Source organism: Hibiscus syriacus, unplaced genomic scaffold (genome assembly GCF_006381635.1).
Source record: "Hibiscus syriacus cultivar Baekdansim isolate YM2019G1 unplaced genomic scaffold, ASM638163v2 tig00112507_pilon, whole genome shotgun sequence".
NCBI lineage: Eukaryota > Viridiplantae > Streptophyta > Magnoliopsida > Malvales > Malvaceae > Hibiscus > Hibiscus syriacus.
The window spans coordinates 1,310,205-1,382,293 of NW_024063351.1; the positions used below are offsets into that span (position 1 = coordinate 1,310,205).

A 72,089-nucleotide genomic window follows, 5' to 3' on the forward strand; every position below is an offset into this window, starting at 1 on the left:
ATATTCTATCAATTTGGTTCTAATTTTAATAAATTAAAATAAACTTAACCCTCAAATCAAATGGTACCAAAGTAGTCTTTATTCATCTTATTCTTTCAATTTGTAGGAAAACAAACAAGAAAGAAAAGAACACTTACAAAAAAATTGATTTCATTTTTGAGAAATAAAAAAAATATAAAACACTTTTATTTCAAAAATACACACACACACACACACACATACATATATATATATTAAGTAAAATCAAAATTTAAACTCTTAAAAATTAATCCAAAAAATTAGATTTTACTTATAATGTGATGAATTAGGTAAAAGTAAAGTTATAATGCTTGGATAGTTGAGTAATAAAAAATAATTAGTTTTAAATTAACGGTCTAAAATTAATTATAAAATAAAATAAAACATCTAATTTAAACTCCTAAAATCATTGAAAGATGTAATTTAAAAACATGAATTTGTCACACCAATTGTCTTGCATGTATCAATGTAAAATATAGTATTTTAAGCTAAAATTGAAGAAGATGGAGAAATACTGGCATGTCTCATCACAAAACATTGGCATGTTTATTTTTACTTTATTATTAGAAATAATAAAAATCGACAAAGAGAAAAAAAATTGTACTTGATTCCATTAAATTGGATTTCTCTCCAATTAACTACTTTGGCATCAAATTTAAATTCTTACCAAGCTTTTCGCCTGATACTGCGAGTTCATGTTAGAAGGGATATCAGTTTCAACTTTCGAATTCCTGTACAACTCATAAAAAATTATGTTCAACATGTTCATTCACAAAAGGTTTAATTATATCGACAAAGCTAACATTAACCACAGAGTCAGGATGCTTCATCGCCTTATAAACGTCAAATTTTACAACCTCACCATCGAAGACGTCAGTTATAGTATTTTTGTGCTTAGAAAATGGAAGCCAAGAAGGATTTCGGAGAAAGAATTGGTTCGATCATTTTCCATGTCAATGACATAAAAATCTATCGGAAAAATCAATTCATTTACCTTAAACCAGTACATTCTCAATGAGTCCTTTGGGATAAATGACAGATCTATCAACGAGTTAGATAGTCACTTTCGTTTCCTTTAATGGCTATGTACTAAGTGAACTGTAAACGAAAAATGACATAACATTTATATAAGCACCAAGATCACACATAGCACCTTTCAATTCTATCTTACTAATTTTACAATGTATAACGAACATACCTTGGTCCTTTAATTTCGGTGGAAGCATGCGTTGAAAAAAAAACGATACATTTTCACCAAAATTTACCTTTTCATTGTCAATAAGTGTCCATTTGTTTGTGAAAAGATCTTTTAGGAATATGGTATATCACGATATTTTTTTGAATTACTTTAAGAAGCGATATATTAATCTCCACCTTTTGAAAAATATCAAGAATTTCTTTTTTCTCGAGTTGTTTGTTGTATTTTACTAACCTCGAGGGGGAGGGGGTGGCATGGCATAGGGGGATATTGTGTGAGGAGTTGGCATTGAATCTTTCTTTTTCCTCTGAGGTTGTGCGTTAACTTCCTTTTTTTCTTCCAAAGATTTTTTTTCTTTCTTTTTCTTTTTCCCATACGTCAACCTCTTCTTGATTTCTTTGGGATATTAGTTCTTCTTTTTCTTTTTCTTTATTGAAATTTGTGACAGTTTCTTTAGGGATTAGCCCGATCACGGTGTCACTCTAAAAGGTGATGGCACTAACGTTTTCTCGTGGGTTGTCTCAGTTTGAAATGGTAGCTTTCTCTACGATTCCATGTGTCCCATGCTCTGAGCCAGTTGACTCATTTGCTTATCTAATTCCTGTAGATGTACTTCAGTTCAATTTTGAAACTTCTCTTGAGACAATGCCAACTTCTCAATGATACATTTCAGTAAGGGTTTTGATGGTTGGTATTGTTGTTGTTGAGGTGGCCTCGGTTAATATAGTTATTGTTGAGGAGGCCTTTGGTTCTATGCATAGTTGAAATTTGAATGGTCCCTCCACCCTAGATTATAGGTATTAGCATTAGGTTTGTATTTTCTCTGGGGAGGTCCTGGAAAATTTCTAACTATATTAACTTGTGCGGTAGAGTCTTATTGTAACATCAGACAATAATCTATAGGACGGTCTGATATTATGCATATTTTGCAAAGTATAGTTGTAGTCGTTTTACCTAAAACAAGATATTGAACTTTATCAACTAATTTATTAATTTTTTTCCAATGAAATTGTACTTATCTCATGAGCCTCGTAGAGCCAAATTGTTGAGAGTTAGCAACCATAGTTGAGATCAGATTTTTGGATGCGTTCAGAGTCATATTAAAGAGTGCTCTTCCACTAGCTGTGTCAATCATCTCCATCTCCAAATGAAGTAACCATTCATAAAAGTATTGAAGAAGTGTTTTCTCTGATAGTCCATGATGTGGGCAGCTAGTGTAGAGTTTCTTGAATCGTTCCCAGTAATCATATAATGTTTCTCCATTTGTTTTTCGTACTCCTAAGATTTTCGTTCTTAATTCAATCTATTTTGCTGTAGGGAAGAACCTGGAAAGAAAAATACAAGTCATATCAGCCCATGTATTAACAAAATTAGGAGGTAAATAAAAAAAACTAATCTTTAGACAAGTTGGCTAAGAAAAATAGAAAAGAGCAGAGTTTAATTTGATCATCAGATACTCCCTATTGTTTCATGCTCGAGCAAACCATATGAAACTCAGTAAGATACTTGTGAGGACTTTCATTGGGCAGTCTATGGTAAATAGGTAGATGATGGATCAAACCCGTTTTCAGCTTAAACAATGTCTCTTTGTGAGGGAATGCAATGCATAATGGTTGTTGTTCGATAGGTGCCACAACTAATTCTTTGATTGTCTGTTTAGCCATCAGAATTAGTTCTTTGAAGTCTTCTTCGACGTCTAAGAAGGTCTCGGCTTCAAAGGATGTCTTCAGATTAGGTTCTGAATTTAATTTGGATTATTGTTGTTCTTGTTGTTGTTGTCGCTTTTCTTGTAGTGTACGTACGCGTATTTTCTGGGCTAGTGCTTCGATTTAAGGTACCCAATCTATTAGTTCTCCTGGATTTTTCCTGGTCATCAATCAAAAGAAACTTTAATCAATAATTTTACTGTGATCCCGACAACGACATCAATTTGACAAACGTCATAATTGTCAAATTAATAACCCCTTTTTCTCATATAAGTAAGCTATAAACGCATAATAGTGAAAAAATGGTTGGTCCATAGGGATTCAAAAATTTCTAATTTAAATTTGATTTGATGCTAACCAAGAAACTTGTAAAACAAAAGAATTAAAAAGAGTGAGTTTTAAATAATCAAGTAACTAAATAAACAAAATAAAAGTAAAGTAAAAACAATAAAAATAAGAAAAGTAGATTGTAGAAAATCAATTAAGATAAGAGATAGCCTCTAGCTTCACTTTGCTCAAACCCGCCTCGATCACTGAAATTAATTTCACTTCGGATACCAACCCTTGTAACTTTCTCTTCTCTCTGATAAATTAATTTCACTTCGGATACCAACCCTTATAACTTTCTCTTCTCTCTGGTGAATTAATTTCCTAAGCCAATCCTTGAAATTTAGCCATTGTTTGGATTAATATCGACTATTGCTATTAACACCAATTTCAGTTTAGGAAATGGAAAAGCTCGTGGTTGAATTATAGTGTCTCGATGAGAATCGAACCCGATCTTTATCTCCCTTAGCGGACCACATCTAAGTTTGTTCTTAGGGAAATGAATTTGCTACAAGCCGACTTTCCTCCCAACTTTAGATCAAAACGTCAATCAAGCCAATGTGCACTCTTTGGATTGAAGATATTGAGATGTTTGAAAAAATGTTGATTGCCTCTCCTTATCTGCCGAAAAAATCAAGAAAGAATCTGAAGATATAAAGTGCTTTTGCAATTCTCACGAGATCAAATCGAGTCATAGCTTAGCTATCTGCTAAGAAAAAATTTATCCAAGTATGATAGAATTCATACTTTGTGTGTGGAAGAGAGAAACGATGAAGAAGAAAATAATTTTATTGAAAGAAACTAAAACAAATGAAAAGCCAAAATCAGTTCTATATTGAATTATGAGCATGTTCTCCAAAGCTTCACCCTTAGACAGTATTTATAGCTTTGAGATAATCCTAATGAGAATAAAATTCTAACTCTCAAGAAAATTAAATCATTAAATTCTTAATTAATAGTAAACTAAAAATCCTAATCATAAATAACTAAAATCCTAATTGAAATTCTAAGCAAACTAGAACCTAATTAAATAAATTATAAAATCTCAAATGTTTGTATTTAATTATAATTTTTAATTCCTAAAGAATTGTGGTTCGCTTTGATTTTGTCATTTGATCTTGATGACTAGATTATTTAATTAGAGTTGATACATGGATTGGTCTTCTAATTTGAATTTGCGCTGACTACTCCCAGAAAATAGGATAAAATTGCTTTAATTCACTTTTTAATTGTTGTTTTCTATAAAGTAGAGTCCTGCACATAATCTAACATAAATAACCCAAATTAGCACTATAAAACGAGGTAATATGGATTAATTAATAACAAAATATTAACCAAATAAAACACTCATCAAGGGTTAAATTTATTTTAATTTATTAAAATTAGGATCAGATTAATAGAATATATAAGTAATAGTAATTAAATGTGTAATTATACTAAATATTTTAACTGCCACATCAACTTTTCCGTTAAATGTTAATGATAAGTGGTTTTATTGAATGCATTTAAATAATACTTGAGTGACTTGATTGACAAAATTTCAAAAATGATGATCAAACTAAAAAAAGGACAATAGTTAGGTGGTCATTGTATAGTTAACCTTTTATTTTTAAATAATTTACCTTTAAATTTTCAACTAATTTATAATTATACGTTGAGTCCTTTAGAATTTTAACATTTTATAAATTAATTTATCGGTGCTCATCATTAGTGGTGTTCATCGCCGCTCGTCGAGCATGGAAGAATCATCCTTATGCTATAAGTTGTCATTCACTTGAACCTCGATTTTTTTTTTGTTTTTACACTCATTGTGGCCCTTGAACTTAGAAAAAGAATCCAATGTGGCCCTTTGGCTAACGATTTCTGTCGTTGACCGTTACGATATTGACATGACAATTCACGGTGCTGATATGACTGTCCACAGTGGATGATGACATAGTAGATGGGCTCTTGTTTTTTTTTTCAAGTTTGAAAGTCAATTTGAATATTTAAAAATTTAAAGGCTTATTTAATTTTTTAATAAAATAAAAATATTTTTAAATTTAAAATATAAAATATTAAAAAATAAATATAAAATATCATTATTAGTAGTTTTTTTGGAATAAAAACATGTTATATTTAGTTTTAAAATATTAATATTTTATTTAATTTATTATTTTATTTTCCATCGATATTACAAAATCCTTCCATATTTAAAGGCGGCTTTTTTTTACTATATTTACTAAATAGGTTATTTTTATTAAATACTCAATTTCTTCCAAGAGATATATCAAGTTGCTATATGAGACCTGTCGAGCTGCACCCCTCACTATTGGAAATGCATTTCCCTATTTAAATGTTGCTTTTTTAACTGAGGTTTCTCTTCGCAAAAATTCAGTTGAGATTGTGCAAAATAACTTTCGGACGGCTTTTGGTGAACTAAAATAATTGAAAATACTGTAATGCCATTAATTGAATATTTAATAAATATAGCCAATAAAACAACATTTAAATAGGGAAGGATTTTGTAGTTTCAATGGAAAATAAAATAGTAAATTAAATAATAATATTATAAACTAAATATAACTTATTTTTTATTTAATAAATAATGCTAATAATTAATGGTATTTTTAAATTTAACTTTTTAATATTTTAATATTTTAAATTTTTGTATTTTTAAATAAGTAAAATAGACCCATGAATTTTAAAAAAAAATAATTTGGCACTTGAATTTGAAAAAAAATCAATTTAACTCATTTGTCATATCATCAGTCTCGTTACTAGCCGCTTTATCTGAGATATTGGCTCATTGGCACATTTTTTTGTCTGAGTTTGACATCCAATATGTAAGCCAAAAAGCAATTAAATGGAGTGTTATAGCCGATTTCATTGCAAGCAGGGCTTCGGAAGAATATGAATCGCTAAACTTTGATTTCCCAGACGAAGATTTGATGGCTATTTAAGCTGAAAAGGCAGTTTCCTCTACTGATAAACATTGGAAGATGAATTTTGATGGTGCCTCGAATGCCTTGGGACACGTGATTGAGGCAATTTTGGTCTCACCTAGTGGAGAACATTATCCTTTAACCAGTCGGCTGAACTTCGATTGCACGAACAACATGGCTTAGTATGAAGCATGTATTTTGGTTCATAGAGCCGCCATTGAACGTAAAGTAAAAACACTCAAAGTGTATGGGGATTCATCTTTGGTAATTTATCAATTTAGAGGTTGATGGAATATCGAAAATTGGTCCTGGAGCTTATCAAAGAGTTTGAAGAAGTGATATTCCATTACCTCCCCAGAGAAGATAATCAAATGGCGAATGCTCTAGCCACTTTAGCAGCATCCTTCAAAGTCAATGAACATTCAAGTATGATGCCTATCGAGATGAAAGCTTATGAGTATCCAGCCCACTGTTATAGCATATAAGAGGAAGAGGATGGAAATCCCTGGTATTATGATATTTTGCAGTACATCAGATATCAAAGCTACCCTGAGCAGGCAACTGAGAATGACAAAAGAACTATTCGAAGAATGGTTGTAGGATATGTGCTTGATGGCGAAATCTTGTACAAGAAAAGTCATGATCAGGTTTTGTTGAGGTATGTGGATGCCAAATAAGCTAATACGATCATAGAAGAAGTGCATGAGGGAGAATGTGGTACCTATGCTAATGGACATGCAATGACAAAACAAATAATGAGATTTGGGTATTATTGGTCAACCATGGAAAATGATTGTATCAATTACGCCAGAAAATACCACAAATGCCAGATTTATGGAGACAGTATACATACTCCTCCTCATCTGTTGCACGTAATGACTGCCCCGTGACCCTTCTCTATGTGAGGCATGGATGTCATTGGGAAAATTTTGCCCAAAGCTTCAAATAGTCATCGTTTCATATTGGTGGCAATAGACTACTTCACCAAATGGGTAGAAGCGGCTTCCTATGCAAATGTCACTCAGTCGACAGTCTGCAAGTTCTTAAAGAAAGAGATTATATGTCGGTATGGGTTACCTAAAAGGATCACACCTACAATGCCTTGAATTTAAACAATAAGATGATGGATTTAGTACGTAAACAATTCCAGATAAAACATCATAATTCCACCACTTATCGCCCAAAGATGAATGGGTAAGTAGAGGCAGCCAATAAGAACATCAAGAGGCTCATAGAGAAAATGATTGAGACTTATAAAGACTGGCATAAGAAGTTACCATTTGCTATGTTTACCTATCAAACTTCAGTAAGGACATCAACTGGGGAAACTCCATTTTCTTTAGCCTATGAGATGAAAGATGTATTACCCATCGAGGTTGAAATTCCATCACTTTAGGTGCTATTAGAGGTTAAGCTAGATGAAGCGGAATATATACAAGCTAGGTATGACCAACTAAATTTGGTTAAAAACTATCTATCATGGGAAAATGTACCATAAATGTATGATGAGGGGACATAACAAGAAGGTTTGCCCATAAGAGTTTCAGGAAGGAAATATGGTACTTAGAAAGATTTCGCTAATTCAAAAAGACTTTCGAGATAAATGGATTGACCAGAATTACCTAACCACGTGGATTTTGATGCTGTTAAGAAGTACTTCACCTGAAGAATAAAAAATGAAAAAAGAAAAAAAAATGAAAAATGAAAAAGAAAAATAAAGAAAAAAAAAATAAAGAAAAAAAATAGAAAAAAAATAGAAAAAAAAAGAAAGAAAAATAGAAAACAAAATGGGGGACCAAGATGAAAACCCGAAAATGGCATCTTGAAACCAAATAAGGTCTCAAGTTGAAAACCCGTAAAGGGAAGCTTGAGAATTATTCATTCAATATTCGTGCATGGTGGAGGTTCTGAATTAGTTTTGAATACTTGAACAGTGACATCAAATGATGGTCAGTGTTAAGACCAGAAATAAAAAAGGCTTGGATAACCAGAAAAGCAATGAAGAACGCATGCGATTAAAATATTGATTTATGACATCCAACATTCGAAAATTTGTTAGTAAAAGGGAAATTTCACACCTTGGCGCATTGTCACCATCCTCAAGATCCCTTTGACAGAAGCTATATTCAAGTCATTTTACGGCGTACCAATTCAAAAGCATTCGTACTATTGATATCTGAGAACGCCTACTGTGTTTTCTTTTGATTATTCCAGTTAAAACTTTACCATGTTTTTACCCAAAAACTCTTTATTTATATAAATAAAAAGAGGTCTTTTTTCTTGTTAAAACTATGTTGCAAGCATCCTAATATAAAATAAAAACATGTAGATTAACTCGGGAAACATGAGATCCTAGTGTATTATTGTACAAAAGGTTTTGGAAAAGTGCAGGTATTCCAAAACTAAAAGTGGCTTTAGCATGAGGCTTACATAATGTTGGGCTATAGAAAGTTAAAGCCTGGGGTTACACGTAAAATCTCAGCAAGGTGGGATAATTCAAGAGCATTATCGCTGATCAAGTAGTTGGTCAATCAGAGTCACATTCAACCAAAGAGTGTCCGACCAGAGTTATCAGTCAGGATGAATTGTTGTTGATTTCTCATGTCCAAGGTTCGACTGAATTACAAGGTTGTCGATAAAAGAGAGTTCTCGTTTGAAAAGAAAAATACACTAAAACGAAATGCACCATTGCACATATTTTAGGCATAAATAGGATCATGACATAAAATGCATGACAATGATAAATGCAATTGAGTACTTACAGGTTCTCCAAAAGGAAATGATGGAGATGTAAGGACCCAATATAAAAGTAATCAATTCAGATTTCCATGTTTGGTGGTGGCAAGAAAAGCTCCCACAAGAGAAATCACTTTCCAAAGAGTATTCTCCCAAGACTTTCAGGTATGATGTTTTCGAATCCTCAAACACATACTAACAAGGGTTAATGTTTACTTTTAGATTTGATATTTTTTTGAAGACAAGAAAAACAAACCGAACTCGATTTAATCTTCCCTAAGTAACAGTGGAATGAATCAACGTCCCCAGATCTGATTTTCTCTCAAGAAGAAGCAGAACATATCCCTTTCTTTTAAGATTTGATATTCCTTGAGTAACAGTGGAACAAATCAAACTCGATTCAATCTTCCCTGAAGAATAGTGGAATGAATCAAAGTCCCCAGATCCGATTTTCCCTCAAGAAGAAGATGAACATATCCCTTTCTTTCAAGATTTTATGTTCCCTGAGAAACAGTGAACAAGTCTGCCGCGATTCAATCTTCCCTAAAGAACAGTGTAATGAATCAACATCCCCAGATCTGATTTTCCCTCAAGAAGAAGTGAAACAAATCCCTCTCTTTCAAGATTTGATATTATCAAAGTGACAGTTGAACAAGTCTACCTCGATTCAATCTTTCTTGAAGAACAATGGAATGAATCAACATTTCTCGATCTACTCTACCCCTGAAGAAACAGTGGAGCATATCTCTCATCAGATTTCAAAGCATGGAGTCGACCAGATGAAAACTCATTGTCTCTTCGTCTTTGCCCTATTCTTGTTAACACAAGAATGGGAAAAGAGGAGCAGCTGTTGATAGTGGTTTTCATCCTTATTATTATTATTATTATTATTATTACATTTCATTTACATGCCCAATGTTAATTGACCCAAATCTAGTTACAAATCTAACATGTCCCAGGCAAGCCCAACTACAATAAATCCAGGCCTAAGATCAAACCCATCAACCCGAAGCCCAAGGCTACAGCCCACATGTGGCACAAACCCGACTAGGGTTTCTATCTTATATCTAGCCGCCTCTAGCTCACAACCGTTGGATCTAAGATCAGATCCAATAGTCAAGATCACCCATCAGCTAGGGTTTTAATTTAATGTTGCATACAGTCGTCTCTTATCATCTCCAATCGTTGGATCTGGTTTAAATCCAACGGCTCGCATGATACCTCTTAGGGTTATTGCTGAAACCTCCAATGTCGTACATCTATGGTCGTACTATCTGGACCCATACAATGGTTCATATATGTCATCGAAACTAGGGTTCAGTTCCCACCAACTGTCATCACTTTGTGTCCCTGTCGCCATACTCTGTCATTATCGAGACAGAGGACAAGCCCCTTATCATCTGCCACTACAGGAGATGGCCTTCCCCCTCTGTATGAGTGCCCAGAGCATCTTGTGCATGTAATGAAGATGAGAAAAATGAAATTAAAAAGGGGATTAACCCCCATAACAAAGGCAATCAGCAGAAATAAGAGAGAATATACGAAAAAATAGAGAGAAAAAATAAACAAAAACAAAAAAACTGGAAAAGAGAACAATCGAACCAAAAAAAAGGGAAAAGAAACCTACCTTTAGCAAGATCCGACCATTGCCTACCTCACCGTAGGCGATAAACCTTGTTATCGAAGGTAAAGCTCCGACCTTTTGGATTTTGTTTTTCAGTTTTAGGTTTTTAGGGAGTGGGTAGCTTAAGGTTTTGGGTTTTTTTGAAGGATCTAGAGAAAATAGAGGAGAGTTTTGAGTTGGTTCGCTCTCTTCGCCGCCGATTTACGGGGAAGGGTTCAGCGTGTAAATATTTGCAGGGGATAATAGTGTCTTTAGTCTTTTCGTTTTTGTAATACCCTATTTTGGTTATTGATTGAAATTTTGTGATATATTGTTTTGGGCTTTTGTTTTTCCATTTTTATGATTAAGACACCGTCCTAAGTAGGGGTGTTCAAATAACCGAACTAATTCGGTTAACCGACCGAACCGAATTAGTTCGGTTAATTCGGTTCGGTTACCGAATTAGTTCGGTCGGTTAACGGTTAAGAAAAATTTTAGAATTCGGTTAACGGTTAATTCGGTTCGAATTCGGTTAATTAACCGAATTAACCGAATTAACCAAAATTAAATTTTAAATATTAAATATATTATATATAACATATGGGCTCAACCCAAATCATTTAAAACCCAATTAATAATTTAAGATCCAATAACTTTTAAACTTAAATCAATATTAATTAATTAAAAAATTATATAAATTTTTTATTTTATAATTATATATTATTTAAATTAATTGTAAACTATTTTTTAATTAAAAAATATTAAATATATTATATATAAAATATGGGCTAAACCCAAACCATTTAAAACCCAATTAATAATTTAAGATCCAATAACTTTTAATCTTAAATCAATATTAATTAATTAAAAAATTTATCTAAAATTTTTATTTTATACTTATATATTATTTAAATTAATTATAAACTTTTTTTGAATTAAAAAATATTTAATTTTTATATAAATTAGAAAATTTTAAAAAAATCGGTTAATTCGAAATTAACCGAATTAACCGAAATTTATTCGGTTCGGTTAATATGTTCGGAAAAAAATTCGGTTCGGTTAACGGTTAAAGAAAAAAAAGTTTAGTTAATTCGGTTATGGTTAATTTGGTTCGGTCGGCCACCGTTTTAACCGAATGAACACCCCTAGTCCTAAGTGTTATGTTGATTTTGCTGATATTCGACTTTGGTTGATATTTTTGTAAATCTTACATTTTAGTCATTGTTTGTACATAGATGCCTTTAGGTAAAATTACCGATTATCCTCCCTAATTTTTTTTAAATTTGTGTTTTAAATTTTTCCCGTATTCTATTTTAGTTCCTTCTTGCTTGTTATATTATTTTTAGGATTATTTTAATTTGAATGCATTACTTTCATTATTTCCACTTTTGTCATGGATGATTGAAGTTGGTTTATTTACGATTGTAGTACCTAGCTTGTAAAATATTTGCAATAGTTGCCTTGATTTCTTGTTGGTTTTATAGTTTAATCCCTAAAGTTACCATATTTATTATTTTGATCCTTCATTTACATGTTCGTAAATTTTCTATTAGTTGTAATATTTTTCAAATAATTTTTATGAGGAATTTATGGAAATGCGCCTAAGAAGTGAATTTCCATGATTGTTTGAATAAAAACATCTCTTACATAATTTTTTTTTAAATTACGTGGAAAATCAACAATAAATAATATAAATGGGAATGGGGGATTATTATTTTATTATCACTAATATAATCAATCAAACAGGAGTATTTCATTATATTATCTCACTCGTATAATAACTAATTATGTTCACCGTCTGTTTTTAGTCGTCAGTCGACTCACCCTCCCAAAGAAAAAAGCCTTTCTAGTCTGTTCTCACTAAATCAATTAATGCATTATCGTGTTTAACATATTCAAATAAATTCATAAGTTCCTTATTATGTATCTATAAATACCCAACCCAACTTCATCCCTCCTACAAGTCTAGTTTCTTTTGTATTTTAGGTTTCAATGGCTGTTACAAAGTTGCTCTCTCTTGCTTTATTCATCACTTTCCTCGGTGTCGTCAACAATGGCCGAGTGGAAGCATCTCACAGTGTCTATCCACAACTCCAGTCTCTAACTGCAGTTAATGTCCTGCAACTTCACAGAACTGGCTTTCACTTTCAGCCTCGAAAGAATTGGATCAACGGTATGTTTCTTCCCCTTATCTGCAATATTTTTTCCCTTTTTAGTATATATATAGTTATTGCCTCTTCTTCATGCATTGACTTGCTGAAAATAGTTCAAGGGCTTAATTTTCGTCCTAAACGTGTTGGTTTCTCCTAGGTTAATATGCTGTGTCCCACTCCATTTCCTTTTAGTTTTTGTTGGATTTTCAGCTTAAAAAAATCCTAGACATATCCATGCTAAAGCACGGTGTTTTAGTGTCATGCATGCATGGTTTTGCTTTCTTGCAAGATTAATTTTGCAGGTTGATTCTTTCCAGTCTTTCTATGGTATTCAAATTCCTCCAAAAAATTTTGTTTTATTTGTAAGAATACGAAAGAGGAAGAATCTGGCTTCTGCAAAGTGATATTATAAAGGGTTTTATTAGTGCGATGAAGATCGTGTAAACTGAACTAAACAGCCTACTCCCTTTTGAGTTTTAGTGGGGTGGCGTCACGCGTGAGAACTAAAGTTTAATCCATTTATACACGTGTACAGTTTTCCACTTCGTTTTCAAGTTTATCTGTTGTTGCATGCAGTGTTGTTTTTTTGTGAACCAAAAATTAAAAGACAAGTTTTACATGCTTTTCTACTCCCATTAATGATTAATCTCAAGAAAAGTTACAGATTAAGCAGCCAATTTTTTTACTACTAAAGTCGTCATTGAGGGTTTTTTCTTCTTCCTATTTTTCATATTCATTTTATGATATATTTGCTGTCCCTTTTTCCTATATATATATATATGAGGTAAAGGGAGATAAGATAGTAGGCTACCCCCAACACTAGGTTGAGAGAGCTTTCGTAAGAGACCTCCGAATTATGAAATACCCTCCATGGGACTCGATCCCACGACCTCAAGGTTAAGAATATATGACAATTTTTAATTTATAGGAGACGATTGCCACCTTCTCCGGTCCATCCCTACCTTTTAACCTTCAAATGTTTTCTTAATTTCTGCTTCTGCAATACTCCCAAATTTTGAACAGTATAAACATGCATAATTTTTTTTTTCATTTTCATGACTTTTTAGTTCAGAATCACATCAGACTTGAAATTCTCAACATGAGAATGATTGCATGAACTTTCTCGGTTTCCAAACAATATGGCCTAGAATTGCATCTCACCTTTGCAATTTCCCCTGCCGACTAGCTTTTGTGGTTGAGAGAAATAACTTCTACTAGTGGAACACCTAAGAATAGTCGATTTTACATAAATTCACTTTCATGAGTGCTGTATATTTCCTGAGCTGAGCTTTTGTAATTTTAATTTTTCTCAATTACCCGTATAGATATCAATAAGGTTATTCTTTTTATCGTTCCTACAAAGGAACTATAAAAGATATTTAGTACCCTTTTAATTTATGAAATGTAAAATATTTTTAATTTTATAAATATGATTAAGAAATATAAGATTATTGCTTAGATTACATTAATTTTATCGCTTCATCTCATGAAAATATAAAACTATAGTATTTGATTAAGGAAATATAATATTATCTAAAAATATATTTTTTATAGTTTTTTTTTAAATCTTAGGACCTTTAATATTTTCAGTCCAAATTTCCTTACATATATAGTATATTTTTTTTACAAAAAAAAGTTTAGGTCAGGAGTGTCTCTCCCAGTCTAGAGTCGAGCATACCTAAAACTTAATTAGGATTTACATAGAAATTTACATATTACTCACATGAGTAACGGTAGTAGGATTCGAACTCAATAAATAAATATGATGTTGAAATAAATCTTAGCTCCTTTAATATTTTAAGTCCAAATTTCCATACAGATATAGTATATTGTTATTCTTATTATTATTGACTATAATTTATATATTTATAAATAAATATATGTTGAAATATATTTACAAATTAGAATTATAATAATTCATGAATCACCTATCATAATTAATATACTGATAAACAACTCAATAGAATATGTATACTAATTATAATTTTTTATTATGACATCTATGGTTTCACTTTTAAGAAATATATATATATTTTTATTAGTTTCAAATTTTATTTGGAAAAAAAGGAATTAAATTGATAAAATAATAAACATAAATAATAAATTGATCCATAATTTGTGATTACAGGTGTAATATATGATAACTTAAAGTATTGGTGATAATGAAATTATACTCTATCTTACATGATATTTATATTGTTGGAAATTGGAGATTATAATCTCAAAAGAATGTTTGAGAACCAAACATCATAATTCTATGTTAAATTTAAGATCAAGCCCCAATATATTTTTTTTACTTAATTTTGTAAATGATAGTTTAATGACTAATTAACCTATTGTTTTGTTTTGTATTTGTTTGCCCCTTGGGTTCCTTCAATCGCCAAACAGATCCAAACGGTGAGTTTGACTAACATAGTCCCATAAATTTGATGTCCTTTCCTTAATTAGTCTTTCCTTTGTTCCTCATGCAATCCTGCTCATGCAGCTCCGATGTACTTCAATGGAATATACCATTTTTTCTACCAATACAACCCCAAAGGCGCAGTTTGGGGCAACGTTGTTTGGGGCCATTCAGTTTCAAAAGACATGGTCAACTGGGAAGCACTCGAACCTCCAATTTACCCTTCACATCGCTTCGACAAAAATGCCGCCTGGTCCGGTTCAGCCACCATTCTCCCCAACAATAAACCCATCATTCTATACACCGGTGTCGATCAGAATAACAGGCAAGTCCAAAACTACGCTGTCCCGGCCAACTTCTCCGATCCTTATCTACGTAGATGGATCAAGCCGGCTCGTCTCAACCCGGTGGTCGAACCCGACCAAGGCGTAAACGCCAGTGCGTTTCGTGACCCATCCACCGCTTGGTGGCTGAACCGCCATTGGAGAATGGTGGTCGGCAGCAAAAGGAACCACAGAGGGATAGCCTATCTGTATAGAAGCAGGGATTTCTTCCATTGGGTTAAAGCTAAACACCCTTTGCATTCAGCACCTCATACAGGCATGTGGGAATGCCCTGATTTTTACCCCGTCTTGTTATCCGGCAAACAAGGTCTGGACACGTCTGTGGTGGGAAAACATGTTAAGCATGTTCTGAAAGTGAGCTTGGATGTTACCAGATACGATTACTATACGGTCGGTACGTATTTAACCGATAAGGATCGATACTTGCCGGATAATACATCGGCCGATGGCTGGGTTGGCCTTAGATATGATTATGGAAACTTTTATGCTTCAAAGACGTTCTTTGATCCTGCTAAAAAGAGGAGGGTTTTGTGGGGTTGGGTTAATGAATCTGACTCCACTTCTGATGATGTTAAAAAAGGATGGGCTGGAATTCAGGTACTCATTCAATCTGTATGTATATGTCTATGTATATGTACCTAGCATACTCAGCTATGCTAAATGGCTTAGAAATTGTTTTTCCTAGGCAATTCCAAGAACAGTGTGGCTTTATCCCAATCAAAGGCAATTGATGCAATGGCCTATTCAAGAGTTGGAGAGTCTCAGAGGGAAAAAGGTTAAAATCAGCCATCGAAAGCTTATGACAGGCCAACGCATTGAAGTGAAGGGAATTAGTGCTGCTCAGGTTTATTATTTATTTGCATTGAAGATATAATTTTTTCAAGTTGTCAACTTTGTATTTGAAATGATCTTCTCTAACTGTTCACAGGTTGATGTTGATGTTACCTTCTTTATTCCTAGTTTGGATAAAGTTGAGCCATTTAACCCTAGTTGGAGTTTGACAGATGCCCAACTTCTCTGTGCTAAAAAGGGTTCAAAGATTCAAGGTGGAGTTGGTCCATTCGGGCTTTTGGCTTTGGCTTCAGAAAACCTTGAAGAATATACTCCAGTCTTTTTCAGAATATTCAAGACTTCAATCAAACATATAGTTATGTTGTGTTCTGATGCAAGAAGGTATGTATGTCATTTTGTTTATGTCTATCAAATTTCGGAACTCGACTTTAATTAATCGTTTTGCAGCTCGTCGTTGGAGGATGGTCTTTATAAGCCATCATTTGCCGGCTTTGTCAATGTAGATTTGGCTGATAAGAAGCTTTCTTTGAGGAGTTTGGTATGAACCATAATGAACCAAGATTCATTCTCAAACTTTATATACCTGAAACTATGTTTGGTTTTTTGTTGCAGATTGATCATTCTGTAGTGGAAAGCTTCGGAGGCGGAGGAAAAACATGCATAACATCTAGGGTTTATCCTACATTAGCATTGCTTGAGAATGCTCATTTGCATGCATTCAACAATGGGAGTCAGACCATCGTTGTTGAGAATCTTGATGCATGGAGCATGAAGAAGCCTGTAACGATGAACTGATATTTCATTGGACTTTGATTATACATGTGCTGTGCAGCATGTCTACCGATTAATAAGTTTTGCACGTCTAATCGTGCAATATAGTGATAATCTTAAGGTTGTAATGCTAGTTTATGTTCAACATTGTTATGTCTTCGAAATTTAACGTTATACAAATTCCATAACAAAAAATAAGATGAGTTCTAAAGAAAGACCTTGGCATCACCAGTCTAGTTTTGGTTACCCTTACTTAAAGGTAGTAAAAACATCCATTTTAACTCTCTCCGTCAGTTACCAAATCCAGAAGCCATACATAAAATCTCAACAAAATAGAATAATAGCAAAGTAGATGGAAATATTATCCAAGTCTGGTATTCAAATTGTTTTAAAGCAGAGAAGATAACCACTGTCATAGTCTACTTGATCTTCTTCTTGGGCCTCAACTGCAACAAAAGAGAAAATTCAGTTACATAGCATATTCGCAACAAAAAGGATACTAGGTAGACAATAACAACATTCAATAACCCAAATATATAGGTTACACAAACCTGATTGCTGTGACCACACTTCTTCTTGCGGCAGTTCACGGCCCTCGGATGCAGACGAGCATAACACCTACCAAGGCACATCATCAAGTATTAATTAATACCAACAACAACCTATGTTAGAGCAAAGCAGCAATCAAAGAGCATTCTACTAAGTGGTTCATGTCACTAGGCTCTTCAAGTTAATCATTTACTTGAATCTTGTCATACATAAAACATAAATCTATGTAAGAACGACTCTCTTCGAATCCTTAAACGTCTCAATAACTAAAATAAACAAATCTCGGGATTTCTCTAGACATATAAACAAGTAACAGAGCATCAATTTTAATGTACCACACGAGAAAATCAACTGACAAAAGAACTTTAGAACAGTTGACAAAGTTGAGAATGGAAAATTGAATTTTGGGAACTAAGATGCCGCATTTTCAGTGGTTAGTTCAAAAGAGGGTTCAACTTGCAGTCCCATTCATACTTTACACTACTACAATATACTAAAAAGTAGGATCAATTTCTAGCATTTTATAAATTGTGCCATTCATGAAAATCAGCTGTCAGTAGAAGTAGATCAGCTGACAAAGTAGAAAAATGATTATCATTATTGGGACCTCATATAGCCTCTATCCCATTTCAAGTAAAGAAGTAGAGGTTAAGTTAGATCCCCATTTGCAAAAACTGAAACATGTCGACAAAAAAAAGCAAAGAAAAAGAGCTTTACTTGCGGCAAATCATCTTGTCTTGGTTGTATTTGCGAGCCAAAGCCATCAAAGAAGGCTCAATAATTCCACCCCTCAACCTCAGAACAAGATGAAGCGTTGATTCTGCATCGAAAAAAAAAACCCAAAGTATGTTAATCAACTGAGAAGCAACAAAAAAATGCTGCTCAAATGGAAGAAGAAAAACCCAAAAGATTAACCTTTCTGGATGTTGTAGTCAGCCAAGGTACGTCCGTCTTCGAGCTGTTTTCCGGCGAAGATTAGACGTTGTTGGTCCGGCGGGATTCCTTTTTTAGTTCAGAAAAGCAAACCAATTTAAATAAACCTAAGGAGAAGAGAAATGGGACTTGGATGGAACAAAACAAAAGAGGGAGAATGACCTTCTTTGTCTTGGATCTTGGCTTTGACATTGTCAATGGTGTCGCTGCTCTCGACCTCGAGGGTTATGGTCTTGCCGGTAAGGGTTTTCACGAAGATCTGCATCTTTTGCTGCCCGTCTCTCTTCCTTCGCAAAAACAATTAAGTGGCTATAGCTGTTGATACATAGGGTTTTATAGTCATTTTTCTAGGGTTTCCTCCTTGAAGGGTGAAATAGTATTAGGCCTTTTTCTTTGAGACCCAAACATTCGGGTAAAATAAACTATATAAACCCAATTTTAAGTTATGATAGTTTATTTCTTAGGCTTAAATTAATAGTTTTCCCTCAATTATATCTTTTTTATCGAGTTGATCCTTAAAATATTTTTTGAAACTTTTTGTCTCTCTAACTATAAATTGTTATTTGATCTTCTCAAATCGCTAATATCGTTAAAAGTAAAATTTACGGACCAATCGAAACACGACACGTTACCTTTTAACTTTTATTTCTTTATCTAAATAAATAAAAATAATAATTAATAAAATAAATATATAACATACCAAAAATACCCCTCTTCATCTCCACCATCAACACCACCCTCCTTTCCCAACCGAACTCCCCTATAAATTAACAAACCCCTTTCCCTATTCTCACCTGTTTTACTTTCTTCATAATGTATTTCTAACACTCATCTCTCCCCAAGCTTCCCAAGCACTCTTTATTTCCTATTCTTTTCTGCCTTCTTTTTCTCTCTAATAGCCAACAAAAGGTAGAAGCTTTTTGAGATTTCCAAGTCTAGTTGAAGCAACCAAGGAAAGAATCTTAATCCTCACTTCTTAAACTTTAATTAAAGCCCTAAATCTTTATTTAAGCATGTTTTTAGAAAATAGGTTTTTAAGAGGTTCAAGGGATTCAAGGAATCTAAGCTTGTTTTTAGTAAAATTAGGTTGTTAGAGTGTTTTTAACTCTATTTCAAGCTCTAAATAGGTTAGTAATTATCTTATCTTGCTTTGGCTTAGTAAAAGAGGTATGATAGAATACTAAAGCAAGGGGTAAGAAAAAGGTGACCCCTAGTTGATTCTAGAGGAGTTTTAGTAGCCAAGGAAACCAGGCAACACACTCATAGCTTTCTCATACCAGTTGTGGATTATTAGAAATGAGTTTTAGCTAGAAAGTTAATATTGGAGCATGTTGAATAAATTTCCAGGGTAAATTCACATTATAGTTGTTTTAGTATGTTTTAAGGCCTTATTTATGACCCTTATAATCACATAAGACTTAATTAATGATTGGGAACCTCAATAAATAATTTGATGAGAAATTGAGTGTCAAATTCATGCCTAGTAGGGTATCGATACTGGAGTAATAGTACCGATATTGTTCTTCGTGAAAGGCTAAAATCCAGCATATTATAAGGACAGTATTGATACCCCTTCAAGGAGTATTGATACTAAGTGTTTAGTATCGATACCCAAATGGTCAGTATCGATACTGAGGTATTTTTGAAAACATCGAACCAAAATTTGGTACCGATACTTACCATAGAGTATTGATACTACTTAAACCAAGTAGCCTATAGCAGTTGAGGGGTATCGATACCAAGGGGTTAGTATCAATACTAAAAGGTCAGTATCGATACCCACAGATAAATTTGGATAAATAATCTGAGGAATGTTATCAGGAGTTGAGGTTTCCCAAAAGATTATAATTACTCCTAAATAAGACTACAAGTGAGATAATAATAATGTTTAATTCAAAAGTAGAAACGAGATAAAGTAGGGTGAAACAATACTATCCTTATTTGTATGCTCGAGAAACGATCAGGACACCCGAGTTCCTTTAGAAAAGCCAGCACTGTTAAAAGTATAGACTCAATCTGGATATATCCTTATGGAGTGCGTGAGGCACTTTAAGTTGACTAACTAAGGCCAAGGCCTGACACTTGCAAGGGTGGGGGTATGGTGTCCAATACAAAGATTCTGGAGGACCTCATCCTCGGTAGACTAGAAGGGTGTGTAAGCTCCGAGATGCAGAACCCTCAACCGCACCATTATGTCTACCATAAAGTAGAGAGTGACTATACAAGTATACTCACTAAAGCACAGCAGTAGACTTGATAGCTTGAGTATTTCAGTAATACATAGTTAGTATGATTTAGTTGTTAGTATGACACTGAGCTAGTTAGGTCAGCGTTTGGAATTTATTTCCTTACGTAGATTAGGTGGAGCAGTTGAGGAGCTTAGAGTGATCGAGGTCTAGACCCATAGCAGATCAGAGTACGTCTCAAGTTTTTGAAGGGCATGTATATTTATAAACCCTTTTGTAAAATTGAGTTGTAAATATATTCAAAAGTCAGTTTGTATTAATGTTTTTTACTGTAAATATTTATTTTGGGAGTTTCTTATTGTACAATTTTCATTATTTTTTACAGTTGAATTTTATAAAGAAAATAGTCGTTTTAAAGCAAGAGAAATGAGAACAAGGTTGGTCAACCATTTCGGTGGTTCCGTGTAGCACCCTCATTGGTCGACTTTGTGTCATATTAGTTCATGGTGTTACATTTAGTGGTATCAGAGCATCAGGTTTAGACATTCCCATGACCCGCGAGTCAATGTCGATAAAGAGTTTATGAGTATACATGCCCCTAAAAAGTTTTGTCGTACTCTTATATCTGCAATAGCAATAGTAATACTTTTTTTCTCTCTTAATCTCATATTTTAGAGATGGATGATAGCCCAGGCCACAGTAGAGCGGGTAGGCAGGAGAGTAGATATTATTTAATTGGTGATTCAGGAGATGAGTTCATCCCACACTCTAAACATAAAGAGCCTAGAGACACGGGGGTCAATAAATCAACCTTATTTAGAAATTTGAACCTCTACCTTAAGGCGATTAGTGAGATCCATTCCCCATACACCTCCTACCCTACCTATTCAACCAACCCAACTAGTTCCTCCAGTAGTAGCACTTTAGGAAACCCAGTAGAGAGGCTTCGTAAGTATCAAACCATCGATTTCTTTGGTACATGAGATGATGATCATGTCGTAGCCACCAGTGGTCAAGAGAAACCCTTAAAACTCTTCATCAGCTGTATCTCACTCCCAAAGGTATGTTAGAGTATAACATATTCCTATTAAATGATGACACGATAGACTGGTGAAAGACTACGGAGATGTCGTTAGAGCTCGAGTAACCCACATGGGACTAATTTTTAGAGGAGTTTCGTCAAAGGTATGTCAGAGAGACTCGCATGGATACAATGAGGGACCAATCGGCTTAGTTGACCAAAGGGAACATATAAATATATGAGTATAAGGTAAAGTTCCTTCGGATGAGTAGGTATGCCCCAGAGTTTGTCTCGTCATAGTATCATCGCTGTAGAAAAGTTCAGAGAAGTCTTCGTCTGGAAATCTTGACTTAGTTAGCCGCTAATCCACTACTAGTTCTTACTGTAACGTTCTAAAGTCGGGTATGGTAGTTAGGGTTGGTTTTGGGCTGATTTTCGGATTTTCGATAAAATGAAATAAAATTTCTAAAATTCATATTTTAGTTTTAAAAATATTTTGGAAAGTTTTAAATGATTTTAGATGATTAATTTTAATTATAGAAGTTTAATTAAATGATTTGGTGACTGAATTGAAAGAATTAAAAATTATAATTTCTGTGATCATTTTGTAAATTTTCACAATGTTCAAAGTCTATGAGCAATTATACCAAGGATTATATTTAGAGCTTTTCCTTCTAAATTAAAATGTTTTAATTCTCCCTTTTTACCATTTTTCCATCTAGATTCATTTCAATATAAAATTCCATTTCCTTATTTGCTTGTTTTTATTTACGTGCTTTTCATTTCCTTCTTATTTTACATTTTAGTAACTCCTCTTAACTTCCTCCATTTTCTTTCGTTTTCTTCCAAACAAGTTGATCAATTCTTTCTCTTTTTTTATTGATTTCTAAATTCACTCATCTCAATCTTTATTTTAATTCTCAAGTTTCTTTTCTTTTCACTTCTTGTTTTTAAAGATTTGGTCATAATGGATGACAACTGTCGTTTTGGGTGTCAAAATAAAGTTTCTTCTTCTCGATTAATAAATAGAGGGAAATTCGTAGTATAGAAAAGTAAAGGTCGATTCCACAGAGACTTGGAAAATTATAAATTTATGTTCGGTTTGTTTATGCCAGACGTGAATGTAGTAACAGGGGGTTTTTGGTAAAAAGATATTTAAATAAATAAAACGATTAAATAAATAAAAGCAATTTAAGTAAAAATAAGAGAATAAAGATTGTGAATAAATACAGTAAAAGTAGCCCCAAGCCTTGCTTTGACTCAATTTCCTTTTAATCATCGAATTAGATTTTCCTTTCGGGATTCACGTCGGTTATTTTGTCTACAAGGACAATTCTCATGACTCTATCTTGTATACCGAATACCCAAGAAAATCTTTGATTCCGGATTTGGAAATTGATCTAATCGACATCAATTGTCATAGATCAACTACAGTTTAAGTTCGTGGCGACCGACTCGGATTGTTTCTTCAATAACCGTCAATTTCGATCTCAATTCCCTCTTGGCGAAGCCATCTCGCCAAGTGTGTTCCCAGGAAGTCGAATGTACTTTCTATAAGCTGAATATTCCTCCCACACATTTAATCACAACAACCTCTTGACCAAAGTCAATCTTTGATTTTGAAAACTATTTTAATTTTTGAAAAATAAGCGCAGAGATTGAGAGAGATATTCTGAAGATATTAAGGGCTTGTTTCAATTCTCCCGTCGGAATTGAGTCATCGCGTCAGCTTTCGGCTTATGAAAAATTTAGCTAAGCATGACAAAAGTCATACTTAGCATATTAAAAACAAAACTTTAAAATAAAAGAAAATTTTAGAACTTGAAAAGTAAAAAAAAAAAGCTTTAATAAAAACATAGAGAAAAGAAGATTGTAATTTGAGTGATGAGTTTAGGCTTACCCCAAGAGGGTATTTATAGCCTCTCAAAGCCTAAGGATAAACAAAAAAAATAATCCTAAAGATAATTATTTTTTTTCTAAATTTAAACTTTAAACTAGTCTCCTAATGCAACTCTGCTCGTCCATCTTCCAGAAGGTGTGTTGAGGAGATCTTCTAGAAACCGCCACTGACTGGACCTTATAGAAACTGCCACGTCAGACCGCGTCGTGCCCATGTCTCCAGCTGTGACCAAATAATAATAAAAAATGCAGAATGCACCCGTTTTGTCACTAATTCTGAAAAGTAAGGACATGCACAAAAATAGGCATAACACAACCAAATTAGCAATAATAAATCCATAAAATCGAAGAAATAACGAGCAAATATTAACGATTCTGAACACTCATCAATGGAGTTCCATTGATGATCTCAATTTCAATCTATTTCTAGCAAGGTAAGGATCTTTTCCTTGGTTTTCTTACAAGTTTCTAGGGCAAGTGACTAAGTATTAATGATTCCATAGAATTGTTGATTTAATTGAAAGGATTTCTAAGATTTCAATTGATTTTCGGAGCTAATTAATGTGTTGATTTCTTGAATTGGTTTTGAGATTTTCTTATTGAAATTTAATTTTTTTGGAGTGATTATAATCTTATTAAATCAATTTTTTATTACAAATGATTTGGATATTGATTTCTGGAAAACAATGTCGATTTGTGATATTTTTGGGAATCTAGAAATTTAGGTTTGTAGATGTTAATTTGTGCGATTCTAGCTGAGTTAGATGTTGATTATAGTTTTTTTATCAGCTTTTAGTGTGGAGAATCATGTGTTTCGGTTTGGAGCTTCGGAGTGACGTTTCGGTAAGATTTTCTATGTTTTTGACTTTTGTGCTCTGTTTTAGAAATATAGGATTCTGCTTTGTTTTAGATTAGATTGTGATGTGTTAATTTGGTTTGCAAGGTTCTTATTGTGTTTTTAGTGGAGGAAACTTGGTGCTTTGAACTTGGTTCTTATTGTGTTTGCAAGGTTTGTAGTGTTACATTTGTAATTATGATATATTTTTCTATTTGGTTAATTATGATTATGCAATATGAATTATGTAGATTTACATATGATGTCACTTGTGTCAGAAATGAGAATGTGAATTATGAATATGATGTGTTGCAAATGATGCACATGATTTTGGAAACGAATTGTGAAAATCTATATATATTCTAAATGTGAATTGGATGAGTTGAACTTTCTCACTGTCCAAATATGTGGGTTCATCATGACAACTATCCGTGAGTGTGTTTCAAAATGTATTTGAATCAATAGGTGAAAACTATGCATCATTGACAACCGCTCTTAGTGAATTGGATTAATTGGATATTGTTCTTAATATGACCTTTGGATAAGAAAGACATGCCTAGGAAAGAGTACTCTATGTGTTTTGCATTAGTGTGTAATTTGAGATTATACGGGGTTCGGATGGTACATTGAGCTTTGCTCAGAGAAGATACGAGGTAAGGTTGGGTGTTGAGTTTGTTTTGTGATTCGTGGTTTTGGACCTATGTGAGTCCGTAAGTAAAACGAGAGTTGTATGAAGTCCATTTATCCAATGAGTGAGTTGTGTTTTGAACAAAAGCCATAGATCTTGAAATGGAAAATGTGTGTGTTTGTGTGACTTGCCAAGGACGGTAATTGTGCATGTGTTATTTGCTTTGAATTGTATGGTTCTTGATATTTGTTTAATATGGAAATCAAGTAATTTGGAAAACATTAGTTGATCATTCAAGTATGAGATGTTGAATTATATGTATAGAGTAAAGAACAAGTTATATATGAACATATAGGGTTGATCTTTATCTTGGTTATGTGCACTGCTTTGAATGTTATTCGTTCACTGGGCTTTATACACACTCGTTGTTAACAATTTTTAGAGGATTATAGTCGAGTTTGGAGGCAATGAGCTTGGCATCGGTGTGATCAAGCAAGGGTAAGGCATAAAGCTATACAAATGTGGTTTTTAGAAACTTTGTGTGATAATTTAGGGATGTTTGGGACTTAGACCTATTATTCACTTTGTTGGACTTATATTGTTGGATTTTGGTTTATAATTATTGGATTTACGATTGGTATTTTTTGTTGGTTTGATTCGTTGAATTTGGATTTGTAAGTAGGAACTTGTTGCTTAAAGCATGAGATTACTCAAATATTGTTTGTCTTTAAAGAAGTGTTTGGAGTATTTAGTTAAGTGTATCTTGGTAAACTAAACATACTAGACTCTTAGGTTGCATGAAACGACCTTAAATGCCAAGAATGATTAGGTGACTTGTGTTTGAAATGAACTTTTATGCAATTGTTGACTTTTGATGTCAAATCCTTGATTAATGTGTTGACTTGTGTTATAAAGCATGCTATACCTTTGTTTTGACATGTATGAAGTGGTTGAAAGGTGTTCAAGCATGTTCCTAGTCCATGATTACTTTTATGTGGGTGATTAGTTGACCAAATATGCATGTTCTTTATAAATCTTCAATTTTTCAGAAATAGGATCGATCCCTTAGGAGAAAGGATCGATCCCAAAGTTTCGATTTTGTAAATGATTTATCCGTTTTCAAAATGATTGATCCCCCGTGAAAAAGGATTGATCCTTTTCAAGAAAGGATCAATTCCTTCGTTATTTTACTCGATGGAGAAAGATGAAATTGCATTCATTAAAGGTATGAAGTTTACTTAAATTCTAATTTGATCCCTGAATGATTATATGAGTTCAATTTAACTCATAAATTGATTTGTTTAATTACTTAAACTCTTAAATTGAAATTTTGATGAGATTTGTATAATCATTTCTTAAACAAACTTAATTACATAATAGAACCATTAATTGCATGTTACTGTTTGGTACATAATTTTTGAATATTTATGTTTAGGTCCCTAATCTTGTATGATCGATTGAGTGATTGTTTGATTTACGATTGGTATAAAATTTTGCATGTTACTTTCTTATAATGATGTTTTATATTTGGTAACCTTAATTGGGTGATCTAAATTGTTGATTTATTATATGATGTGAAATGACTAAAATATCCTTAAATGTTTAAATGTAATGTTTGCATGTTTAATCTAGATTCAATTGCACATTAGTTACATTGAACATTGTGTGTGAAGTATATTAAGATATTTTAATTTGTTGCTTTCACGAAATGTGCGTAAAGTGGATCTTGAATCCGTCTAACACGATTGAAACCTAATGTACACTCATATATACGGCTTAGACTCCTGGGCCGGGTATAGGGCGTTACATTTACCGAGATAGTTTGTCAGACAAAGGTAGTAGAGACAATTATAGGAAGGAAAACAGCGGAAGAATGTGCCACCTTCGGTCATAGTAGAGAATTGGCCAAGTCAGCTGAACCACCCCAACCATCCAAGAGGTTGAGATATTCTCAGGAGCCTTGGAGAGCCCCAATAGGCCAGACGAGTCGACTGGCATAGAGTGCAAGCGGGAGTGGGAGTAGGACCAGTCATTGCAGAAGTCCATTATCTACCGCACCATTGGCTAGTTTTGGGGGATCATCGAGAGTGTTTTCTCAGTCCAGTTGTTCACTCTGTGGTAAGAGATACCTAGGAGTTTGTAGCCTTGGGATCAGGGGTTGTTACCATTGTTGATCCCTGGATCATTTCCTCTGAGATTGCCCAGAAGCTCAGGATGTGACTCCAGAGTCGACTCAGTAGTCAACTCTGATAATGCAGAGAAGTAGAGGAACTCAGAGAGGACAGAGTTCTTTTGGTCAGGATAATAGGGGTGTAGTTTAGTCTAGAGCTAGTATAGAGACTAGAGTCGCAGCCCGTTAGTTTGCGATCCAAGATCAAGAGGATGACTATGCAACTGATGTGAACTCAAGTATCCTTACCCTATTTCCTATTCTAGTAATCCTCCTAGTTGACCTAGTGCCCAACCCTTAAGATTAGTGCTCTGATAATACGAGGACATAATTTCTCGTAGGATGAGAGAGTTGTACACCCCGAATTTTGGGTCAGTAGTTCGAGTCAACCAAAAACCCGTAATTTGAGCTCATTAGATCTTTTAAACCAGTTTAGACTAGAGTATGAGGGTATTAGGCTCAAGGTGAGCCCAATAACTAATGCTAAGTGGGGGTTTTAAGTTGGATTTTAAAGGTGAGAGACCAAAATTATAGTTTACCCATTTCTTGTTTTAATTGATAGAAACCCCTTATTTTAAAAGGTTTCATGTGAAACCAAATCTTCCCAATCACTCTTCATTTCCTCTTTTATTCTTCCTTTATTTTCATTCCAATAGCCAACCAAAGGTAGAATCTTTATGAGATTTCCAAGTCTAGTTTAAGCAACCAAGGTAAGAATCCTAATCCTCACTCCTTAAGCTTTAATTTAAGCTCTAAATCTTTATTTGGACATGGTTTTAGAAAATGGATTTTTTAAGAGGTACTAGTAGGAAAAAAACCCCTTTAATGACGCGCATTACGTGTCATCTATGGAGCGGATAGCACACAAATGCCTGTCGTTGAAGCCACCGACATGAATTTTTTATGACGCGTAATTGTGTGTCATAAATCTATGACGTGTATTTATGACACGCATTTATGACGCGTATTTATGACGCGAATTGAGCGTCATTGAAGCCCCCATCATAAATTAAGATGACACACATTTGTGTGTCATAAATTTATAACACGCATGTATGACTTACATTGAGCGTCATTGAAGCTGCCATCATTAAAAAAAAGATGACACATTCAGGGGTCGTGATTGTATTTCATAAATTATATATATATATATATATATTAGATTGACAAATAATTAAACTAAATCACATTTAATGCTTCATAATACTAAATATATATATCATATTATATATAAGCAATCCATTTGCATATAATATATTCACATTAAGTTATAAAAAATATTGTAATCATATGTCGATACAAAATATCATGGCATAATAAAGTTCTACAAATATGCCCTCGCCATCTGGGCGTTTACACAAGAAATCATCATCAAGTTCTACTAAAGGGGAGTCTTGTGAAAAATCAAAAGTAGCATGGTATTCCAACATATCATCAGTTTCACCATTTGCTCCATACTTGTACATATTATGTGGTGTGAAGCTGACAACAGACAAATTCACACCTTGTCTACCTAGCAAAAAGAACATAACTTGGAAGATTCATTGTATACTATTAAGTCTGTTAACTAGTTAAGATTCTATAGAACTTTGATAAGTTAGAGAACTACTAAGTACAATACAATTCTCCCAAGTTTCAATTCATACCTTCTGCATATCTGATCCAATGGAGTGCGGTAATGATCAAACAGTAGCCAAATACCATATCCAAGCTTCCAGTGCTTTTGCAACTTGTATTTCAGAACCATATTGTGTCATTGAAGCACTAGCACTTTCTGAACCATATTGTGTCATTGAAGAAGTGTTATCTCACCATCAATTTGATCATTCTCATCCTTGGGAGTAGGAACTCGCTCTCTGTAAAGAAGATATTCAGGCAAATTGAAATATGACACATGAACTAGACAGACTAAGTTTGGGGGAGAAATTATGGAACTAACTGATTCCTAAAATTTTATGAAGCATACCTAGGCAAAAAAGCAGATGTCTTAGAAGTGGAGTACTTCTTTCACCTTTACCATAATGCTCCTCCAAATGTGCAAATTGTCGTTTGAATCGCTCAATGCCACTATTTGATTGAAAAAAGAAAAAGAATACATATTTTTTCTTTTATAATTAATTTTATACGACATATTTAAAGTTTGTATTAATTTTTTTGGGGTTGGGACAGGGAGGGTTGGGCTTTTTATTTAAAATTTTGGGGTTGTTGAGTGATAGGTTGGATTAAAATCTACCGATATCGGGGTTGGGTGAAAACTCCTAACTTTTGGGTTTGGGCCAGGACAATAAAAAATCTGACCCGATCCATATTGTTGTCATTCCTAATCTCCTCCCTTAATCTTAGAGAAAAGTTCTAGATAATTGAGTGAGATAAAAATTGCAATCATACCAGAGGGCCTTCAGGGTCACTAAGAAGCGTGTCCCATATGTGGAGACTGTCCGCAAAGTTGAATTCATGTGTCAAGAGCAAAGTAATCCACCTGAATGCGTAAAACTGGGGGTTAACCTGTGTGATATTTAAACACAAAAAGTTAGCATTCAAGCCTAACTAATTACCTTGACAAGCTGCGTAAAACGACAAAGGTGAAAGTGTTCAAAATTTTGCAGATAAGAGGCAAGCATGAGCCAAGATATAAAAGATGTTTAAATTTTGCAATAATATCTTACTTTAGTTGTGATCTCTATATGATTCCAAAGCTCTTCATCATGTTCCTTCAGAAGCTGTGACAACCTAGAAATTGTGGAACGAATTCCCACATTGATGTTGTCAAGTTGCTGGCAGAAATGATCACAGAATCCACTCAATAACTCAACAAAACAAAAGAATGTGTCGGCTTCATGTTATTCTTACTGAAATTGTAATTGGTCTATGGCTATATGTTGGAATAGATACTCCATATTTGGTGTATATGATATATATATATATATATATATATATATATATATATGTCCGCCAAGTTGATAACAATAATGATAAATGAACATTACCATACTGTTTTTCAAAAGTTGTAATCTATTTGAAAGTTATTGTTTTTGTTTAAACTTTTTGGGTATCTTGGGGCAAGAAAAGGGATGGATTTGATGCAATGGAGTTGCAAACAGAAACAAGAAAATCATGGAAACCTCCTTTCATATTCAATACATGAAAATCAAAACAATCGCATGTTAGAGATTTAATAAAAAAGAACTGGGTGGGGACAATAATGAGATCTTACCACCATTTCTGCATCAGGGTCATTCTTGAATACATAAAATAGAGGTGTCAAGATTTCATTAATTCCTTAAACATATCTTATGCCCGGATTTAACTTGGCAAATACGATTAATATGTTTCTCATTGCATCCTGAAACAAGCAATATGCATGTAAGTCTGGAAATTATTCAATCCATATCTAAACTTAAGTCCAAAGGGGTGAAACACTAAATTCACATGAAATAATAAAAGAAAAGAAGAAGATGGTTACCTGATTAGATTTTGCAAGTTGCGAGTCCCTAGAGAAAAATTAGTGTAAAAATTAGAATCAAGTCAATAGTTCAGTGATCTTTTACTAGAAGATGGTTACCTGACAAAGTTTAACCGGAAATTAGTCTAAAAATTAGATTACAACATCAAGATATTCTTTTACTAGCTCTCTCCACACTTGAAATTGAAGTGCAAGTTTTGAAGCACATGATATTTTTTATCAATGTGTTTACCTGTTGCACATACAAGACAACCTCCAAGCGCATAGCTGAGTTTCTCTTGAAGTATAAATAGACATGAACATGATTAAATGCCCTCAAGACACTTGCATCATGCTTAACAAGATTGTAAATTCCAGTACCTGCTAAAGAACAAAACCATATGAACAAAGTAGGGCCTACAACAAGTCCTACTTGAATTGTTCCAAACTTCTGTACACTGAACAAAATTACAAGAAAGGCAACCAAAATCATCACCACTTCATCTGCAAATAAAGAAAAGAAAATAAGGAAACATAATAGTTAATGACTATTTACCTATAATAATATAGAAAATCATAAAAGAACATAAACCATAGGATGTAAAGGAGGGAAGGCAAAAGAAAAAAGGCCATATTGTTTCTAATAAATACAGATTTAACATTTAGCTAGACTGGAAACTCTAGTCCGACTAAAGTTAAACTATCATTACAAATAGCACATGATCACGAAAAAGGAAACTGCAGAAACACAATGAAGATTTGTAGACTCGTGATCAAACTATGAGATCTACAGGTTAATAACCATCGCATGATATATTCAAAATAACAAATAATTTTCAATAGCATACAATTTAAATTATGCAAAAGATTCCTAGCCAAAAAGGTCAATTAGAAACAGGAATGTCCTCTCTAACAGTATTTACTAACAATCAGTGAAATGTGAGTCAGCAAAGCAATAATGTTTTATAGATTTGATAACAACATGGAATAACAGCTTAATTTGTTCAATTGCACCAACTCCAACCTTCAGACCACCAACAGAATACATAACTACAAATAAAAATGCAAAAATTATCATCTAAAAATTAAAAATGAAAATAGATTTAATAAAACAGTTATGTTGTATTCTACCATAGCATGATTCCGTAAACAAAAGAGATGAAAGAACAGCAACACATAAAAACCTGTCATTGCTGGGGTAATAACCCCATCAGCTATTACCATATAAGTGTCAGCAAGCACTAACATCAGAACAAGTTTGTTCAGAGTCAATGAAGTCTCTAGTCTCTCATTTATTTTTAGTGATCTCTCGAGCTCAGAAGATGGCACCTTTAGCATGAAGCCAGATATTCGGGTATCTGATGGAACCAGATTCGAGAGAAGACTGACCTTAGCATGCCGAGAAATTAATAAGTACAAATGCAAAAGTACCACCTTCAAGAAAAAAGCAGCAACAAATGATGTAAAACAGTTGACAAGGAATATATACTTAACATATTTGTTTAAGGCCTACATAAAAGAATGAAATATCATAAAATACAGCAACAAAAGATGTCAAACAATTGACATGGAATTAATATTTAACATATTTGTTTAAGGTCTGTATAAAAAATCATAAACAATGACTTGATTGGGATTGAGGAACATCTGGCATACCTTCACCGTCATCATTAGCCCAAAAAATGATAAGGACATATTTGACAAGCGGAATCACGAGTAGAGCGTATAGAACCGGTGATAGTTCTCCAATAACATCTTCATCTCCGTTGATAGGTGCCTTGCTAAACATCACACTAAACGTATATAAAGGACTTATTCCAACATCACCAAGAGTCTGAAACGCATGAATTATTATCCTTCCTATACCAAAGTTCTGAGATCAAAAGTCAAGTATACACATAAAAGTAAGCTGCAAAATTAAAGCACATTAAAAAAATGTATGCCTTAACGTGATAAAGTTATATTCCAAACAAATTCGATTTTTCAAGATTACAAACAGATGACTGATTTATTGCATTAGCATCATGAAACAAGAACAATATACCTCGTAGTCACTTCTATACGCGCCATGGACTTCGAGAGCTTCAACGTCGAAAGAATTAACACGCAGTTCGGTGCGAATCAAATGTTGTACCGGATTATCCTCGTCTTCGAAATCTACTCCAGCTCCATACGACACATCTGTATTATCTTCCTTGTCCTCAATCTCAGATTCATCTTCGCCTGGGAACACCCAACGAGATTCCAACGAATCCATCGAGCCTGATCTTACTACTCTTTTGATCTCTCCTCCGCCTCCTCTATCCGACGATGAACTTCTGCCGGCCTTCTCCGCCATTGAGGAAACAAATGATTCATAAGAGATTCGATGAACATCTGTTTTTTCTTGAAAGTTTTTTTATTTTTTGATATGAGAGATTTGGACACACATGTATGTCGGGGAAGAAACGAGAAAGGATGAAAATAAGGGGGGAAAATTAAAAGACGACTTTTACAGATGACACACAATTAAAATTGTACTCTGTGTTTTTGCAAATTCTTTGGATTATGACTATTAAATATGACACACATTATTGTAAGTCATAAATCGTTCGGATTTTAAAAAACATGACATTTTTTTATGACACACATGTTTTGCAAGTCATAAATTAGCGTGTGTCATCGTTCGTATGTCATTAAAGGTATATTTTCTTGTAGTGAGTTTCAAGGGATTCAATGAATCCAAGCTTGGTTTTAGTAAAATTAGGTTGTTAGAGTGTTTTTAACTCTATTTTCAAGCTCTAACTAAGTATTAATCTCCTTATCTTGATTTGTCTTAATGAAAGAGTTAGGAGAGAGTTATAAAGAAATGGGTAAGGAAAATAAAACCCCTAGTTGAGTTTAGAGGAGTTTTAGCAACTAAAGAAGCCATGTAACACACTCATAGCTTTCTCATACCAGGTATGGATTATTAGAAATGAGTTTTATCTAGAAAGTTAAGATTGGAACATGTTGAGTAGATTTCTATGGTATATTCATATTATAGTTATTTTAATATGTTTTAAGGTCTTATTTATGAACATTATGATCACATAAGACTTAATTAATGATTGAGAACCTCAATATAACAGTTTGAGTGTCAAATTCGTGCCCAAGCAGGGCATTCTGGTTTGCTAGTGTCAGTACTGGAGAAACAATACCGATATTGTTCTTCGTAAAAGGCTAAAATCCAGCATATTATTAGGGCAGTATCGATACCCATTCAAGGAGTACTGATACTCAATGTTTAGTATCGATACCTATATGGTTAGTATCGATACTGAGGTATTTTTTAAAACATCGAACCTAAATTTGGTATTAATACTCATGATAGTATCAATACCCAGCACTAGAGTATCGATACTCTGTATAGAGTATATAAACTACCTAAACCAAGTACCCTATAGTAGTTAAGGGGTATCGATACCAACAGGTGGGTATCGATACCAGGGGTTAGTATTGATACTGAAGGGTCAATATTGATACCCACAAACAGATTTGGATAAATAATCTAAGGAATGTTATGAGGAGTTGAGGTTTCCCAAAAGCTTATAATTACTCTCAAATAAGACTACAAGTGGGAATAGTAATAATGTTTAATTCAAACGTATAAAAGAAATAAAGTATAGTGAAATAATACTAGCATTGTTTGTATGCTCGGGAAACGATTAGGACACATGAGTTCCTTTAGAAAAGCTAGCAATGTCGAAAGTATAGACTCAGTCTAGATATATCCTTAAGGAGTGCACGAGGCACTTTAAGCTGACTAACTAAGGCAAAGACTTGACACTTGCAAGGGGTGGGTTAGTCGAGGGTGTGGTGTCCAATGCAGAAGTTTCGGGGACCTTATATTCGCTAGACTAAAGGGGTGTGTGAGCTCCGAGATGCAAAACCCTCGTTCGCACCATGATGTCTACTATAAAGTAGAGAGTGAGTATGCAAGTATACTCACTAAAGTAAAGCAGTAGACTTGATAGCTTGAGCCTTTCAGTGATACACAGTTAGTATGATTTAGTTCTTAGTGTGACATTGAGTTATATAGCTCAGCGTTTGGAATTTGTTTCCTTATGCAGATTAGGTGGTGCAGTTGAAGAGCTTAGAGTGATCGAGTTCTAGACCCAGAGCATATTAGAGTTCGTCTCAAGTTTTTGAAGGGCATGTATATTTATAAACCTTGTTGTAAAATTGAGTCATAAATGTATTCAAAAGTTGGTATGTATTAATATTTTTGAATGTAAATATTTATTTTTCGAGCTCCCAGTGTACAGTTTTAATTATGTTTTTACAGTTGAATTTTATAAAGAAAATATTCGTTTTATAGCAAGAGAAATGAGAACAAGTTTGGTCAGTCACTTCAATGGTTCCGTGTAGCACCCTCATTATTCGACTGTGTGTCGTATTGGTTCAGGGTGTTACAGGTGTTGGGGTTAGAGATGGTGATGTTATAGAGGTAAAAAGAAATTTTCTGCTGAAACGGAGGAGAATGTGGTTTGGAATATAGAGGGAAGAAGAAAAAAGAGGGATGCTTGGAAATAAGGGGTTTGATGTCAAGTGTGGGTGTGGAAGAAGGTATTTTGGGGATATTACTTATTTTATTTTATTATTTGATTTTTATTTATTTAGATAAAGAAAAGAAAAGTTATAGGGTGACATGACGTGTTCTGATTGGTCTATGAATTTTATTTTTAACGGTGTTAACAATTTGGGGCTAACGGGGTAATGATTTATAGTTGAGGGGGCAAAATGTCCCGAAATATACTTTAAGGGATAACTCGGTAAAAAGGGTATAATTCAGGGGGAAATATGCATTTAAGTCTATTTGTTATTATTTTGAGCTTATCGTTCAGTTCAAAATTTCAATTGATCGAGCTATCAGAATACGTCTTAAATATTATTAAAGGATATGTATTATTTAAAGATCTTTTGTATATTTGAGTAGTAATTCTAATTCGTTATATTGTATTATTTTAAAATGAATTATTGAAAACTCCTCATTTTAGTAAACTTATTATTTATGACGGTAAAACTTATGGGTTTATTTATGATTACAATGTTTATTTATGATTTCGTGTGGTACTCAAATTTTCTAGATTTGTGATAGATCGAGTTAGGGTATTACATATATATTCATTTTAATTCTCAAAGTTCACAAATTCGTTTCAATTAAGTTATCATATTTATTTTCTTTCGATTTAAAACTTATGGACTTTTTATTTAATTCAAATGAACCCTTCAACTTTATAATCTTTAGAATTGAGTCCCAAACTTTAAGAATCATAGTTTCCTTACTAAATATTTGGGCATTACAACTTTGTACTCCCTTTTTCACGTCCGATCATTTTGTATGTCGCTGATCGTCCAAATGCCTCATACCGTAACCCTCAACTCACGTCATCACCGTTTGGTGGTGTCGGGTAGGAACCGCGAGCCATTCTCGACATTTTATGGTCGTGAAGGCTGCTACTTGGCCGAAGGTTTGCGGTTGAGAGTTGAGGCGGCCTGATGAAGGGTGTGTGCCCCCTCGATCGACCGAGAAAGCTTGTTGTTGACCCTATTTACGTTCTGGCACCTGTTACCATTTGGTGGCTAGTCGTTTGAGGTTAAGGCGAGGCCGACCCTGAAATCACCAACCCTTGGGACTGTTTCCGGTGTTGCTTCGTCATCGGCAGTCCCGATCATTCATTCCCGCAATCTTTTGTTCGAGCCGAAAATCCAGCTATCGGTTCCCTGAGTCGAACCAGAAAATTTTAGTTAACATCGTAAAATTATTTCTTAAATCTGGAATTCGTGTATTGGAATTTGAAATTGGTCAACGTTCCTTTTGTAGGTGAAATCAAGTCGAGAGCTGAATTACCGCCCCGCCGTTACCCGCGAATTTCGAATAGACACGTGTTGCTTGAATTGACCATAGGGATGGAAAAAACATTGAATCCGTCGGAAAACCGAAAATCAAATTAAACGGGTCGGGTTTAGGGATGATAAATGAGGACGAGAACGGGGAAAAATTGAATGTTTTAAACGGGGAGGGGACGGGTTTGGTAATCCCCGCCCCGATTACCCGAATACCCGACCCGATATCCGGCTCGATAAATATTAAAAATAATTATATATATATATATATATATATATATATAATAAATTTAATTTAAATTAAATATATATATATATAATATTTATATATTTAATTTAAATATATATACCCGACCCGATACTCGATCCGATATCTTTTTAAATAATCGTTTATGCTAAACTGTGATACCCATTTCTCCGCGATTTTTCCCGATTACCCGATGGGGATCCCCGTTTAAATTCCCGCGATTTTTTAAGCGGAGACGGGTACGAGTTTTTTAAACGGAGACAGAGGGACCAATACCCGGCCCTAAACCGCTCCGTTACCATCCCTAATTGACCATGAGTTTTAGTTGAAGTATTTAGATTAATTGTCGATGATGTTATTTATTATACTAATTTATTCATTAAATTAATACATAGGAATTGATTCAAGTCGATCCACTGTTCGAGCTGACCGTGGAAAACATGACGATCATCATAGTTATTTTATCGAGTTTTGTCTTTATCGGATGCTACATTTCATTTGTGAATTATCTGGTTGTCTAGCTTATGCTTTGGTTATTGTGATGTGACCTTTGATTGTCTAGCTTATGCTTTGGTTATTGTTCTGTGAACAAGATAAATTAACATGCTTCACATAACACAAATTTATTACCGACAGATCAACATTCAACATATACCATTTTTCGAGATTTGGCAAATTATCATATTGATCTCTTCAGATGGTGTAAGGTGTATGAGTGCATGATCGTTTGCATAATATTTGGACTTTGATTAGTACGGTTTGAATCGGACTATAATTTGATTTGTAATTTTTGCAATTTAGAGACATACTAAACTTAACAACTTACAAGCTTTTAGTTTTTATTTTAGATTTTTCAAGTTTAAGTGAATCGGTACTTGGAGATTTACGTTGCTATTTCGATTTCATTATTATTCATAGTATGAAATTTTTACGCATATTTCTTATTTCAGATTTTATTAGTATTCTTATTTGGTTAATGTTATTATTTGAAATTATTTTTGGACACTACACATTATATTTATTTTGGACATTAGACTTTGAATTTTGGTTTTATATGCGTTTGCTTTACGACTTAATTCATTAAATGAATTATTTCGGTTACATTATACTTTTGAAATCAAGAAACGCGGGGATAATTACAATACATTTTAAATAATACCTGAGCGAATTTTGGGAGTAAAGTTAACGTATTGTAAGGCTTGGTTGTCACGTTGAATAGAGAAAAAATATTGGTTTTGGTTCTGAATTTTGATTGGCATCTGCCATAAAAAGGAAAACAAATGGAAAAAGCTTTTCCAATAATTGCGCCATTCTCATTAATCATGTAAATTGAACCCATGTTCTAAAGAATGCTACTTCACAGCGAAGGCAAACCTTTTTTTTTTTTATCCTCCAATTTCAAGGTTTCATTTTAATTAATCAGGACCAACTGGAATCGCACATCTGATTTTGGTGAGTGAGTCTCCTAATGGAGATTTTCTGCATAGACAAGGATTCGAACCTAAAACCTTACTTAAGTGATATCAAACTGTTTACCACTTAAACCAACTCGGTTGGTGAAAAGGCAAACCACTTTGACTGTGTGGGGGTTACAGTCTAGCAAAAGAAGTGCTTTCTTCCTTTTTACACAATAGATTACGCTCCAAGCAATTGTTTTGTTCTTTGCATGAGACAACTTATACACCAAGCTTCCAATCCTCACTACTCACTCGCTCGACTCACCTATTCAAGGATAAGAATCATTTCATATCAAAGATTACTAGTCCAACTATCATCGGAAAAAAAAAAGATTACTAATCCAACGCTCTTATAATACCCTATAGGCTATGTCATCAAACATTGATGCTTGGCTTGAAGAAAATAATATGGACATCTCATATGATGAAGAAGCTTGGCTTGAAGAAACTTGGGTAGAAGAAGACTGGCTGGGAGAACATTCTATTTACATCGCTGATTTTGAAGAAACTTGGGTGGAAGACAATGCAGATACTCGTATTTCTGATGCATGGTCAGATGAAAATTCTACAGCCGCCATGGATGAAGGGGAAATTTCAGAAGCTAAGGTAATGCGGCATCTTACACGTGCCCCCATCCCATTATTACATGCTTCTTTTCATATCAAGTGGTGTTGCTACCAACTCAGTAGCCTTTCCAATATAGTTCAACTCGAAAGCTGAAGAAAATAATACTAGAGTTGAACCGAGAACTTAGCACAGTTGGTTCATACACCCCTCATCTATAAATGTCATTTTGCAGGTTTGGGGTTTTAATCCCAGAATCTGCTACCTTTCATCTATTCCCAGATTGCAGCCTCATTTGTATCCAAAAGAAAAGTAATGCTAAGTACTAAATATGATACCTTTTTCGATCATTTGATAGGTTAACATCCCAGAACGGATCTTTCTATGTGTCAATATTCTACTGAGCTTCTATCAGCAACATTTGACCAGCTCTCCTCGGTGAACAAGCATCGATACGCGTTAACTGCCATGTTAATTCTTTTGTGGCTGCCATGACATGCATCATTGAGCTTGCTTACAAGGCTGGAAAGGAAAGAGTCATCTGGAAGTGGGAAAGCAAGTTGCCCTGGTTTTACCATTCTCCTCCAAACCACAGGCGTTTCGGTACTTTCCCTGAAATGATTGGATTAGTTTGTGCCATTCTGCAAACTATATTATCAGCAATTGCTTACACTTTCTACCTTAGAAATACTAATTATCCCATCAATATCTCTTACTGGCCGCTTGTCTTCGCTCTTGGTCTATTTTGGTCTAAATTTTTGTAGAAGCCGCCGGCACTCTTTCACGAGATTAGGTAACGAGTTAATCAAGTCCTTGTAATAGTCCCTCAAGGGGTTCTATGAACCACTACTAAAAACTAATTTTCTTCATTAGCTTGTAGTGTCTTTGTCCTAATGTCATAACAATGTTTCTCTTATTTCCCTCTTTTTGACATTATCTTTTTGGCTAATAATGTACTAGATTTGCTGATATAAGATTCAGATGTGGAACAGATACACTCTTATTATAAAAGAACAGGAACAGATAGTTAAACTCTTCAAAGCAAGAAAGGAATAACGATAAAAATGAAGGCGTACATACCTGTTTGAGAATTTTGACATATTTACAGTATCATGTCCATCTTCTCCGTCAAAAAGCATTTGTTTCGAACATGTTGGTTTCTCCATTTTCTTCGAAATCCAGAACTGAAGTATACATGACCTTCTGATTATGACCATTAGCTTATCTCATGAGCAATGAAAAGAACACAAGGAATATTCAGTTTCATGTTCAACAATTTTGTAGAATACAAACAAGAGCCTGAGGAAGTAACATCATGCAGAATTTTGTTCAAGGAGAGTCATAATATCATTGCTTTTGCATGAAGAATCCAATTATTTATTGATGACATAAGAATGACTAAGAAAGTGGCTAGATAATGAACAATTAGTAGATCATATTTCTTTATATTAGAAACAGAATGTTTAAATTATCTAGAAAAGTCGGGGATGGTGAGAAATGGAGCATATTGGTACATACTGAACAAAAATCTAGCTCAAACTCTAGCAATTTCAACAGACTTCTGCAGGGCTTGAAGAAGACTTCTCATGATCCTCGGCTCACCTGGGGGAGATTGATCTTTTAATGATCCATTTCTTATAGCTCGAAAGATTGGACCGGAAATATCTGTTGCTGGGAAGACTGAGCAATCTATATACACCAGAACTTCAGTCTTTCCATCGCCAACTGTAATAAAACCAAGTCGAACCCCGCCTGCTATTTTATCTATCTGTGCAGACAAATTGTGGAGAAACATTTCAAGCCATTAGGAGTTAGTACGTTTTGTTATGGTTGGAGAAGAAGAGGGAAGAGGAAGCATCGAAGAAGAGAGACGAGGAAGCAGTGAGGAACAATTGGGAAATGGGGATCGAGGGTTAGGGATTGAAGATAGGGATTGGGAATTAAATCACGTGAGATGCACAGGGAAACTTACCACAGCAGAGGCAGGCCTGGAAGGATAATGGCATGATGGAGCAGCCCAAACACGAAGGCCCAGTATCTGAGAAAGAATAGAAAGAGAAGAATCATTCTGTTAGATAGTTGTTATGACACTGGACAGCTGGCAGGAATTCTATGGCTCATGTAATTAAATAATACTAGGCTTGATTGTAAAAATCTTCTTATGAAATGAATGATGCAAACTTCTTTCTATAATCTCTCTCAATTCTTCTTCTAAAACCTATTTTCTTTCGACATTCTTCTCTACAAAATCCATCTATAACAAATTGTATTCAGAGCCTCGATTCTGGCATGCCAAAGAAGAATCAAACTATGGCTGAAGCTGATTTATCAAGGTTGTAAAAGCAGATTGAAGAATAATGCTTTAGTTAAACAAGGACGGATGAAACCAATCCACCCAAATGGTGGGAAAATAAAGAGAATCGAATCAATGCATTGGAGTCTAGAATGGAAACGAATCAGGGCTATGTGGAAGAGTTATTGAAGATATTGACAGGCAGAACTGGAGACCAAGAGCAATCTGTTGGTGAGCAGGTACAATCTCCTGATACTTCTAAAAATAAGGAAAAGACTCCTGTTATGGTGACTGTGCTGAATGACAAATCTAGGTTTACTTATAAAACTGATGAACCTGGGATATTAAAGTCTAAACCTGATGCTTGTATAGCCATTAAGAACAGTTATAGGCCTGAGAATCAAATGGGTGAAAATAGTGACTCTAGACCTATTATAGTGGGACTAGAAGCTGAAAAAAAGGGGCCAGGGAGTTCATTTAGTTCTGGGATTATGTGGAATAGACCTAAAATAGAACTTCCTTTCTTTGAAGGGGTTAATCCGAGAGGGTGGGTGCAGAAGTGCCTGAAATACTTTTCTATTTGTGGGGTTCCTGTTGAGCAGAGTGGAACTAGCTACAATGTATTTAACAGCAAGGCAGAAGTTTGGTTTGATGGTTACATTATGCAGAAACACCATGTGACATGGCATGAATTTGAAGCTGATCTTTGTCATAGATTCAGTGATAGAATTTTTCTGATATTGTTGAGGAGTTCACTAAATTGACTCAGAAAGGGTCTTGGAAGATTATCAAGAGAAGTTTGAGGAGTTACAACCTCATATGTTGTTGCAGAATCCTACTTTGACTGAGGAATTTTTTGTGTCACTTTTTATTAGTGGACTTAGAGATGATCAAGCATAGGGTCAAGGCTTTAGATCCTAAAAACTTATCTGAAGCTCTAAACAGGCCAAACTGTATGAACTGTCTGTGGAGTTTGAGAACAGAAGAGTGAGGTCTTCTTTTAAAACCCCACCCTACCCAAACCCCTTATATACATCTAAACCTACACTGCCAGTACCTACAAAACCTACAGCAGTACCAATCCAAAGCAAGTCTTATGGATTACAGAAGGCAAAATAACCTCTGCTTTAAATGTGGTGAAAAGTATTGCCGGGCCATCAGTGTAAAACCAGGCAATTGAATATGATTACTGAAGAAGTTGATCCTTCTATTAGAGGTATGTCCTAATGATGCTGAGCAAATTCAACACAAGAAGAGGAAAATCTGGAAATTTCTATGAATGCTATTACTGGCTGCATTGGCCATAATACATTGAGAATACAGGCACTATTCAGGGAAACCATTGAATCCTAATTGACATGGCAGTACACACATTTTTTAACTCCTACAGGGCTGATGCTGGCATACAGATTAATACTGCTTATCCTTTGGCTATTACTGTGGCTAATGGCCAACAGTTGTTTAGTTCTGCTAGATGCAACAAGGTTAAATGGGAAATGCAGGGACATACTTTTTCCATGATTTTAGATTACTTAATTGGGAGGCAGTGACATGGTATTGGGAGTTGATTGGATGAAGTTATTCAGTCCAATTTTGATGGACTTTAATATATGACACTAAGTTTTGATCATGAAGGGGAACAGATTTGTATTCAGGGTCAACAACCCTCTACTGATTATATCAAATATCAGGAGCTACTTTGCTTAAAATGGTGCAAGGGATTCTGATATTATTGGTCATATTATCCTATTGACTATGACACTGCTATGCTTTCTTCTTCTGTCATTCAGCCAGCAGGAGCCCTTTTGCCTCTCCCTGCCTTCTTATTAAAAAGAGGATGGCACTTGGAGGTTTTGTGTGGACTACAGACAACTAAACAGTTTGACCATCAAAGATAAGTTCCTATTCCTATAGTGGAAGACTTACTGATGAGTTAAATGGGGCAGTTTACTTTTCTAAGATTGATTTGAGATCAGGTTATTGGCAGATCAGAATTAAACCAGAAGATATTTACAAAACTGCCTTTAGAACTCATCAAGGGCATTATGAGTTTAAGGTAATGCCTTTTGGCCTTACTAATGCACCTGCTACATTTCAGGCTCTCATGAATGAGTTGTTCAGTTCCTTTCTTAGAAAATTTGTTTTAGTCTTCTTTGATGATATTTGATTTATAGCAGCAGTATGCAACAACATGTTGAACATTTGAGGCTTGTTTGGAAGTTTGAAGGTGAACCAGTTATTTGCAAAGTTATCTAAGTGTTTTTTTGGCCAGACTACAGTGGAATATCTTGGTCATATTATCTCTGCTGCAGGAGTGTCTACTGATCATAGCAAAGTGGAAGTTATGCAGAATTGGCCTCAGCCTAAAACCCTTAATCTCTCAGAGGATTTCTAGGTCTAACTGGATATTACAGATTTATCAGGCACTATGGTATATTAGCAAACCATTAACACAGATGTTAAAAAGGATGGTTTTCACTGGAATTCTGCTGCTTACAGTGCTTTTGAAGATCTTAAGAAGGCTATGTGTTTTGCTCTAGTTTTAGCATTGCCTGATTTTTCTAAAACATTTTATAGAAACAGATGCTAGCTCAGGAGGTGTAGGGGCTGTTTATCTCAGGAGGGAAGACCTATTGCTTATTTGAGTAAAGCTCTAAGCCCTAGACACTCAGCATTATCTATTTATGAAAGAAATATCTTGCTATTCTCTTGGCTGTTTCTAAATGGAGGCATTATTTTGGAGAGTGCATCATTTATTATTAAGACTGATCATGAGCCCCTAAAGTTTTCTTTTGGAGAAAAAGTTAACTACACTATCCAAAAGAAGGGTTGACAAAGTTATGGGATTAGATATACAATTCAGTATAGAAAGGGGAAATCAAATGTGGTTGCTGATGCTTTATCTAGAAGATGGGAGGATCAAGCTCAATGCTTGACTATGGGAGTGACAGTTTTGATACCTAGTTGGGTTCAGGAGATTGAAGAAAGCTATAAGGGTGACTCTTTAGCTCAGAATTGGATTTCAATTCTGACTATTACTCCTCTGGCTGACAGTAAGTGGAAGTTTTCTAAGGCTGTTCTTAGATATGATGGGAGAGTTTATATTGGAGCTACTGGAAGCCTTAGATTTACAGATTATCAATCTTTACATGACTCTCCTCAAGGGGGACACTCGGGCTCAGGCTACATTATAAGATTAGTCTAATTTTATGGCCAAATCTAAATCTATGGTTGCTGCTTATTTAGATGTTGCCAGACTTGCCAGCAAACTAAAGTGGAGCATTAGCAAAGCCTGGTTTATTACAGCCACTACCTATTCCTAACCAGGCTTGGGAAATAATTTCTATAGATTTCATTGAAGGGTTGCCTACTTCACTAAAGAAAACCCCTATTCTGCAGCAGAGGTGGCTAAAGCTACTTAGACAATGTGTACAAGCTACATGCCAGCCTAAAATGGCCATTTCTGATAGGGATAAGACCTTCACAAGTTTATTTTGGAAGGAATTTATGAAACAGTTAGGCACCAAGACAGTGTTCAGCACTGCTTACCATCCAGAAACAGATGGTCAAACAGAGAGAGTTAACCAGTGTTTGGAGCAGTATTTGAGAGGGTTTGTTTCTATAAACCTAAGCAATGGACTAAGTGGCTATCACATCTGAATGGTGGTACAATACCACTTATCATACTGCCCTCAAGTTAACTCCTTTCAGGCTTTATATGGCTACAAACCACCTATTATGGTTTGGCCTACAGAGTCTACAGTACATACTATTGCAGAAATCATGAACAACAGAGAAGTTACTAGACAGTTAATTCAAACTCAATTGCAGATGGCAAGTAATCGCATGAAGCAGCAACAAGATAAAAACAGAACTGAAAGGGTTTTGAAGTAGGAGATATGGTCTACCTGAAATTGCAGCCCTATCGACAGACATCTATTGCACTGAGAAAGAATTTGAAATTAGCAGCAAAATTATGGACCTTATAAAATTCTTGAAAGATTGGAAAAGTCGCTTATCGATTGGACTTACCGAAATCCTCTCGCTTGCATCCAGTCTTCCATGTGACCTTTTGAAGAAGTTCATCGGTGATTCATTGATTGCTGTCACTGAACCTCCTACAGTAGATGAAGAAGGAGGGTTACAAATCAAACCCTTGAGATTATGGCATCAGCTTTTGGTCGTTGGGAGAATCTGACTGAAGAAAAATGATACTTGGGAGGATTATACGACTCTCAAAGGCCAGTTCCTGCGTTCGATCCTTGGGGACAAGGCTCGTCTCGAGGGATGGATATTGTTATGGTTGGAGAAGAAGAGGGAAGAGGAAGCATCGAAGAAGAGAGACGAGGAAGCAGTGAGGAACAATTGGGAAATGGGGATCGAGGGTTAGGGATTGAAGATAGGGATTGGGAATTAAATCACGTGAGATGCACAGGGAAACTTACCACAGCAGAGGAGCAGGCCTGGAAGGATAATGGCATGATGGAGCAGCCCAAACACGAAGGCCCAGTATCTGAGAAAGAATAGAAAGAGAAGAATCATTCTATTAGATAGTTGTTATGACACTGGACAGCTGGCAGGAATTCTATGGCTCATGTAATTAAATAATACTAGGCTTGATTGTAAAAATCTTCTTATGAAATGAATGATGCAAACTTCTTTCTGTAATCTCTCTCAATTCTTCTTCTAAAACCTATTTTCTTTCGACATTCTTCTCTACAAAAATCCAGTCTATAACACGTTTATCCCAAGACACCAAAATTTGAGTAATCACTACAGCAAAATTGTTATACAACGGCGTTTTTAGCGGCCAGATAAGAATCCCCAAGGTCTGTACATTATCAAAATTATCAGGTACTAGATAGAGTAATCCGACCAGATTAGCAATCAAAGAAATCAAACTAAAAACATGGACAAGACTTGGGGCAAAAGCAAGGTTCATAGACCATTATGATTAAGTTAAGAACCAAGAGATTGGTCACCTAAAACCTTCAAGGTTTCGCAAAAAAACTAGATATTGTACAGCAAAAAAAAAAAAAAAAAAAGTGGCATCAAGGTAGAAACTCGGACCTGTTACGTATCTAGCAAGAACACGAAATTTATCGATTTAAAGTTGCATGCCTCGTTAAAACCGTGTGAACGTGTGTGTTTATAGAATTAGCAGTAAAAAAACACTTTAAGGTAACGAGAATTCAGATGGCAAACCTTCAAGGCACTGGAAGAGGCAGATTAGCTCCTTGGCAAAGACTGTTGGCCCACTGTTAAATAAAAAGAAAAAAAAGATTACAACTAGAAAAAAATCAAATACACTGATAGAACAGTTCCTTTGAGGGAATTGAGATCCAAAGAGTGCCATCGTAAATCAAGAAAGTTGGACCTTTATGTTTATTTTTTTTCTTTTTCATTGGCTAGCAGCTATATTATGGTCTAGCCTCTACCCAACGGTGGTGTTCAAGCATTGATGACATAAGTGTCATAGAAAATTAGGTAAAGTACACAAATAGTCCCTCAACTATGAGATATTATTTTGTTGAGTCTTTTGACTATTAAAAGTTATAAAACAATTCATCGACTATAGGACGTTATTTTGTTGAATCTACCAACTATAAAAAATGACAAATGATCCCCAAACTTTTTATATGTTTCATTTTGTTGAAAAATTGGTGGACTTCTGGACGTTAGCCTGGATATGATAATCTAATCCCAAATCCGTTTGAGCGGTATTTTGTAATCGAATCTATATTTAAATTTTATTGTCGATCCAGTGCTTGAAACATTATATCATAAAATCAATGCACATAAGCAACGGTGGTACTAGTAGATATTATTAAAATGTGACTTTATCATATCTCAGTCGGTAAGTTCGTCCAACTCAAATAATCATCAATTTTTTAATGAAAAAAAAGAGTAAAAACATATTAATAATCAAATCATCATTTTGTAACTTTTAATAATTAGAGACTCAATAATTTTATAATTTTTAAAAATTGGAGTACTCAACAAAACAGGGTAAGTAACCAGTGGCAGAGCCACGGCTTAGTTAGGGGAGCAAATCCGAATTTTCTTTGGTTATTTATTTATTTTACTGATGGTGCCTAACTTGAAATTTTTCGTGTACACCCTAAAATCCGAGTTTTCTTATATTAATTATTTATTTTATGGACAGTGACCATCCTGAAAATTTTATATGCACATTATCATTTAAAATTTTATTTTGTTAATATAAGTGTCTAGTCTGAAAATATTTCTGAATCGGTTACTGTATTTAACATTGTGTACTTTATTTACCTAAAATTTTACAACCGGAAGCAAAAGAAGAAATGGAAGTGAAAAGGTACCTGAAACAACAAGGTTTCGAAGCGAGGAAGATCAGTATTGGAAGGCAATTTCATGGTACCAAGAGAGACTCCATTTTCAGGGTCATCAGCAGCAGGCATAATGTCATCCTTTGCAGGTGAAGCCTTGCAGTCTAACTTCAAAACCAGGTTCCGGTGGCCGTAATATCCACGCAGCCTTGACAGCACTTGGTGCCATTTGTCGTTTTGGAATACAGAGGGTAAGGAGGAAATACACCTGGCCCTGGGTTTACAGGGTTGTGATGGCGGATTGGAAGGAGCGGTTAGGTGGAGGGGCTGCCTTAAAGCTCCGGCCATGACAGTAATTTCGAGTAGACGGAGAAGAAGAGTGCGAAATAGTGGACAACATGGGATAAGGAAGATGATCGGCTCATCCAATTATTGCATCACATGCCATGTCACCCTATCATCACCAAATCTATGTTTACAATATAATTAGTGTTGTAGGTTCAATTTCGTTTTGCATTTTAAGTACATGAGCTAGGGATGTGGGATTTATTTATTTTAGTTCTTGTACTTTCATTTTTCATTTTTTGATATCAAAATTATAAAAATAATTAAAGTCTTACATTTTGATATTAAAATTATAAAAACAATTAGAGTAAACTTGTTATTAGTTACTGATGATTTTGCAAAATCTTTTTTTTTGTTCTCCCGGTTTCTAGGCTTTGCCTCGATTAATTCGGTCCGACCCATGTTGCATACCTCGCTTTGGTGGGTGACTCTCCCAACATGGAGTTTCTGCATACACAATGACTCAAACCTAAGACCTTGCTTAAGCGGAATCAAGTTGTTTACCACTTGTATCAACCCTGTCGGTTGCAAAATCATTTTAAATTGTAGAAGATTTAGCAAATATTGTAACATCCTCCCTATTTTCTTAAATATTTTTTATGATTCTTATTTATTATTATTTTTTATCTTTTTTCAAGATCAATATTAGCTAAAGGAGAATGGTACAATATAGGAACTTGGAAAAAATAGAAGCATGTTGAATAAGGTGAATGTTGTAGTAATTAGAAAATTCATTGGCAATTGGGAACAGCTTTGGTAAAGTTGTCGATGATTATTGACGATTTTACTCTTCTTTTACATTTTTGGATCGAATTATAAAAAAAATAAAAATACAGAAGATGAAATAAGAATCTTTTAAAATTCCGTCTTTCAACAAAAGATGTGAATAAGGAGTTTAATATCGGTGCTTCACATATAATTTTACGTAAACTTTTTGAAAGGAAAATATAAATTATAGGGATTAAAATATTTAAAAAAAAATTTATAGTAAATATGTATATTTAGTTTAATATAAAAAAATAATGTATGCTAGTTGTTAATTTTTCATTAATGTTGTCGGAATCCATGACCGTTGTTGACAAATAGAGGTGCACAAAAAATTCGAATATTCGATTTTACACAAAAAAATATCTGAAACCGAATTTGAGAAAAACCATTTTTTTTAAACCGGATCGGATATTTTAAAACCGGATAGTATAACCGGTTTGGAAAAAAATTGAACGACCGAATTTTTTACCAGATTAAAAACCGGTTTGAAAAAAACCGGATAAAAAACTGATTTTTTATCCGGAAAAAAATCCGGTCTGAGATTTAAAAAATTGGATGACAGGATTTTTTACCGGATTAAAAAACGATTTTTTAAAAAAATCTGTCTTTTTCAAACCGAAACCGGTTACACCGGTTACATCATCCGGCCCTCCAAACCGGTTATGATCCGAATCGATTTTTTTATAAACCGATTTTTTGGTTTAGTGAAAAAACCGGATCGATTTTTATCCGATCCGGATCGGATTTAAATCCGACTATGTGCATCTCTACTGACAAGTTTAATTTGTTTATAATTTCATTTTGCATCATAGGGATTAAATTGAAAGAAACAAGGTCCAAAATAAAATTTTTAGAAATTCTATAAATAAAATTTACAAGTATCAAATTTAATGATATAATTTTATAAAATTAAATAAATTTTTAAGTTCGACCGATCATAAAAGAATATAGTCAAAATTTTAAAATCAAAAACCTAAAAAATTTTGGTTTCCCCTCACCTCTTCTCTGTAAATGAGTTTGATCATTGACTTTTTTTGATGAAAAGTTTGATCATTGACTTTTAACTACTCATTCGGTTTAAAATGTGTACAAGTGGAACCCAGTCAAACTGTACCACAACTGGTACAACATAAAATGATAGAACTACTTCCTGATCGTCGTGTTTTTACATAGCAAAGAGCCATTCTGCAATCCCTCAGATCTAATAATCGCCAAGGACGAGGAATAAGATCAATTATAATAAAAAAGACCGACCTTCATTACACAGAAGAGCAAGCCTCGTGATTAGGAAGGAGACTCCGCCAGGCGTCTGCAACAGTATTTGCCAGTCGGGCCTGTCCCTTGGCAAATTCATGAAAAGCGATCCCCATGTCTTGTGTTTTCTGTTCCTGGATGCGTACAATCTCTTCATTCATCAGTTGGACGATTGTCTCGAATCTTCTGGTTGCCTCCTCACTCGCCGCCTTCAACTGCAAGCGTAGAACTAATTGTTAGCAGAGGTAAAAGCAATAAAGGCCTAAATAGGCATAAAGTGAAAGTTTTGAAGGAATGACTTGCCTCCTTGTATTCATGCTCAGCTTCTCCCACCCTGTCGGAGCTTGTTAGCATGAGCTTATCACTGCAAACAATGGATCTCAAATTACAAATCTGATTACCAAATGCTACAAGTTTCAAAGATTGTCAAAGTAAGCTGCTTGTTTGCAATTTTCGTGCAAACATAACTAATTAGGGGTGCTTAATGAGTTGAACTCGACTCAGGTTGACTAGACTAGAAGGTAAATATTCTGGTGAGCTTAACAAGCAACGAGTTAATTTTTGTTCATTTTTTGTTCAAACCAAAAGGAGATCAAAACTTGATAAAGATATAAAGTGTTCAGAGCCTCAAAATTCTCCTTACCTCTGTGTCTCTTTACAAGACGATATGCTTCTGAGCTTCGGCCAAATGATTTCAAGCTCAAAAAACATAGTGTTTAAGTTTCTCATATTCGGGATTCGATTCTTCACGGGTTTTTCTTTCAAGGACAACATCACTCACCTTAGTCTGTATCCTGTTAATTTTCTAGACGAGTAATTCAAGACTAGGAATTTCAATACTATAAACATGTCATATTCAAGCCTGAGGAACCGGCGCGGCTTCAATGGAATGAAGAAAAAAAAATTACAATATAGAAAGCATGTAGTGAGTTTCGACTGTTTCAGCTTCAGAAAAAAATGGAGCAAGTTATTTTTGAAAGATCTGTAAGGTCTATTAGATATCTTCTCACCTAAAACTGTGGTATTAAAAGAAACTGAACTTTAGTTCATAAAGGAAGACTGGAGTCTTAGTACTTGTTAAAGAATGACGTTTCATATATTGAAAAATTATTCTACGAGGGAAATAAATAAATTGAAATAAAACTAGAATCAAGAAACCTTAGGAAAGAAATAAAATCGCAATCTTCGCCATAATTAGAGAATCGAAATAAATGATCTTTCTTAATATGGATTTGGTCCATAACATTACTCTCCTCCTGTAGGAAAAGCTTGTCTTCGAGCTCATAGTTAGGATAAACCTGGCAAAAGGCCCCACAAAAGAATCTTCCCTTATTAATGGTCAAAACCGATAAGGGCCGAGGTCCTCCACAAACTTATTTTCAATTATCAGCACCATTGAATAAATCTCTTCAAACATCAAATCAATTGTCATTCAGTCAAATTTTCAAAAATACATCAAGAAGTTAGACTTATCAACCTCTACAATATATAGTAAAAAGTTTTTTGCATTGGGTTTTAACAAAAAGATGGGTTGTAGAATATGAATTTAGGAAGGGTTAATGAAGACAAGCAGTAGATGTGGTTGTGGCTGCCATGTTTTTTCGAGAAGAGTTCAGGAGGTTGGATGCAAAGGATAAGAAAGAGATCAATAGAGGCTGCCATGATTTGAGTGTTAAGTTAAAGGATCTACTTTCGTATCTACCATGAGAATTACTAGCCTATTTACCAGCAGTTATTTTATCTAATTCATTCACACATTGGATCTAAAAGTTGGGTTTTGGTTTTAGCAATACTTTCATTAATATTCGACAACGTACGTACAACCTAATATACGTTTTATCTTTGTTTGCATATGCTCAAGCTGCTTGAAATTTCTGCTCGCCATTTTGCCGACCATTTTTCTACCATTAATTGAGAACCGTTGGCACTAAATACCAAATTTTTATGACAGTGTGTTTGGACTTGATAGTTCAGCTCATTAAAAGGAGACTGAAACCTTTCAGATCATTAAAGGGAGAATAAAACCTTAGGAATCGTTGTCTAGATCTCTTTAGGGTTTTTCATAAAAATTCTGCTCAGGTTTTATTAAAAAAAATGTCCCTTTAAATGTGACAAATCTAATTACATATATTGGAAAACTATTCTAGAAAGAAACAAAGTACAATCCTAAGGAAAGAAATAAATACCTGTCCAATACAGATTCAATCCACAATATCATGTTGCCAGGTTGAATTTCTAGTAGGAACTTTTTTTGTGGCAAGAATTTTTTTATAATAATTTAATCACCAAATCATATACTATAGAAAAAATGTTTAGATTAAAAATTTTGACTTCTCAATAATCATTAGAAATTTTATTAGCACTGTCTGGTGTCTACTATACAGTCACTTGCACTAACTCATAATAATGTCATAAAAAACTAGTTTACCTTGAAGATCTGCATCAAATCAGCCAACTTCTTTTAAAAATACCAGTCTCATAAGATATCAGTCTCTCCATTGTCTGAAAAGTAGCCACAAAGTTAACATAAATTTCTGTTAAAAAATCAAAAATCAAATACAAAATGAGAAATAAATAAATTTCTTGTTAAAAAAATCAAAAATCAAATACAAAATGAGAAATAAATGTGGCATAAATTGGAGCAATTTGTTGCCAATTTTCCAGAGAACAAGATAATTTATATTAGTAAGAAAGACAAGACATAGCACGAAGACAATGAAAACATAGTTGTTGCCTATTGTCCAAATAACAAGATAATTTATAAGCAAGACAAGTTACAGCATGAAAGGAAGACATGTCAAGTAACTAAAATCACAATGCTTCCTTATCAACATAAATTGCCCAAAGAAAATCCCTAATATCAGCATGGTCTTCGATGGAGCAATAGTGTTACTATTTTCGTCAAGAATTCATTTAGAAAGAAAAGGGCACCTTACCATAGTGTTTCAAGGAATTGTAGAGCTGAGCATTGCAATGAAGACAAACGTCAAAAATTGCTAACCCCATATGAAAACAATGTTAATATGTATAATTCTATAATATAAACACAAATTATATGTTTATAACCGTAAATTTAATTGGCAATTTTATAGAACAATAGTAATCGTATTTATACTGAAGAATGAGCTTAAGAACTTTAAATGCAAAAACACAATTAGCCATATATAACACTTGAAATAAGAAAAATCCCAAAGTGATAATAAGACAATAGTATTCGAACATGCAGAAGTAAAAAGCAAACTGAACCATTCAAAGCAACAAAACCTAAAGCATCACCTCTTCATCAGCCTGCAAAAAGGTTCTAAGATCTTCACTCTGTTGAAGCAAATTATGAGAAGTAATCCGATTAACAAATACGTCCAGTGCTTGGCGTCATTTCAATAAATTCAACACTAAACCGAAACTTCTCTGCAGAGGGACAAGGAAAACGTGTATCACTTCTAGCTCATGCACAAGCAATTGTACACTCAAAAGCATTGATCATGAACTTATTGCTATAAACCGGTCATAATTAAGGCAAAAATGGGTTGAATTTGTTTACCTACAGCACTCTTTTCGGGAAGAGGGGGGAATGAAAATGCATTTTTACTTCTCGAAAAGACGATCCCGTAACCAAATAAAATCACTGTAACGCCTAATAACAATCTTTTCCGGGCCTTGGTAATCCGGGAAATTGGTCTGTCCAAATAGTGAAATTCACCCCCAAAAAATTCAAATGTTTATCACGCTAAAAAAAGGGAAAGAAAAAGTCATTTCGATTAGTAACACCGATTACCTTGGTGATGACACGATAGGATATGTAAGCTTGGACGCCGTTTCCTAATTTAACGGGATCCGTCACGGAAACTGACAGATACGGCTGTGACGACGGAGATCTGGGGCTCTGCGACAACCCCGATACACTTCTTTGCTGCTCCATTTTTTTCAATCAAACAAAAAAATCAATTAATTAGTACTAATAATCCGATGGGGCCAGAATCGAAAGGAAAGGGAAAAAGACAAAGATAGGTAGGTTGGTAGTGGTAGAGTTGTAATTATTGCAGGACTCGTGGTTTGTTGCGGAATTGTGTAGCCCAGTAAATGCAGTTCATTTTACTTCTTTTACAGAGTCGATTCTATTTTGGATAAACTACACACATGGTCTTAATGTTTGAGCAAATTTTTTGTTTTCTCTCTTAAAGTTTCCAAAGTAACAAATTGATTAATAACGTTATCGATTTGTAACAAATCAATAACTCGACGTTAATAACCATTAATGTTATTGACGAAAGGCTTATCTGGTCTGTTAACAATCTACACGGATCGTTAACTATAAATAGGGGAGGCAATCGAGTACCGTTAGGATCCCGACGGGGATGGGAATAACTGAAATCTTCACCCACAAGGAGGAGGTGGGGGAAGTTTTATTCTCGAAGCTCAAATGGGGATGGGGACGGGGATAATCGAACCGTACCTGTGTGAATAACTGTGGAGATCCCCAAAAAATAACCATAAGGATCCCTGATATTTTACAAAAATAATCGTGAGGATCCCCGAAAAATATATGTGAGATTACGTGTCGCCATTGTTACATCTCAAAGGAACTAAAATTGAAGTTAAAATCTTTTCTCATTTAATATACATTGATTTGTTTAGATTTAAAATGATTAAGATTTTACATATACATTAGGTGTTAGACGAATATTGACGTTTGAAACTTTCATATTATAGATAGAGACCAATTTGAGACAATCTGATATATCTTACAAGTTTTAGGTGTTCTATTGATTTCAAAAATGTTTGTTTATTTTTTGGGAGGAAGATTAATTGAAACTCGTAAGGATCCATAAGGGATAGGTATGTGGACAAAAAATTTCCTGAAACATATAATGGGGATTTCCCAAAACCGTACCCACAAGTATTAGGAATGGAATGGGTAATACAAAATCGTCCCTACCCTGCCCCGTTGCTACCCCTAACTGTCAATTGAACAACCGTTGAACTCTTAAAACTTATATTTTCACCATTTTCCCTACAAACACATGGGTTAAAATTCAAATTGTGTGACCCAACGACACCGTCAATTGGTGTCTCACCCACTTTCTAGATTATTAGACCTATCTCGCTTCCACCATTTCTATCTTTTCCTCTAACATCCCATTGATGATACTCGCAACATTTAAGTTCGTCTCTACATTACCTTCCTCCCTATTGACAACCAACAACTCATTCACATTCTAATTTTTTCCCATCGGAGGCGGCTTCAACTTTCTAAGCATTGACACCCTCTGCCTCGACATAGATTGTCATAACTTCGTCTCCAAGATCCATGTAGATAGTAGGGAGTTCAACGGTTCTCCAACTGTTAGTCAACAGTTAATGTAGATGGTTATCAGTCTAGGGAAGCCTTCTGTCATTAACGGTTATCAAGGCTGAATGATAGATTTGTTATAAATCGATAACTTTAATGATCAATTTGTTACTTTTGTAATTTCAACAGGAAAAATAAAAACTTACTCAAACATTAGTGATCTTGTGTGTAGTTTACCTATCTATTTTTTTGTTGCTTTATTTTTTTCTTTTTATAAAAATATTTTATGATGATTTAATTAGACAAAAGAATGTGGCATTAAACTCTTTAACCCCTAGTAGTCTTGGTGCTTGAACTCGGAACCTCAAAGATTAATAACAATTCATTTACCTCTGAGATTACTAGGTTCGTGCATTAGATAAAAGAATTAAATATTAAAATTAAAAAGTACTTAATTAAAGGTTTGTAATATACCATGTTCAAAATTTAAATTGACGTATCTTATCAATGCATTTAATATTTATGGGTGTTGAATTAATTAATTTAACAAAAACAAATTTAAATGTTCGTATACTCTTGCATATGTATATGTAGTGCTTGAACCAGAAACAATAAAAATAATAACAATTTATTAACCACTAAAATAATTTGATTCATTATATAAATAACTATAAAGGAAATAAAAAATAAAACCATGTACAACGGATCAACAAACTTCTCGTTATCTGTATCGGACCAAATGTATTATTTTCATTTAACCGATTGCAACGACCAATCGAGTTTATAAAAATATGTTTAGCACAATTATTCTATTGTCGAAACGAGAAAGACATATCATGATACAAGGAGAAAAATAAATGAAGAAGAAATAAAGCTAACAATTGTGTCAAAAGTATACATAAGACGAATTTTACAAGTGGACACGTTTTTGTTCCATTTCCTTTTCAAATGGAGGATAAACAAAACATCAGAGATCCCCAAAGAATAAGACATTTAATAATCTCAAGAGAGGGTATTTATCACTAGTCATATTTGAGGCTAGCACTGTAATGCCCCGAATCCCGGGTTAGGAATTTCAGGCTAACCCGAGATGGGCTTTAGACAAGTTCTTTGGCTTGCAAGAACACTTGACCCAAAAACAAGTGAAAATGGGTTTGGTTTAAGCCCAATAGTGGATAAAAAGGGGCATGTTTAGTTTACAACTAAACTCAGGAGAACCAAGAGTGTAATTAGACCATGGTTTAAAGTTAAAGCTGAAATCCTTTAATTGAAGATGATATTACGTCTAAAAACTAAGCCTTATCTTTTTCTTTACCTTTGTCTTCTTCTCTCATACTCTCTTCTTCTTCTTCTTCTTCTTCTTCTTCTTCTTCTTCTTCTTTATCTTCTTTTTGAGCAAGCTAAGTTAAAGGAGGGAACTTTAGTTTGTTTCTAGAATTTCATAGCAAGCCAAGGTAGGAATCATATTATACTCACCCCGAGCTTCATTCCAAACCCAACTTTGCAAGGTTTGGCCATGATTTTCAAGAAACATGTTTTGTGAAGGTTTAAGTAATTCAAAGAATTCAACCATTTTTTAGTAATTTATAGACTTATTCTTAAAACCTCCTAAACCATTAAACTCAACTAGTAACTCAAGTGTTTGATTTTAGCTAGTGAGAAAAGTTAGAGAAAGCTAAAAGCATGGGAAATGAGGAGCTCACCTTCGGTTGATATTTAGACACTCCTAGCAACTTAGAATCACCACGTAACTCATTTCTAACTCAACTCTACCACATGTAGTTCATTAAGTGAGATTTGGTAGGTTAAATGAGCTTTGGAGAATGTTCATGGTAGATTGTATTTTTTGATGTTTCAATATGTTCTAAGACCTCTTTATGACCCCTTTAAATCATCAATAAGACTCTAATAACAATTGGGACCCTTACTATGACATTTTGGGATGAAAGTTGTCATCTTTTGTGGCCAAAATAGGGTATTTTCGAGCAGGGTATCGATAATGTAAGAATAATATCGATACTATTCTTCATCTAAGGCTAAAATAGTTCAAATTTAATAAGGGAGTATCGATACACATACAAGAGATATCGATACTGCAAGGCCAGTATCGAAACTCACAGGGTAGTATCAATATCAAGAACACAAATCAGATTCCAGAATATATTTTTGGTATCAGTACTCAAGGGAGTATCGATACTCAGGGTAAAGCATGGATACTCCCTTTAGAGGTATCGATACTAAGATAATTTTTCAAAAAATCAAACCTAATTTTGGTATCGATACTTAGACTAGTATCGATACCCCATCCCTAGAGTATTGATACTCAACCAGAAGTATTGATAATGTCTCTTCAAATCAGCCTAAATTAGTTGGTAGGTATCGATACCAACAGATGGGTATCGGTACCAAGGGTTTAGTAAGATACTGAAGGGACAATATCGATACCCACAGACAGTTTTGTAAAAGAAATCAATGGTTAAGGGATTAGACTCGAGGGGACCAGAATAACAACAGATAAAACTACAAGTGATAATAGTAATTAATACAAGTATAATAGAAACATTAACAGTTAGGTTCACATAAAACTGGCCTTGTTTGAAGCTTGGAAAATAGTAAAGACACCCGAGTTAGTGCCAAGACACTTCAACAATCGACTGGGCGCAAATGCCCCAAGACTCGACGGAGTAAGTTTTTGGGGTGTATGTTTCTGATGCAGCTCCAGATCTCACCCCAAATAAATCCAAGGGGCTGGTGTATTCTCCGATGCAGTTCTAAACCTCACCTAGGCACCCAAGGGTATTCTGGCAGGCTAGAGAGGTGTGTGAGCTCCGAGATACAGAACCCTCAACTACACCATGATGTCAGCCATGGCTCAGTAGATCAATATATATATATATAGTGCATGTTTCAGACCTATACCACTAGCCAACTCATTTAGTGAATGCATGTAGTATAGTACAATTATTAGTGAGTCATTGAGCTTGTAAGCTTAACGTTCGGAATGTGTTTCTGTGTGCCAGTTTTTAGTTGGCCGTTCATGGGGAGATTATCGTCACAGACATTCTAGTGCAACAAATCATATCTGCAACACCCCAAATCTTGAGCCAGTAGTTCTAGTCAATTGCGAGACCCGAAATTGAGCCCAAAAAGACCTTATAAATAAGCTAAACCAGTTTTATGTTAACAGGCTTATGTTGGGCCCAAAAGATTAGGTGATAGGTGATTAGTGTTTTATGTAATAGAATGTAGAGGGGTTAATAGTGTAATTTTCCCTTATTTTTTTCAAGCTAAAAACCCTCCCCTTTTTCCATTTTTCTCACCAAACACTAATCTATTCTTCTTCTTCATCTTTTTCTCTTTTCTTCTTCGTTTCTTAAGTGAAAAGTATTAAGAATTCAAGCTTAGTTTGTTGTAACCAATGTAAGAATATTTCTCTCCGTCAAGCTTTGTTTTAAGCTCCATTTTATAAGTTTTATAATTAGTTTTCAAAAATGGGTTTTATGGAAGTTAAGGGGATCCATGAATCCAAGCTTGGTTATAGTGTATTCAAGTTACCTATAGTATCTTAAGCTTTAATCCAAGAGCTTAGTTAGTTTACTAAACCCTTTTCTTATCTTTGTTAGTAAATGAGGTGGAAGAAAACTCTGAAGCAAGAGGGAAAGAGAAGTTGCCCCTTGGTTAACTTGAGAGAGTTTCTAGCAATCAAGAAGCAAGGTAACACACTATCATATCTTCCATACTCCTAGTGATAATTAGAAATAAGTTCTTGCTCGAGAGTAAGTTGTGAAGCTTAAAGTTATATGTTAATGGTAGATTACATGATTTATGTTATAAGCATGATATAAAGCCTTATTTATGATCATTGTAATCACATAAGACTTTAAATAATGTTTGGGGACCTCACTAGGGTCTTTGGGATTGAAATATAGCATTTTCATATGTTTTTTATGACTTATGCAGGTAGAGTATGGATACTATAAGGATAGTATTGATATTTGTTCTTCGTTTTGAGCAAATTCATTAGTTTTTGGGTAATAGTATCAATACTCTTTCAAGAGTATCAAAACTTTGGGTCATAGTTTCCGAACTAGGCAGAACATAATGTTTAAAAGTATCAATACTTATATAAATTATCAAAACTTTTGCAGGAGTATCGTTACTCTTGGGCTAGTATCGATACTTTTAGTCTGTTTTGGCCAAAACGTTACCTGAGAGGCCCTAGACCCATAGTATGACCATAAATGGGATCGAAAATATGTAAAACACTAGAATAAGTGTTATAGATGGTGTTTAAAGTTGGGTTAAAATAGATGAAATAACTGTAGGGGTATTAATACCTTAGGTAGGGTATCGATACTGCAGAGAGGGTATTGATAATGTAAGTCCAGTATCGATACCAAGGTTGAGAAATGAGCTTTAAGTCAAGAGAAAGTATAGAGGTAAGTGAGGTTTCCCAAAAGCTTATAATTTCTCTAAAATAAGACTAAAAGTGAGAACATTTATTAATGTTTAATCAAAACATAGAAACGATAATAAAGTAGGATCAAATAAGACTAGCATTGTTTGCATACTCGGGAAAACGACTAGGACACTTGATTTCCTTTAGAAAAGATAGCAGCGTCAAAAGTATAGATTCAGTCCGGATATCCTTAGGGAGTGTGCAAGGCACTATAAGCCAACTAGCTTGGGCTCAAGGTCCAACACTCAAGGAGTGGGCTAGTTGAGAGTGTGGCGTCTGATGTAGAGATTTCGGGGGCCATATTCTTGGAAGACTAGAGGGGTGTGTGAGCTCCGAGATACAGAACCCTCGGTCGTACCATAATGTCTGCCATAGAGTAGAGAGTGTATACTCACTAAAGTAAAGCAGAACATACAGGTAACAGTAGACCAGATAATAATAGACCAGATAATAGTAGACCATATAACAGTAGACCATATAACAGTATACCAGATAGTAGCAAACTTGATAGCTTGAGCATTTCAGTGATAAACTTTTAGTATGTTTTAGTTGTTAGTGTGGGGTAAATTATTTTCTATGGGCAGGTCAATAGATCGAGAGTTTGAGGAGCAGTAAATAGATCAAGGTCTATACTTAGTGCAGATTTAGAGTACGTTTCAGCGATTTTTGAAGGACATGTTGAGGCAAAAATTATATTAGGAGTCAGACTGTAATATTTTGATTGTAAATATTTTTTTGGGAGCTCACTAGTATAATGTTTTAAATAATATTATTTAATGGATGTTTTTATTTGTGGAAATTGTCATTTTATAATACAAGAAAAGAGTAAGGTGTTGGTCAACCATTTCAGTGGTTTTGTGTGGCATCCTACATCGGTCGACTGTGCGTCTTACTGGTCTAAGGTGTTATAAGATCAACAGAGACTTTCAAAGTGCATCTTGAGTCATCTTTATAGGGCATGTACTATTTATGGACCTTTATGTGTATTCAGTCGTAACTTTGATTTGTACTCAGTATTTGTATTATTTTGGATTTATTTTGGGAGCTCCACATATTTTGTAAACTCATATATTTATCATGTTTTATTCTAACAACTATATATGAACTATTATCAGGTGTTTTATTAAGCGGTTTTTAAAGAAAATTTCGGGTCTCTATTTCGGTAGTCCAGTGTAACATTGTAATACATAGATCTTCAGGTCATACTAGATTAGGGTGTTATAGGCCCAATGAAAACACAAGACGGTGTAGATGAATATGATGAATGATGTAAACTCGATGAACATTGCACCACGTGAAATCATATGAGAATACCTAATAATAACATGAATCACAAAGCTTCCAACAGCGGACGCCCTTGTAAGAAATTTGGCAGTATCTATCTAACTGCAATGAAGTTAAATATATTAAGTGAACAAGATAGTAAGGCAACAGATCGAAGAACTACTTTTGTCACGAGTTCAAACACTACATTCCCAAATCAACCATTGATCTTTTTTTCTTATTAAACAAATAGGAAAAATAATAGAAGAAAACAATTTTAAAAGCTTAGATTTATAAGTATTCTACTCACCCCACTATATCGGCTTGTTAGAAACTGAGTCGATCAACCTCCAAAGAATAAACAAGGCATTGATATTGGGACATACATAAGATCTGTGAATAGTAGTAGATTCACATTATCAATCATTTAAAGGTAACCAATCCAATTTATAAGAGGCGTGATCAACTTTTAATATGTCATTTCACCTGAAAGCATTGGCCACCAGTTGTTGTACGATACACAAGCATGAAGCGGAAATTAATGAAACTTGGTAATTAACATTAATGAAATATTATTGCTAAGTGAATTTAGAAGGATGAAATCTACAAACATGTATTTTAAGCACTTAAAACGGTTAAGATCGATCGATGGATAAATAGATACAATCATAAGCCACTTCATTATAAATTCAATTTTATATGGAAAATTCAAACAATCAAATTAATACAACAAATACTCTATAGTAGGAGAAAACTACACCCTCCAACTAAACCCCTTTAGAAAATGTTTGCTTTTCTTTTTGCCTACCTGAGGCTGAATTAGTAGTGATACCCAAAAGCATATAATCTATTCCATAACAACAATTAGAGAAAAGTGGAAGGAGTGTCAATTAAATAAAGTACTAGTCACTTTAATGCTCTTAAAGAACATCAAATCTAGGGAACCATAAAGATCTTAAATACAAACATTAAGAAAATTTGGTTTTCAACAAGTATCATTAAACCCTCCCAAAGAAGGTAAGATAACACACACTATGTTTTCCACAAAACACCAAAGGCATATTATCCAGTACGACTCTAATTTAATTGGAGACCACATATCATACATTTCGAATGATGAAGTTGTAATATACAGCCTAGAGACGCACAACATAGGTTCACAACTAACCCCCATTCTACATCAGGTAAAAAAGTTTACATATATTCCAACTTCATACAAAAGAAGACATCACAATTATAAAAAGCTTCTAAATGATTTAGGATTTCACTTAAATAGTCCATAGCATCACTAAATACAACTGCAAGACCATTAAGCTTACTTGATGGATAGGTATTATATACCAAGATAGGATGATGTCAAGAAATATGTTATACTTACTAGAATGAGAATATATCAAAGGATAAATGAGCCTAACTTTACTTGATCTCATGGCATTACCATAAGTCCAAACTAATTAAATCTCAAATAGATCAAGAACTTGAACCTCTTACATATAGCCTACAGACTTATTTAGACATCCTAACAGAGTTTCACAAATCCAATAATCCTCTCTTCATTCATGAGAGTTAACAATTACAATGCTATCCAAAAGTTATCCTCCCCAAACTTGTGGAGTTAATACAGATGGCGTTAGACGGCATAATATCGAGGAAGCAGCATGTGGAGTGGTTCCATGTGACCACAACAGTGATTGTCATTAGGGATACAACAGGAAGGTTGGTTTTTATTCTAACATTGAAGTTGAGTTGTGGGGTATCTATGAAAGATTACATCTTGCAAAGAGAAAAGGAGAAAAATGTCATCTAGGAATCATATATTAGATAAAAAGTAAACTTGAGTAATGAGAGATCATTGGAAAGAAGACAGTTCACGATTCTGCAACACATTGAATCCCTACTGAAGAATAGTTGGTCTGTTGCCATCAATTATGTGCCAAGAGAAGCAAATACATCTACTGATTTCATGGAAAAACATGTGATAACTCCCCTAAAAAGGCTATATTTAGGGCCTTTTCACTTAAGTTATTGGTTATCTTAAAGCACATATAGGTTCATATAGATATATATAGGAGCATATAACTACATTTGGTGGTTTGTCTTTCTCATGTAATATTATTGTATAACTGATGCTATTTTATGGGGAAGGTTTGTACTTTGTTGATGGTGTGCAGGTTAATAAAGAAAATGGTGAACATGGAGGAATGCCAAGGCAATTTAAAATGACCGAGCATGAGAAAAATTGTTGTTACAGCTATGAGAGCATTTTTGGGTACAGAAAAAGATAGAAACCTAAAGATATTTTTATGATGTTATCCATCCCATAGGTGAATCTCATCTGCTAGCCCGTTTAACCCACCCATATGAAGGGAATATGCCCTTTTTAAACGATAAAGATATATCATTATTAAGGAGGAGTTATGGAATTTATAAGCTTTGGAGTTAGAGAGTTATTGGTAATTTATTAGCTTCTTGGAGTTTTTGAATTGATGATAATTTAAAAGCCTCTTAGAAGTTAGATGTGAATTTAAGAGCTTCTTCGAAGCTGAAGAGTCTTTTGTTTTTTTAGTATAAATAAGATAAGAGAAAAGAGACAATGGAAAAAAACAAGTAACTCATTTTTCTTCCTTTCATCTTGTCAAGAGTTTCCTCCATAGTCAAGCTCAAGAGAGTGGCGTGCTAGGCTTTCGAGAGGAGCTAACTCGCTAAGGTTTCGTTCGTTGTAGTCTGAGGAGCAACCGACAACGTGTGTTAGGAGTGTCCTCCACCCTTATGCTTTACTTTCCTTTTGATTTATTGGGTTGTATGGTTTGGAATATTTTCATGAATATTTTGAACCCCACCATGAACTAAACCTTATATGGTGTGGGATTTTATAGATGATTAAGTACTTACTTTAATGAATGATTTGAGTTTTTATGTTTACCTATTTGTTTTGCTTATTGTACTTAATTACATAAGATTGTACGAGGCATGTGAGTGTCTATTTCTTAAGTATAATGCTTAGTGTTTGAGAGAAACTAGGTTAAAGATCCTTAGTGTTCAAGAGAAACTAAGGGATGATATATGTGAGCAATGGGTTTTAGTCGCTAACTAAAACATAATCTACCTTATAGATAAGGATAGTATTTCAACGACTAAAAGGAGTAGTGCAGATTCGATAGGTTCAATGTTACTGTTCACACTGAGAGGTATTGAGGTGGCATTTGCATCTATCAGGTTCTTTGACTTGAGAGAGCGTGAGGACACTCCTATTAAACTCTGTCGAGAAAATAGACCATAGAAGCTTGAATTATTTTGAGAGGCAAGGCTTAAGATTCCTTAGTAACTCCACCATTCATTCATGTTGTAACTTGTTTTTGTAAGGATTGCCAGCTACTGTATTTATCCCTGAATCCTCAATCTATTTTGCTTTAACATTTTTAATTGGTTACAATCTAAACATCTCGATTTTCCATAGCATTTCCATCTCACTTGTTCATACCACTTTAACTATACTTAGTTATTTTAGAATATTGCATAAACTTTACTCTATATCCCTCCAATCCCTGTGGAGATGATACTAACTCATCATTTTATTACTTGTTCGATTATGTATACTTGCATATATTTCATGTAATTTTATAATACTCACAAAATGCGAATAAGTTTTTGGCACTGTTATCGAGGATTGACAATTAATGATGTTGAGTTTAGTTGTTGTAATATTTTATTAATTTTTTTACATGTTTACTTGTTTTTGTGTTTATCATGTTTAGGTGTTATAACGTTGCATGACCTGTAAAAGACCCAAAAAACCATTATTTCATTTTGAATATGAGGTTCCTGTAGTTCAAAATTAAGTGAAGGATTCTACAGTTCTAAATGCCACAGTAATTCGAAATGATAGGGTTGTAGCTCGACCATGAACTTCTAGAGATCACTTAGCTCCCACTTTAGACGTCCTCAAACTTAGTATCGTAGCTCTATAGATTTAGGCAACCTACTTTGATCTCAAACTGATAATGTTCAATATGTTGGACTTGATTGGATAATTTGTTGGTGTGCCTCATGAGGAAGCAAGACATCATATGCAAGCATTTCTAAAGGTGTGTGATTCCTTTCGACATCAAGACATGCATGAGAATGTGTTGAAATTGAAGTTGTTTTCATACTCATTGAGAGATCAAGCAATGGTGTGGCTTAATGGAGTACCTTATGGCTCAATAAAATCATGGGCAGACTTGTGCAAAACATTTTTTCTATGGCATAATCCACCCAATATGAACAACCATCTTAGAAATGCCATAACATCTTTTTGTCAAGCTGATGATGAGTCTATGTATGAGTGTTGGGACCGATAAAAGGACTGCTTTGCAAGTGCATTAACCATGGAATTCACAATTAGATGCAAGTTGTTATGTTCTACCATGGTGTGAAAACTTCCACAAGAATGATGCTAGATGTTGCAGCAAATGGAACTCTGCTAGACAAGTCAACTGAAGAAACATTTGTCATCCTTGATAGGATAGTGGATTGCGACTATCAGTTTTCTTCTTCAAGGCTTAAAACTAGGAGGAAGGTACATAGGAGGTTTGAGCTAGGTACTAAAGATTCGGTGTCTACCCAACTCATATTTATCACCAATATGTTGAACAATATGCAACATTCCAATGAGGTGAAAGAAGTAAGGGTGGCCAACTCAGTATGTCTATTATATTGTGGTAACCACCATGAGAGTGAATACCTAGAAAATCAAGAGTCCATCACTATGTAGGGAACTTCAACCAAAGCCACAACAACAACCCTTACTATAACACCTACAATCCAAGATGACGACAACATCTAAATTTCTCATTGGGAAATCAAGGAGCAAGTAATTCTAGTTATCCCCCCGACAGTAGATTGTAAATGAGCCCCCAACCTTTCAAATGAATATACCAATGCATAATTCTAACAAGGGGCAATGTCTTCATCTAATACCAACTCATTGGAGGCTACAATGCAAGAATTTATAGCAAGTACAAATACTATGATACAAGAACATTTTTTAGCTATCATAAATCAAGGAATATTGCTATGAAATCACAGCGTATCACTGCGAGCTTTGGACTGTCAGGTTGGTCAAATTGTTGCGGCATTACAAGAACGTTAGCCAGGTCGTTTACCAAGTGACACTAAATTCACTAAAACTCATGGGAAGAAGCAATGTAGTGCATTCACCTTAGGGAGTAGCACCCATATCACCAAAGATGGTAAGTTTAAGGGGAAGAAAACTGATGATCCTAACCCTAAACTTATGCATGAAGATTCTAAGTTGCAAGAAGATTCACATTTGATAGAAGACAAGGCTAAAGGTGTGATGAATAAACCTAATGATGACAGGCAAAATATTGCCACAACAAAAGACAAATCCCCAACAGCATGAGTGGATTACCATAGGGTAACCCCCAATATCTTCAACACTAAAAAATATGGTGATGATTCTAGAGAGTGTGAATCGCTTCAAGATGCAAAATCTATGATGGAAGAGGAAGCTACAAAATTTTTGCAACAATTTTCTATGCACTAGTGATTACTTGAAGCTCAATAAAGAAGACTAAGAGGAGCTCAAGGATATTGCAAAGAAGATGAGTCAGTGTAGCCTACTCATAGCTAGACCAAGTACGAAATTCAAACCTTTGGCTTTATTGAATTTAATTCTCCAAAACCCTTATTTGAGCACCAACCCACTCTAAAGCTAAAATCCTTACCTTCACCCCTTAAGCATGTTAATTTGGGATGCCATGACAATTTTCCTATGCTTCATAACCAAGTGTCTGCCCATCTTTCTAGGCTAGAAATTATAAAAGAACTAAGGAATAAAATAGATATTTTATGAAAATTTCCATGATGAGAAATTATTATTTTCCGCGATAATTTCATGGCATGCTAACATTGTCAATTTTCTCGTTATTGGTATTTTCCTTCTAAATTGATTAGCCAGGGAAAGAACAAGTTCATGCACGAGGGTGGCTACTGTGATTGGGATGACCCCTACCTTTTCAAAGAATTTTTTTCCTAAACGAGTAAAAGATACTACAACAAAGAAGAGTGAAAAGAGATCCTCTTCAACTACCATTCAGCTTCATGTGGAGAGCACTTAGGAGGAGAAATAACTACTGCAAAAGTCCTCCAATTTGGGTTCACTGGCTTACACTGAAGGTTGCACTATTATATGTGTGGAGCATTTTGGTCTATATCGGTGCTCCAATCGAACGCGACAAATATTGTCATATCAATTCAGGATGTTTTGGAGTTTGTACCCGTTCAACCCTATTTAATTTATGCTATAGCAATTTTTTGTTGTCGTTGTGTGTGTTTGTGTGTTTTTTTCTTTCTTTTCTTTATTTATTTCAATTTTAGTTTTTTTAGTAGATCAAAATCCCAAGACGAGCCAAAACAATCAATAGAGCAAGACACTACCACAGTGAGGTACCTCCATTGCATTAGCATTTACATTCATGTCATTAATTTAGTTTAGTTTTTATTCATTAAGGACAATACATCACTTAAGTTTGGGGGAGGTAGTATTTTTTAGGTCATTTGCATGATAGGGTTAACTGAATTAATTTTCCTTGGTATTAGTGGGTTTTAGGATAGTTTGTTGGAATATGTTGATGATGCCTGATGATGATACTTCTTTATGGCTAGAACTTAATGTACATGACTATGAAATTGGATAGGATTTGTTTTAGGACTTGGTTGTTTGTGCTTTTAATTATTACACGATTGTATGCTCTATATGCTTAGGAATTTTAGAATTTTTTTAGGAAAAAAAGCTTGAATGCCTTAATGTGTATTAATATGATTGAACTTAATTGCTTAAATTAAACTCCCTTGTATATTTTAAATTGTGGTTAATTGTGAATAAATGTTTCGGCATAACCGTAGATGGACACTCTTTTTTGCCATGTCATTGCTTGGATGATGCATTTTCATAAATGTTAGTCATAGGAATATGAGTGAATGAAAGTAGTCACGGGGTGACTCTGCCTGACTAGCTCAGGGATGGAAGGTATGCTCCCATTCATTTAGAGTGTGGGATGGTAGTTGTGATAAGCTGAATCCCTTCGTAGTAGTGCTATAAAAATTAAAAATTAATTAAATGTTAAGTGAATGGAGTAATGAACTTGTGCTTAAATTTGAAAACATGCTACGAGAGAATAGTAGACTTTCTTTAGAATTTTTATAACTTGACTAAACATAGACTGGATATAGTCACGCACACACACTCGCAAAAGACCTTGTCCTAGGGTACTATTCTTGAAATCTCCACTTGTTTAACTTGTTGATGCTGAGACATTTCTGATGGTAAAAACTCTAAACCACCTGATTGTCTAAAACTAAACTTTTTCATGACATTTTTTTTTCTAACCACTATCCATTGCTTGAGGATAAGCAATAGTTTAAGTTTGAGGGTGCGATAACTCCCCAAAAAAGTTATATTTAAGGCCTTTTTACTTAAGTTATTGGCTATCTTAAAGTACATATAGGTTCATACAGATACATATAAGAGCATATAATTGTATTTGGTGGTTTGGCTTTGTTATGTCATATACAGGTTAATAAAGAAAATGGTGAACATGGAGAAATGCCAAGGCAATTTGAAATCACTGATCATGAGAAAAATGTCGAGGCAGCTAGGATGGTATTTTATAGGCGCAAAAAAATAAATCTAAAGATATTTTATGGTGTTATCCAGTCCACACCTGTATCTCATCTTCTAGCCCGTTCAGCGCACACATGTGTAGGGAATAGACCATTTAAGAGATAAGGATATCCCATTATTAAGGAGGAGTTATGGAATTTATGAGTTTAGGAGTTATGGAATTTATGAGTTTGGGAGTTAGATAGTCATTGATTAATTTATTAGCTTCTTGGGAGATTTCGAATTGATGATAATTTAAGAGCCTCCTATAAGTTAGATGTGAATTTAAGAGCTTCTTGAAAGCTGGAGAATCTTTTGTTTTTTTAGTATAAATAAGATAAGAGAGAAAATGCAACAAAAAAAACAAGTAACTCATTTATTTTCCATTTTTTCCTTTTATCTTTTCAAGAGTTTCCTCTATAGTCATGCTCAGGGGAGTGGTGTACTAGGCGTCCGAGAGGAGCTAGTTCGCTAAGGTACCATTTTTGGTAGTCTGAGGAGCAACTATCAGTGCGCTTTGGGAGTGTCCTCCACCCTTATGCTTCACTTTCTTTTTGATTTATTGGGTTGTATGGTTTGGAATATTTTCATGAATATTTTGAACCCCACCATGAACTAAACCTTATATGGTGTGGGTTTTTATGGATGATTGAGTACTTACTTTAATGAATGATTTGAGTTTTTATGTTTACCTTATTTTTTTTTGCTCATTGTGCTTAACTACTTAAGACTGTAAGAGGCATGAGAGTGTCTATTTCTTAAGTATATTGCTTAGTGTTCGAGAGAAACTATGTTAAAGATCCTTAGTGTTCGAGAGAAACTAAGGGAAGATCTACGCGAGCAATGGGTTTTAGTCGCTAACTAAGACCTAATCCACCTTAGCGATAAGGATATGATTTCAACTACTAAAAGAAGTAATGCAGATCAGGCCCAATGTTCACCACTTGGGTTGTGGGTATATCTACTAAGTCTGCTTACAGCGTAGGCAATATCAGGCCGAGTATAGTTCATTAAGAACATTGGTTCCCTATCACTTTAGCATATTCAGTTTGAGAAACATTACTTCCTTTATTCTTAAAGAGATGTATTCTAGGGTCATAAGGAGTTCAAACAGGGACAACGTTGAAACTGTCAAATTTCTTAAACAACATCTCAATATAGTGTGTTTGACTCAAAGAAAAACCTTTTTCAGTTTTGGTAACTTTGACTCCTAATATCATATCGACTTCTCCCATATTCATCAACTCAAACTTAGTAGAGAAGAAATCTTTTGTTTTTTAATTGACTCAATGTTAGTACTGAAAATAAACATGTCATCAACATACAAACTTATGATAATGCAATCAGTACCAAATATCCTCGAATACACGTATGCATCTGAATCATTCACAACAAAACTAAAACTAAGGATAGTTTTATGAAATTTCTCGTACCACTATTTAGGAGCTTGCTTGATGTCGTAAAGAGACTTTTTGAGTCTACATAATTTGCTCTCCATACCAGGCACCTCAAAACCAAAGGCACCTCAATACTAAGAAACAACGTCGCATACCAAAGGGTTGCTTCATATAGATCTCCTCATCTAGATCTCCTCATTTAGATCTCCATTCATAAATGTAGTCTTTACATCTATTTGATGTACTTGCAACTTGTGAATGGAGGCTAGTGAAAATAATGCACGGATCGTTGAGATTTTTGTAATTGAAGAGTAAGTATCAAAGAAGCCTAAACCAAACTTTTGTGTGAACCCTTTGATAACTAGTATTTCCTTGTACCGTTGGATCGAACCATCTGGTATGAGTTTCTTCCGAAAGACCCATTTGTTGTTTATCAGTTTGAATCCTCTAGGCAAGTCAACCAATTCTCAAGTATGATTATACATTATCGATTCTAGTTCATTATTGATAGCACTTTTCCAAAAACTAGCATCGATAGATCGTATAACTTCCTCATAAGATTTTAGGATCCTCATATAACATAAATATTTGAGCTATAGAATCAGAAAGAGAGTCTAAATCATTTATCTCATAAATAAAGGAAGTTATGAAGTCTGGTCCAAAAGAGGTTTCAACTCTTTGCCTCTTACTTCTTCGAGGCTCGAAAACGATTTTTTCAGAAGACCTAACAAGTACACTAGAAGAAGTGGATATAATGTTTTCTATTTGTATTTCTTTATTCAGTCTAGATTTCTTTAAAGGAAAAGAATCTTTGAAGAAAACAACATCTCTCAACTTACAAATAGAATAGTCTTGTATAAGCATGAATTTGTATGCGACGTTGTTTGTAGCATACCCTATTAACACTGCATAAACGATTTTAGGTTCGATGGTGGACTTCTTAAAATATGATAGCCCAACTTTAGCCAGACAACCCCACACTTTCAAGTATTATAGATTTGGAGCGTATCATTTCCACAACTCGTATAGAGTAGAACCTAATTTCTTATGAGGTACTCGATTCAAGATATGATTTGTTGATAGAATGGCGTCCCCCAACATGTTATCAAATAACCAATAACTTATCAATAATGAGTTCATCATCTCATTTAAAGTTCTATTTTTCCTTTCGAATATAATGTTTCGTTGAGGAAAATAAAGGGCTAAAGTTTTGTGAATTATGTCATTCTTCTCACACATCTCTTTTAAGAAATATGATTCATATTCACCACCTCTATCATATCTAAGTCATTTAATTCTACTATCTAACTAATTCTCAACTTTTGTCTTATAAATAAGAAAGAAGCTTTCACCATCATCTTTAGTTCTAAGGAGATAAACTTTTGTATATCTCGTGTAATCATCAACAAAAGTTATGTAGTAGTGTTTTCCTCCTTTACTTTCAGTGTTTTTAAAGACTGCTAGATCAATATAAATGAGTTCTAACAATTCAATCTTTCGTTTAGAAACAGTCTTAAAGTAAGGTTTAACATGCTTGGCTTCTACATAAATTTCACATTTGTTAAACCTAGTTATGTCTAGTTTAGGTAGAACATTCATTTTCATCAATTTCTTTAAAGCATGAATGTTAACATGTCATAATCTAGCATTCCACGTATCAATAGATTCAAAAGTGTAAATAGAAATGGTAGCTTTATTTTCATTAAGTTGAGTTTCTATGACAAATGAACCCCTATTTAAAAAAAAATTTCGCTATATAATCACAGTTTCAGGAAAGTACAAGTTTATCTGCCTAAAAAACTAACTTAATGCCTACCTTATTCAGAAGCCTGCCACTTATTAAATTTCTATGCAATGCAGGTTCATACAGAACATTATTAAGGCTCAAGTTTTATCGGAAACCAGCTTGAGTAAAACCTTGCCTTTGCCCAACACTTCAAAACTGTTGGAGTTCCCTATGTACACTCGTTCACCTTCGTTCCCATCCTCGAACTTGGTGAAAAATAATCATTTCTTGCACAGAAATGTTTGAAAGTGCCAGTATATACCACCCACTCAAAATTGTTCTTCACTAGGTTGACTTTGAAAACCACCACAATAATGATGTCATCATCATTCTCCACAACATGCATATTTGGCTTATTGTCATTCTAGTGGTTTGAGCGATGTTGGGATTGATAGGCTTTGTGACCGACTAGACAACAAATATGGCATTGAGTGTCTTTCCATTAACTTTGGTCTTTCCCAGTTTCTTGAAATTGGTACCCATATGAGGTT

At 34.4% G+C, this 72,089-nt stretch overlaps 4 protein-coding genes and 2 pseudogenes across 4 annotated transcripts; 1 reads left to right on the top strand and 5 right to left on the bottom strand.

Annotated features, from left to right (window-relative positions):
* Positions 1-12,498: 12,498 nt before the first annotated feature.
* Positions 12,499-17,033, top strand: LOC120181076 (beta-fructofuranosidase, insoluble isoenzyme 1-like). Its single transcript, XM_039186292.1, has 7 exons — positions 12,499-12,685; positions 15,054-15,062; positions 15,151-16,007; positions 16,096-16,254; positions 16,339-16,583; positions 16,650-16,740; positions 16,815-17,033. The coding sequence occupies exons 1-7, from the start codon at positions 12,505-12,507 to the stop codon at positions 16,995-16,997; spliced, it is 1,725 nt and encodes a 574-aa protein (XP_039042223.1). The 5' UTR covers positions 12,499-12,504; the 3' UTR covers positions 16,998-17,033.
* A 264-nt stretch (positions 17,034-17,297) lies between these two features.
* Positions 17,298-18,774, bottom strand: LOC120181014 (ubiquitin-60S ribosomal protein L40). The gene is made up of 5 exons (XM_039186263.1): positions 18,618-18,774; positions 18,438-18,524; positions 18,240-18,342; positions 17,525-17,591; positions 17,298-17,419 (listed from the first exon to the last, which is right to left on the bottom strand). Exons 1-5 carry the CDS (start codon positions 18,718-18,720, stop codon positions 17,393-17,395), a joined length of 387 nt encoding a protein of 128 aa, XP_039042194.1. The 5' UTR covers positions 18,721-18,774; the 3' UTR covers positions 17,298-17,392.
* Positions 18,775-30,527: 11,753 nt separating this feature from the next.
* Positions 30,528-32,974, bottom strand: LOC120181056 (annotated as a pseudogene).
* A 5,652-nt stretch (positions 32,975-38,626) lies between these two features.
* On the bottom strand, positions 38,627-39,991 carry LOC120181071. Its single transcript, XM_039186289.1, has 2 exons — positions 39,853-39,991; positions 38,627-39,384 (listed from the first exon to the last, which is right to left on the bottom strand). Exons 1-2 carry the CDS (start codon positions 39,987-39,989, stop codon positions 39,162-39,164), a joined length of 360 nt encoding a protein of 119 aa, XP_039042220.1. The 5' UTR covers positions 39,990-39,991; the 3' UTR covers positions 38,627-39,161.
* Positions 39,992-40,298: 307 nt separating this feature from the next.
* Positions 40,299-47,765, bottom strand: LOC120181018. Its single transcript, XM_039186265.1, has 3 exons — positions 47,404-47,765; positions 46,271-46,323; positions 40,299-40,540 (listed from the first exon to the last, which is right to left on the bottom strand). The coding sequence occupies exons 1-2, from the start codon at positions 47,716-47,718 to the stop codon at positions 46,273-46,275; spliced, it is 366 nt and encodes a 121-aa protein (XP_039042196.1). The 5' UTR covers positions 47,719-47,765; the 3' UTR covers positions 40,299-40,540; positions 46,271-46,272.
* A 1,761-nt stretch (positions 47,766-49,526) lies between these two features.
* Positions 49,527-53,800, bottom strand: LOC120181057 (annotated as a pseudogene).
* Between the last annotated feature and the right edge of the window lie 18,289 nt (positions 53,801-72,089).

Coding starts and splice junctions, on each gene's coding strand:
- LOC120181018 (XM_039186265.1), bottom strand. CDS start 47,718: ATGGCCGGAGCTTTAAGGCAGCCCCTCCACCTAACCGCTCCTTCCAAT. Junction 46,324..47,403: donor TCGAAACCTTGTTGTTTCAG/GTACCTTTTCAC, acceptor TTTATTTAACAG/TGGGCCAACAGTCTTTGCCA.
- LOC120181014 (XM_039186263.1), bottom strand. CDS start 18,720: ATGCAGATCTTCGTGAAAACCCTTACCGGCAAGACCATAACCCTCGAG. Junction 18,525..18,617: donor CAAGATCCAAGACAAAGAAG/GTCATTCTCCCT, acceptor GAACTAAAAAAG/GAATCCCGCCGGACCAACAA. Junction 17,420..17,524: donor AGTGTGGTCACAGCAATCAG/GTTTGTGTAACC, acceptor CTTTTGTTGCAG/TTGAGGCCCAAGAAGAAGAT.
- LOC120181076 (XM_039186292.1), top strand. CDS start 12,505: ATGGCTGTTACAAAGTTGCTCTCTCTTGCTTTATTCATCACTTTCCTC. Junction 16,255..16,338: donor AGGGAATTAGTGCTGCTCAG/GTTTATTATTTA, acceptor AACTGTTCACAG/GTTGATGTTGATGTTACCTT. Junction 16,741..16,814: donor AGCTTTCTTTGAGGAGTTTG/GTATGAACCATA, acceptor TTTTTGTTGCAG/ATTGATCATTCTGTAGTGGA.
- LOC120181071 (XM_039186289.1), bottom strand. CDS start 39,989: ATGGTCATAATCAGAAGGTCATGTATACTTCAGTTCTGGATTTCGAAG. Junction 39,385..39,852: donor ATGTCAAAATTCTCAAACAG/GTATGTACGCCT, acceptor CAATCATTTCAG/GGAAAGTACCGAAACGCCTG.